Below are 72,089 nucleotides of genomic sequence, written 5' to 3' on the forward strand. Positions count from 1 at the left end.
GATGTTGAACAATCCTTGCACCATTGCAGCCTTATTTATAATAGCCAAGGTATGGAAACAACCTAAGTGCCCATCGGTGGATGAATGGATAAAGAATATGGGCTATATGTATACAATGTATACATAATAAAAGATGAAATCTTGCCATTGTGACAACATGGATGAACCTTGAGGGTATTATGCTAAATAAGTCAGGTGGAGAAAAACAAATGCCAGGTGATTTCACTCATATGTAGAATTTGGGAAAACAAGCAAAACATCAAATAAACAAACAAACCAAACCAAATGAAAACAAACATGTAGATACAGAGAACAGATTAGTGGTTATCAGAGGGGAGGGGACCAGTGGGAGGGCAAAATGAATAAAGGGGATCAACTGTATGGCGATGGATGGAAACTAAACGTTTAGTGACGAGCGTGCTGTAGTATATACAGAAGTAGAAATATAATGTTGTACACGTGAAACATATAATATTTTAAACCAGTAATATCTCAATAAAAAATTAAATTTAAAAGAGAAGAAGACAGGAGAGGACTTCTGCCTAGTGAGCTTCCTTTGCTGCAAGCTCCAAGGCTGGAGTGAAGTGAGGACATAGGCCAGTTGCCAACTCTTAGTTATGGCCCCAGGAGATCTTTGATGTTCTCCCCTTGCATTCTGGGGTCCCTGTTTTCAAGAATTTATCAGAATGACCCAGACTTAGCAAACTTGCTCTATGTACCTTGGACAAAATATCTGCTGAGTCAATTCTGTGAGGAGCCTTGGATTGTCAGCCTAAAAACTTGTTTATAGTTGACTTCCTCTGGCAAAGTGCTGTCAGATGCAAAAAAAATAGCGTCACCCGTTTGGCATATGCTGGATTATTCTCAGAATTTGCATTAGGTATGTAGTCAAGCAAGAGCAGGTAGCGAATATAAAAAGAAAGAATCTAGTCCCCACCCCACACGTCCCTCACCATCCCCCTCCCTTCAGTCCCAAATTCCCATCCCTGAAAAGGCAAACTGAGGACTCAACAGGAGGACGATTTCTCTGCATCCGGATATTCTAACAGTTAAGAGAGAACCTAATCTCTGTTCAGTTGCTGGGTTCTGATATGCTTTCCCTATTTAAGCTTCTGCAATCTACTGCTCGTGAATCCATTTTGCCAACCACAAACTTTAGTTAGCTCCTAAACTTTTGGGCCTTACTTTCCTCCCTCTTCTAAGTTCTTTGAGTTATGAAAGCACAATGAGTGAATGGAGAGAGGGTTGAGTAGGATAAGACAAAAATGTTTCAATCTCCATTGAACACAGCAAGCGAAGGTCCTGGAATTGGAGTCATAAGACTTGGGTCTACAGCCAGGTCTTTGCCACTGGTGAGCTGGGAGATTGAGGCAGGTTACTGCCCCAGCGTAGGTCACTGCAAAACAAGGGGCTTGAGCAAAATAAATCTCTAGGCTGTTTTCCAACTGTTTGATACTGTGAGTAGAAAGACAGGACATAGTTATATCTTATTTGGGAGTTTTATTGCCCTTGTCTGAAAACCCAGGTTTGGGGACAGCAAGTAGACTTCACCTTGTTCACCAATCTGATCTATTGGTATTGACTGCCTGGAATGTGGGAAAGGGTGTCGTAATTGACTATAGGTTCTTCCATGGGCATGACAGGGAGACATGGGAGGGTCAGGTCGTTACATTCCCAGTGCCTTGTTTGTTTCTTTCCTGGCTCTTTCACAACTAGCAATCATTTGATGTATATGTCTGTGTAATTGTATCTTGGCTGCCTAAAATACAAATATCATCAGATCATAGAGCCCAGTGCCTAGTACAGAGCCTGTTACCTGACAGGTGCTCACTAATATTTTTTGAATAAATGAATGGGTCTAAATAGCTTAAGGGCATATCTAGAGCAATAGCATAACAGCAGGAGAGGACTACATTAGCACTGGACACATGTAGAGAGAATAGCCCCATTCTAAGTGTTCTCCAAGGGTCCTTGCTAACTGTGATTTCTATTTTCTCTGAGACTGAATGTCTGCCTTCAACTTGAGAGCGGAGAGGATAGTCATGATGGGAGGAGAAATTTTCCTGGGATTCAGTGAACACTTCTTTTGGATATTCCTCCTTTTCTGAATGTTTTCACTGAGAGTTTGAATAGGAGGCAATCAGCTTGAGAAAAGATTCAAAATGGAGTCTAACTACCCCTTATTGCTCTGATTTTCCAACCACAGGTGAATTTTCCTTGCGTCTTGAAGACCTCATTCTGTTCCCCGTTACTCTTCGTTTGTGTTGGAGGGTGCATATTATTACAGTTGGGTATTAGGCTTTTCAGAAGACTGAGAGAGAAGGAGGCTTTCTTGGTAAGCTTGGCTCTGTGGCTTGGCAGTCGCACAATAAAATAACTTTATCCCCAAACCAGATGTTCAAGTTGTTTTAATAATATCTTATGATCCCTCCTCTAAATAAAACAAAAACTCACTCTATCAGAATGTCCTCTGGGATTAGAAGGTGGATCTCTGCTATCTGGTTTTACCCATCAGAGGGTAGCACCAAGACGAATTTGGAATAAATCCCTGGCAAAACTCGAAATTGGTTTGGGATGATGCGCTCTGGATTCTGTGTAAAATACCTGAGAACATCAAGAGAAGTCCCTAAATCCCTCGTAAAGTTTCTAGGTAGACACCGGTCTCGATTTATTACCAGGAATAGTGTTGGGACATTGAGTAAATCCTCATGAAGTGGGACTGATTTGCATTTTTCTTACACAATCAGTTCACCTGGAATCTAAATGTGAGCTTTTCCAGTGTACGTGAAGTTGGATTCCATGATTGTTGTAGTCTCTTTAACTCAACCACTCTAAAACTTTTGTAGGAATAACTTATTGACTTGTCCAGACTTTCCAAATTTGCATTCAATTGGCCTGTTATCATCAGTAGTGGCTACTGACTCAGAGGCATAGAGAGTCAAAGGATGACCCACTTGACCCTTTGGTAGGATTATGGGTTTTTCTCTGAGACCCAGGGACATTTACCTTTTTTTTTTTTTTTACTATTTATTTATTTGGTTGTGCTGGTTGTGGCAGGTGGGCTCCTTTAGTTGCAACTCGAGGGCTCCTTAGTTGTGGCTTACTGGCTCCTTAGTTGCAGCACATGGGCTTCTTAGTGGCGGCAGGCGGGCTCCTTAGTTGTGGCATGAGTCTTAGTTGTGGCATGCATGTGGGACCTAGTTCCCTGGGCAGGGATCAGACCTGGGCCCCCTGCATTGGGAGTGTGGAGTCTTAACCACTGCGCCAGCAGGGAAGTCCCAGGGACCTTTATCTTTAGTTTTAAATTTTCACATAGCATTCTGTGCCTTTATCACATAGCAATATCCTGATTTTGTAATTAGACACTTCTGATTAACATCTCAACCTCCCACAGTAGCCTTTTATGAACAGGAACCATGTATGTTTTATCACTTCAGCCCCTAGAAGAATGCTTAACACAGATAGATTCTCCCTCAATAAATATCTATTGAAAAATGAATAAATCAGTGGATGAAATAATGAATGAATAAATATAGCTAGCAATAAGCATTCTTTTGGTAAGGCTCTTGAGAAGTTGGAATTAAATTGCAATCTTTTTTCTTAAACAAATATTTGTTGAATAACAGATGCTAGGCACTGAGAGATATGTTTCTGTCTTTAAGAAACTCACAGACTCTAGGGGAAACAGACAAGAAATTAGACTATTACAATTGATGCCACATGAAAAATAAGAGCAAAGGGTTTTGTGGAAATACCGAAAGCAACATCTGGCTAAGTCTGGAAGAGATCAAGGATGACTTTCCAGAGGGGGCGATGCCAAGTCTTGAAGAGTAGGTGAGGGAAAATCAGTTCAAGAAATGTCTCTAACAACAGATCTTCAACACAAGAGGTGAGGTGTTTTGATCCCTTCTCGTGCATAAACCTCCCGGGGTCAAGAGCCAAATAAGGGACACAGTTAGCAGAGAAGTTAAGAGCAGAATCTCTAGAGGCAGATTATCTGGGCAGGAGTCCTGCTTCTACCCCACCCCTATGTTGTGTGACCTTGAGCAAGTTACTTAAACTCTTTGTGTCTCAGTTTCTTCATTTTAGAACGAGAATAATAACAGTATCAGCCTCATAGGATTGCATGAGGAATCAATGAAATGAAACATGCAAAGCACTCAGAAAAAACCTGGACACATGGAAAGACCAAATAAATATTGGTTGTTATGATGGTTGTCACTGCTGTTGAGTACTTCCTGGATGTGGCACATGTTGAGGGCATGGTTTAGGGACAGTGAAAGAGAGAGCAATGAATCAGGGAAGGACCACACTGATTTAAAATTAAAAAAACAAAAACTGTATCAGCTGTGTCTAAATAACAACCACTAATTTTCATCCACCCACCAATACTCCGTGGGGTAGTTCTGACGTCACTGATTGTCTGGAGAACAAAATAGAAAATCTATGGATCTCCACATATCACTTTCAAACCTGCCTCCTCAGTGCCTGGAACAGACTGGGAAATTAACTCATCATCATCATATTTATAAATAGGTGAAGACTCATCCACCTTTCCAAATTAAACATTGTTTGTCAAATCCATTTAATCAGTCTTTATTGAGAAACTTCCAAATGCAGGAGAGTGAAAGATGACTACGACATGATCCCCGTCTGCAGAACTCAGAGTCTTATGAGGCAGACGGATGTCTGCACAGAAAACTAAAGCATAATAAATGTGGTGAGTGCCAGAGGAGAAGTCTGCATGAAGGGCTACTGAAGCGTCGAGGAGAGGGTAAGATGTCCACCCGGGAGTCAAGAAAGTCTCCACTGAAGATAAGCAGGAATCTGATGAGCAAGCATGGGAAAGGCAAGGTCTCTCGGATTCACTCTACTGTACCCAGTAGGCTTAGGAAGGCACCTTGTCACAAGGATGCTCAATAAATAGCTATATTATTGGGCTTCCCTGGTGGTGCAGTGGTTGAGAGTCCACCTGCCGGTGCAGGGGACACGGGTTCGTGCCCCGGTCCGGGAAGATCCCACATGCCACGGAGCGGCTGGGCCTGTGAGCCATGGCCGCTGAGCCTGCGCGTCTGGAGCCTGTGCTCGCAACGGGAGAGGCCACAACGGTGAGAGACCCGCGTACCGCAAATAAAAAAAACAAAACCAAAACAAAACAAACAAAAATAGCTATATTATTGAATGGATGACTAAAGAGGACTGCCCATCCTTCTCTACCCCCTCTTCCCAGTGACAGCTTCCCACACGCTCTCTTCAACCCCAGGGGCACCCTCCATTTCATTACTCATCTCTTTCACTGCTTGGTCTTTTGCAAACCTCTCAAAAGCCTCCTCTAGTATTGCTCAACAAACGCAGGTGTCCTGGGAGAAGCACAGAGCATCTAAATCATGAAGAAAACCTGACACAAATGAGCATCTCCCACTACTTTTTCACTGGAGAATGTGAAGTGCCTAATCAGGGGAGGACAGTGTGTGCTGTGTGGTCACTGTAATAACCAGGCCACGTCCCACCTGACCTTTCCCCTGAACCTCCACTGCGGAGAATAGTGTCAGGTCTGCTGAGTTTCACGACTATGCACACAGACACAAAACACACACTCCCCCCGGTGCCAAGAGGGCTGAACCCAACATGCCCTGTGTCTCCTTACCACCTCATCAGAAAGAAAGGAGACCCTGAAGGAATCTAGGAAAATGGGACCTCCAAACCATCCCACAGCTGCAAGCAATGTAATGCTTCACTCAGGGCCAGATGCTGCATCCTGGCCAATCCATCCTTCCACTCTGCATCAGCCCCACCCCCTCTCCATCCTTTCTGCACCCAGATTTCATTCTCAGTGCTAGACAGCCAACAGTCTAAAAGGTCTTCCAAGCAAAATCACATTTCCTTCTCTTTTCATCCCTGCAGCATGGTGTATCCAAACCACGCAGCAACTTCACTCCTCATAAATCAATTGTTTAATTGACAGAAGAGGGGATTTGTTTAGAGGCTCCCAAAACTCAAAATTTCATATGACCCATCTTTCCCAAATGCCCAGAAGACCCTGATAGTCTATTGTTTTCCAGAGACTTTGCAACTTCCAAGGTCTGGAGAAGAGTCAAGTGCCTGCCCTCCAATTTTCTCCCCATTTCTCTGGTCTGAGAAGAGTATCACCTGGGATTTGTGGCCAAGGATAATCTGTGTGGCCTCTTTGCATGAGGATGAGATGGAATGTTTGGATGAATAGTTTTTTTCTTATCCATAGATTGCCCACAGTGCTATGCAGAGAACTTTCCAAGTTTTGGAGTAAAACAAAACAAAACACAAAAAAACTTTCAAATATTTGAGGAAAGTGCTGGGGAAATAGCAAATGGTAAGATTACAGAGAAAAAGAAATGGAGAAAAGAAAAGAGTTGAAGCAGAGGGAAAAAAAGGAGGACAGGACAATAATGAGAGGAGGCTAACATCCAGAAGCTTCTGCCTTTGAGCAGATCTTCCATTTAACTGCAATTCTAAGTTCAGAGAGGAGGTAGTCAAAATTTGTGCACTGATTTCTGTAAAATCTTTTAGAATATTGTGGAGTGATTGGTCACTGAAGAAGCGGAAGAGGCCGTGTTTCAGGGAGAGCTGTGCTATATTATAATCAGAAAATGTGGGTTGTTGTTTCAGCTCTGCTGGTAAAGCCAGTGATCTCAGGCACATCCTCACCGGGCTGGCCTCAGCTGTACCTCTTGTATCCAGCTCAAGTTCAACCAAATCTCACCACCTCCTCTGTGATCACTGTGGTCCTCATCACCATGATCTTCCTCCTGGGGGATTGCAACAGCATCAGAAAGGACTGGAAAGATCATCAGCCCAGGATCCCCAATCTTGAGCACATATTAGAATCACCTGGGCAGCTTTTAAACCTACCAAGCTCTGGACGCCACCCCAGATCTGATGCATGGTTAAATGGGCATCTCTGGAGGGTGGCCCTGGGCACTGTATTTTTAAAAAGCCCTCCAGATGACTCTAATGAGCTTGCCAGCGTTGAGAATCACTATTCTAGCCCAGTCTCTGGGAAACCACTTATTCATGTATTCAGAAGATATTCCTGAGTGCCTACAGGGTATCAGGACCTGTACTGGGTATTTAACAGTGAACATGACAATGTCCTAAGCCCTTTCACACTCAGCTGGAGAGGAGGAAGACAATATACCAACAAATAAATAAACCACATAGTTTCAGATAGTGATATATGCTGTACAGAATATAAGACAAGGTGATATAATAGAAAGTAACTGGAAGGGTACCTGAGTGGTCAGGTAAGACTGCTCTAGACTGGACTGTGGACTGAATGAGAAAGGAATCCTGTCAGATGATCTAGGGAAAGAGCATTCCCAGGCTGAGGAGAGCAAGTGCAAAGGCCCTGGGGTACATGGCCAAGAGACTAAAAGACCAGTACTGTTGGACTAAAGTACCTCAATGAAACAGAGAAGGTGACACCTGCTCCAGAACTATCACATTGTTATGTTGCAAAGATGTGTGAGGTGTCAGAAGCATTTGGAAAAGAAAAGCCCCACAAAAATACCAGGGGTGTGCTGTTCCATTGCTGTTACACCATTCTAATGTAACTCAGTGGTCCAGATACCAGAGGACAGCCCCATGACATCCTACTGACTTAGCCGTGGAACCCAATCACTACACCATGATACAATTGCAGAATCCAGGCCTGGACTTCCCTGGTAAGTACTGGATAGATTTTGCATGGATGTCGCTATAGTCTAGAAACCTGAGATCAAATGCTGAGGCAGATTTCCATTTATTGGACTCTACTCTCCGGACTCAAGAGACAAAGTTCAAAGTAAAAGTTGAAAGTCCTTCAAATGAACCGAAGGAAGATGAGTTACCATGCTGCCTAACTGGGTGATGACCTCCCCAGATGGCCTCCTCTCAGGGCAAACTGACAGCTTGTCTTTTGCAACATGTCACACCTTCACCCAGCAATGGGAATAGAGAAATTCCTATCATATGATCACTTTCTACTATCTCCGAGAAAGGTACTTTGGAAAAGGGACGTTAATTTTTTGGCTAAGCTTTGTTTCATTAATGTTTTTAATCATCTTTAATTACACAAGTAATACATGCTTGCATTTTCCTTATTACCAAACTATAATATTATAGAGAAATAAAAAGTGTCTTTGAACACTACCCTGGTCCCCAAAGTAACTACTACTGATGGTTTCTATGCATTTGTGTACCTACGTATGTGCCATGCCATGGAAAATGTGCAGAATTTCTTTTCTTTTTATATAAATGTCATCACAGTGAATGTCTCCAGGGGGGCCTGCACAAGGATGCTAACTGCAAACATTGTAAAGTAAAGCTGCCTGTATGGCTATCTGCAGAGGAATAGTTTAGTACATGGTGGTACGTTCAAATTATGGGATTCTACACAGCTTTTTAGAAGAATGATGCAGCTGTAAATGCACGACTAAAGCTTCAAGAGGTGTTGCTGAATTTCCTTAACTTTTGGGGGACTTGCTTTGACAGTCATGTCTCGGGACTCAGGGAGGTGTGGTCCGTTGAGGCAGCTGGGGACGGAATAGGAACAGGCTCTAAAAGAGGCGAGGTGGGGAGATGCAGTGAGACAGAGTGTTCAGTCTGGCAAGCCAAGCATCGCATCCAAGGGTATACAGCAACCTTGTCATGGTTCAGGCATCTTACTAGCAATCAGGGAATAGCAAGGGAAGATACGTTCCAGGAGGTGGATGAAGCCCAGAAATACAGAATTCAAAGTAGATGCTACACTGACACGCTCAGCAATGGGCAGCCCTGTTAGTGGTAGCTGGGTTCCAAGGTTAGGCTGGAATTCAAGGTCAAGCCTCCCAGTCCTCAGATGGAGGGAAGGAAGAGCAAGACAGGGCCACTATCTGTTGTTCCATGTATGTATGTATGTGTATATGTATTTATCATCAAACGTCGCCTGTGTGTTAAGCGCTGTTCTAGGTGCTTATTATTAAGACAGGCACGGTTCCTGCCATGTTATAAACGTGTAAAAAATATATTTTCAGAGAGTGATAAATAAATAAGGACTTAGAGAGGGTCAAGGGCAGACTATATGAGATAGGGTTCAGAACAGGCCTTTCTGAGGAAGAGACATTGTGACAGAGACCGGGATGAAGTGAGGGATAGAGCCAGATAAACAAATCTAAGAAGAAATAGAGAATGCTTAAAAATAGGGGTACGCCAATGCAATTGGAAGGAGATGGTTTACTTCAATCCACCTTGTTTTATTTATTCATTCATCTGTCAAGTATTTGTCAAGGGTCCACCATGCAAAACACTCTGCCAGGACTCGGGGATACAATCATAGACTAGGCAGATATGGCCCTGCCCTCATGGAGCTTATAGCCTATGGAAGAGAAAGAAGTTAACAGGCATAAGAAACACCATGTGCAAAAGCCAGAAGTATGAAAGAACTTGAGTATTTGAGGAACTGAAAGAAGACCGCCGTGGTTGGGGTCTGGTGGTGTGTGGGGCCTCTGGGAGAGTGACGCTGGAGATCGGGGAGGTTGGTGGGAGTAATGTCTTGCAAGATCTTATAAGTTAGGACAAGGAGTTTGCATACATTCCAAACATGATGAAAAGACATTGAAGGCTTCAAGCAGGACATGGGGAGAGGGGATGACATGACACAGTTTCTATTTTAAGACTACCTCTCCTGTTAAACACAGAGAGTGGATTGCAGAGAGGCAATATGGCAGCAGGGATATGAACTGATGGATTAGTCTCAACCACAGCGATGGTGGTGGAGACAAAAAGAAGATGGCATATTTCAGAGATATCTTAGAGATGGACTCCAAAGCCTTGATGACAGGTTGGACTAAAGGATGAAAGAGAGAGAAGACAGGTTGGCACTGAGAAGAGCGCCTGACAGAGGACGGGTGGATGCTTGTTCCATATCTGAGATGGACATGACTGGGGGACTCCACTGACTTACACACATCTCTTCTGTTTCTCTGAATTATACCTACACCCCTTTAAATAGTGCCTTTTGCAATAGCTACCCATTAGCATCCTACGATCACTTCAGATACTTCTAAAATTAATTTTATTCTTATGTACATTTACATGGTTCAAAAAATTTAAATGATATGTCTCATAGAATAAGGTATACATTATGCTTGGAATATTGGTGCAGGGCCTGAGGCACCAATGTAACCTATATGTTTTGTCATTGATCCACAGGCTCCCCCTTTCACCATGGGGCAGCAGCAAGACCCACAACTTCTACCGCTCCCATGGATCCCCTCCTGCTTTTTGAGTCCTGGGCCAGGCACAACTACAGCTCCATAACAAAGGGATTAGATGGAATGAAAGACAGACACAGTTTCCAGTTCGGCCTCCATCTCCCTTGCTTTGTGTTCACTTGTTCTTTTTAATGATCTACCCTGCTGACCTTGGGTGACCTTCAGGAATAGCATAAAATGCAAAAGTATCAGCCTTCTATAGACTTCTTTACCAGCTCTTCCTTGTGGTCTCCGGCTAATGACTTTCAGTTATGCAAGGTCTAATCCCTACAGTAAGTCCCTTATTCCATAGCACTCTGCAGTCGATATGCTGCTGGCTAGGTTAGGGGTTGGGAAGTGAGGTAGGCAGCTGGTCATGTGTCTCTCATCATCCATCAGGCTAGCCTGGGCTTCTTCACGTGGCTCTCACAGGATCGCATGAGCAGCCAGAGAAGGCAGCTCCCAAATTCTGCTTGCTTCATATGGGTGAAAGCAAATTATGTGGCCATGCCCAGAGACAGTGTGGAAGGCTCTACCCAAAGAGAGTGGATAAAGAGAACTGTGAGAAGATTAGGCTGTTACTGCAAACAATATGTCATACGACCTTTGTTGATTTCTTCTGTATCCCTCCAGCATTTCTTCATGGGAACACAGCAAATATGAACACATATTTCACTTTCCCCCTTTTCTCATGCAAACGACAGTATACCATATATACGCTCTACATACGCTCAGAACTTTGCCTTTTTAACTTAACAACATATCTTAGCAGTATCTCGTTTTCTATTCTTTTATAAAACTGCATAGTATTTCTTTGCCTGACTCTGTTGTAGTTTGCTTAATCAGTACATCATATGTGGACACTTGCTATTTCAACAATGCTGTGAAGAATCAACTTATACCTGTGCCAGTTTATTCATGCTGTTGCCTTTTGAACTTCCTTCATGGATTGCTTTATAGAGCTGAGATCTCTCCCTTGTCCTATAGTTGTCGTGTTGGTGTCATAGTCTGGGTATCTGATTTCTCTCTTGATGCTGGACATTGGGAAGGACATCTATGCACTACCCTTAGTGCAGTCACTCTCAAACTTTAATCTACAAAACAGTCACCTGAAAGGCTAAATAAATAGCTAGTGGGAAGCAGCTGCATAGCACAGGGAGATCAGCTCTGTGCTTTATGACCACCTAGAGGGGTGGGTTAGGGACAGTGGGAGGGGAGGCGCAAGAGGGAGGGTCTATGGGGATATATGTATATGTATAGCTGATTCACGTGGTTATACAGCAGAAACTAACACAACATTGTAAAGCAATTATACTCCAATAAAGATGTAAAAAAATTCATATTACCAGGTGTCAGTCCCCAGATCCTCTGAGAAGCCGTTCTAGAGTGAAGCTTGGTATCTGTATTTTAAACAAGCACCTCAGATACTTATGAAGCAGCTGATCTGCCACACACAGAGAAGTGGGTTTTTAAGTATCGGTTACCTAGAATTATAGAAGGCAAACATACCAAGGGTTCAGAAAAGGAAGATACATTCTCTGGGGAAAAAATCCCACAATTTAAGGCAAATATTCCTTTGTTGACTCATTCATCCTGCCTCTCTTGATAATGCCTATCCCCCACTGTGTATTATGGGGTGGGAGTTGTTATAGTGATGGGATAAAGGTGCAGAATTAGAAGGTGATTGTGAAAGATTGTCTAATTTGGAAAGAAGCCCAAGCTAAGTACAAGAGGGCTCTGAGATGCCAAGAGGTAGCTTGAGTTCAATAGAGTCTTTTTGGGCTTCCCTGGTGGTGCAGTGGTTGAGAGTCCGCCTGCCGATGCAGGGGACGCGGGTTCGTGCCCCGGTCCGGGAAGATCCCGCATGCCGCGGAGCGCCTGGGCCCGTGAGCCATGGCCGCTGAGCCTGCACGTCCGGAGCCTGTGCTCCGCAACGGGAGAGGCCACAGCAGTGGGAGGCCCGCGTACCGCAAAAAAAAAAAAAAAAAGTCAATAGAGTCTTTATACCCAAGCCAGACTGGGCTGTCTCTTTCCTGTGTTTCCCCACCTCCTCCAGGAAAACAACACTATTGGCTGAGCAGAGTAGATCCCAGTAGTGCCTGACAGCAAGGTACTAAGCAGAAAGCCCAATACAAAGTGCAGAGGGAGAAACGAGATTGCAGAATAAAGGAAGGGCTCTGTTATTCGATCGAGGGCTTCAAGATAGAGTTGGACAGGCTTCTTGCAACTACCCACATTACCCGGGTCCCTGTTTCATACTTAGTCCATTATCCATTAAGTAATAATTATCAAAGAATAATTCCTTCCTTGTGCATTCTTATAGAGCAGTGCTCCCTGCCTCTGAAACACATCTCCCATCTTTTTAGTGTGGTCAATTGATTCTTCTGTCTCTGCCTGGCGGGCTGAAAGCTCAATGAAGGCAGGAATATGTCTGAATTTTGCTTCTACCGCTTACCAGGCTGACTCAGTGGTGTTCCAACAATGAGGCAAAAACCAGAGGTTTTATCTAGATAAGAATGTGTCACACAGAGCCTGGGTAGGAGAGGGGTAACCAGGTTCGAACCATACAGAACCAGAAACTAGTCCGCTGAAAACTTTTCTAATCATCACACACATAAGACTAAGCAGAAGATTCGGTTCTCATAGATTCTTAGAACAAACTTGAGAATGCAGTCTATATAATTATAAATGCCATGTGCATTTATAATTTTTCTTTTTTTAAAATGGGAAAACAAAGGAACTAGAGTTTATAATTACACCTATTTCTTGCAGGGCACAAACCTGTATTGGTACAGTAAAGTTGATCAATACAAACATTTTTCTATTCTCTTTTCAGAAAATAATATTACTGAAACATTGTCATATGAAGAAACTATCAAAGAATATTCAATCAAAATTTAGTTAGAAAAAATGTTATATCAATGTGCCAGGGAGCTAACAAAAATTTTATTTTGTGATAAATGTGTTGTCAGCTTTTAAAAATCTTCAGTTTGTTGTAATTTCTTTTCCTATAAGCACAGTTTTATAGTTTTCTTAATGAGGATCCCCTAAACCAGGATCTGCCTGTGGTCATGACCCATGAACTTTCTGTACACACTTAGGTAATAAACAGTTGTACAATTACTTTAAATTGAGAACATAGTCTCAGTTTAGAAAGGTTAATGAGAATCTAAGATATCACTAAAAAATTCTAAATTGATTTAGGGTTGCTTCTTTTTTCCTTCTCTGGGTATATTTCAGAAATATATATTGGGTATATTTGGAAAACTGCAGTCAGAAAGGGGAAGGTTGGTTGATGTCTTCTTCTATATTTTTCTACCTCGCGCTTCTCTTCTCCACCGCCTCCCTAGCTGGCCAACAGTTTTTGACCCCTCCAAGGTCAGAAAGGACTGGTGAAGAAAAGTCTTCATGGAACCACATGGGGTGGTTTCCTATTCTTTATGCCTGGCAGATTCTACCTCTATGCAGGTATGTCAGTAGGTTCACAAGACGTTCTACACTGGGTCCCTCTCCCTGAAGATCCCTTGATCCTGGGAGATGTGAATATACATTTCTTTTGAGTGGTTGCTCTTAACTCCTCACTCACCAAGGTGCTCACCTCCAGATTCTTGCTGCTGGGGTACCTCTGTACCTCAAGGATCAGAAACAACCCATCTCTCTTTCTCTCGGTTTGTCCACATTTAGTCCTTAGGAAATCCTCTTGTAGCCTTTGCTCCAACATGCCCTGGGAGTACAGGCCAGTCCCATCACAGAGTTCTCTCCTGACTCCAGTGCCGAAACTCTGGACAGCCCTCATCGTCTTACAGATTCCCCAGGAAGGGGTCAGACTCTGCTCCCAGCTGTGTAGTGCTTTCCTCAAAGTTTCCTCTCTCTAGAGGTGACAGAATAGGAGATCACCTGCACTCCTCCCTTTTTATAGTCTTGACCTGTCTGAGAGGTCAAAGAATCATCAACCAGTTCCTCAGGGTCATCATTTCCTTTGCGAACATGCCATTGAAGACTTGGTATCTCCTTTTGGAATTTTCCATCGACTGAATTTTGGGACCTGGTCATAACTTCAATCTTAACATCCTGTTACAGTCTTAATTGCCTTTGCTTCCTTTTGTGGTGTGCAGCTCCTTTGTTCCTTGGACCACTAAATTGACTAGTGATAAAGAAAGGCATGATCTTTTTAAAAAGTTAGACGCAGTGTGTTCAAATTAGCTCACTCTTCCTCTCACATTTGTTCATTTTAATTCCTTTGGAAGGAATCAAATTGCACTGAAATACTTTTGGCCAATGCATTAGCCTATTTAAATACAAAATTATTTAATTAGTTAATTTCTTTAACATTGAGTATGTATGGAGAGTTTCTTTTGTGCAAAGCACTCTGTTAGACGCAAAAAAATCAACACACAATAGAGGTTATGTGAAGGGAGGTTGTATAAATTATTCTACAACTACTTCCCATCGCATCAACCGTCTCTGTCTCTCTTTTTTTTTTTTTGCTTAAATGCTTCCCAAAACCCAGAGAAGCTAAAGCCAGACTGGTAGGAATATGTTGCTATTGACACATCAATGCCTCCCTTCAATGTAGGATTAAACCCTGAGTAGACTGGAACTGAGAATTTGTCTCCCTCGTGTTCCCAAAAGAGAGTTACCCTCTTAGCAGCTCTTGTTCATCTCACAGGTGCTAGATTCCAACGTGGTACAGCCAATGTGAATTTTCATCTCTCCCTGGCACCTGAATCTTTTCCTTGATTTCCCACCTGAACTCTCATTTTGAAATTGGCTGGTTTTGAAATTAGGGCTCTTAGGCTGCATGATTTGATGGAATTCTTCACAGGTCCAAATGCTAATGCAAGCTGGTGACTGATTCCCAAGTCTTAGGAACAGAACTTTTTCTATCTTGGGGTTGGGTTTGGCAAGGATCCTTTTCAAGAACCCTGAAAGAAGACAGAATCCTTTTCTTAAAGTGTTAACTTCCTCAATCAAGACAGGCTCTGTTGAGAGTTGGATGTCTCCCCACTGCTCTTTGCTTTAGTTGAGGGGGAAGGGGGGAGCGCGGGTAAATCGCTTTCCTGGTACCCGGGAGAATAAGGAGTGACCTTAGATGTCTTTTTCCAGAGACTTCTGGGAAGAAGTTGCAGCTGCCATTTTAGTTTTCTTACAGACAGTATTTTGTGTCTGTTTTTTAAAATGGCTTCAAGGAGTAAAATCAAATATATCTTCTTCGTGACTATGCCAGGTTCTGCATTTTGCTAAGAACTAAAGGTTTTCTTGGGTCTTAAAACAAGTGTCAGGGGTTTTAATTCTATAAAAAAGAAAGAACTGAATGTTCTGAAGGCAGACCACATGGTCACCACTTAAAAGTACAAGTTCATAGCAAATGGCTGAAACTTTCTAGTAATGCTGAAATGATTTTGTATAAGTGTGCTGTTTCCAAATATTTTTCAGGATTCATTTGGGAATGATTAAGCTAATGTTACATCTTTTCAGTGTTATGAAAAAGATGACTTTCAATCAGAGAGAGATTTCAGCAAATCAGTAAGGAAATAAAACCGACCTGGTCCTCTTCTCCGCCTGGTATGTGGAGGGAATGGGCTTTTATTATTAGGGCACCTCAGGACACTCTGGATGTCTGCTCTGTATCCAAAAGAATGAAGAACATGCACCCTCTGGAACTCTCTGGGGAGTTTAGAACTGACTTTTAGTTAAAGCACAGTATTGCTATCATGCCCATGACAACCTTGGAACTCTCAGAAGACATGCCACCAATTTGTTCTGCAGTCCCATCAAAGATATGCTTCATTGCATTATACAAATATACAAATGAAATGAAAAGGACTGGTCAGAACCATCTGGGAATAGCTCAAGAGAGGAATCTGCAAGTCGTCGACAGCCAACAGCTGAATGGGTGTTGTGAGGACAGTGTGCCTATTGGGGGGACCCCTGCATGCATTTGGACAAGCCCATGCTGACAGGGAGGTCTCCTGAATGTTTTGTGTACTGGCTACATTCCCATGAATGCTAGCCTGAAGTCACTGATACATGATGGAGAGAGACACAGCTCACCCAAGGTAAGATCCAAGAGAGTAAAAAGCAAAGCAGATGCAGATAAAAGATAATTTATAAATCTCTGGGTTGGTGCCCTCATTGGTTCAAGGAAGGAAGGAAGTAGGCAGGGTTGGAGAAGAAGGTCTAGGATTTCTAGAAGACATTTAAAGACTAGTCTTATTGCCTACATTAATCCACTTCCAACTTAATACAGTCATATAAATCTTAAGGACATGCTACTTTACGGATTCACCTAAAGTGTGTGTGTGTGTGTGTGTGTGTGTGTGTGTGTGTGAAGAGATTTATTATAAGAAATTGGCTTACAAAGTTATGGAGACAGGCAAATCCCGAGCTCTGCAGGGTGAGCTGGCAAGCTAGAGACCCAGGAGAGCTGATGATCTGGTATAGTTCCTGTATGAAGGCCGGCAGGTTCAAGACCCAGCAGAAGCCAGTGTTTCAGTTTGAATCCAAAGTCAGGAAGAAAGCTAATGCTTTAGTTTGAAGGTAATCAGCTAGAAAGAATTGTCTCTTACTTAAAGGAGAGTCAGCCTCTGGTTCTATTCAAGCCTTCAACTTATTGGATGAGGCCTACCCACGTTAGAGAGGGCAACCTGCTTTACTCAGAGTACCAATTTAAGTGTTAATCTCATTCAAAACACCCTCACAGAAACACCCAGAAGAATGTTTGACTGAATATCTGGGCACCCTCTGGCCCAGTCAAGTGAACACATAAAATTAACCATCACAACTCCACCCTTTGTCAACTTGGCATCCACGCGCATCTCCTTAAACCATACTTAATCTCCAAATGAAAACAATAACCAGATCATAATTCCACCTAATATGATATACCTATCCTGCGTTCAACCTAAAATGCACTAACCCGTTCCCCAGGAAAGGAGATTAAAACCCTTGAGTGATGTTTATTCTTCCCCTTCATAGCTCATAACTAAAATACTATGACGTAAAATTAACAACACTTAAACACTATGATATAAAGTCAAGGCATCTTATACCAATGATAAGGAGCTAAGAGAGGGAAGAAAACAAACACACACACACATCATCATAACAAAATAAGGAGCAAATACTCATGACAATGACAGCCCTTACTTTTATAACAGGTCATGTGGTTGTAACTGGTATTTATAACTACCTTCATCCGTTACCCATTCCATATTCCCTTTGCCGTTAGCAAGTGTTTCAGCTTCATCTAGTGGGGGTGATCTAAACTTATTACCGAAAAGTCTGCGGCATTACTAGTCCTACTTGGGCTGGGTTATAGTTTTCCACTGTCCTTAAACACAGGGCACGGTAATACTAGGAGACAGCCTAAAGGATCTCTTGTATTCCAAGCATACTCTTCCTTACCTTCATTGTAGAGGTCCCCTTGGTAGCCATGCTCAGCCACCAAATCAGCACCGTAACTCCCTTCTTTGCTTGTTGATTCTGAGGCACCAGGCAGCAGTCTTAAATTTCAGTTCAATGGATCTTTGTTGTGTCTCTAGGTGTAAGCACTCCTCTTTTTGGAGCCGAGACCTCTAGGCCAGCAGAGCATAAGGACATAGGAACAGGAAGCAAAAATTTGGCTAGTGAGTCATTAGGGGTACTGGGGAGTTGTGCCGCCGCTATTTCCACACTTTAATTGTTCCACCTGTGGGTCCCGGCTCTCAGAGAAACAGCATATATATTGGGTGCTGATTCAGAGCATGTATAGCCTTCTAGAGAACCATGCCCTGGCCCTGCAAGGTATTGCCACCTACCTGACACTTTAACTGAGTCTTCAAAAGACCATTCCACCATTCTATCAAGCCACTGGCTTTCAGGATGGTGGGGAACATGTAAGACCAGTGAGCGTGGGTCCATTGCTGTACTTCTTTTGCTGTAAAGTGAGCTCCTTGATCAGAAGCACTGCTCTCCGGAATAGCATGAGGGTGAAGGAGGCATTCTGTAAGTCCACAGAGGGTAGTTTTAGCAGAAGCACTGCACATAGGGAAGGCAAATTTGTATTCAGAGTGAGTGTCTATTCCTGTAAGAACGAAGTGCTGCCCCTTCCATAATAGAAAAAGGTCCAATGTAATCAACCTGCAGCTGATCAGACAGCTGGCTGCTCCCCCGGGGGAACGGTGCCATAGTGGGGACTCAGTGTTCGTCTCTGGTGCTGGCAGAGGGGCACTCGGCAGCAGCTGTAACCGGTCTGGCCTTGGGGAGTCCACGTTGCTGAGCCCATGCATACCCTCCATCCCTGTCACCGTGGCAGCTTTGTTCCTGAGCTTATTGGGTGATGACAGGGGTGGCTGGAGAAAGAGACTGACTGGTATCCACAGAATGGGTAATTCTATCCACCTGATTATTAAAATCCTCTTCTGCTGGGGCCACCCTTTGGTGAGCATTCACCCAGGATACAAACTTCTTCATGTTTTGGTTTTTGCCCATTCAGAGAGACCTATCCACATACCTCTTCCCCAAATTTCCTTGTCACTAATTTCCCAATCATATTCTTTCCAGTCCTCTACCATCCAGCCAAACCACTGGCCGCTGCCCATACATCAGTATATAATCGCCTGTCTGGCCATTTCTCCTTCCAAGCAGAGTGACCAGCCAGGTGCACTGCTCAGAGTTCTTTCCACCAGTAAGATTCCTCTTCACCACTGTCCTTCAGAGAGATTTCAGAAAGGGACTGTAGCACTGCAGCTGTCCACTTCTGGGTGGTGACTGCACACCAGGCCCAAGTCGGTCAACCGATGACAGAGCACTCCTCTGGCACAGGTGCAGGCTGGGAGAGAAACGATAGGACAGCAGGAGTGGGGACCGTGGGTATTCAGGCTGCCTCTTCATGTAACTTACTTGTGCCATCAGGGCCCGTTTGGGCCGATCATCTATGGACCACTTCCATCTGATGATGAAGTGCTCTGTGCATGCCCAACTTTACGCCTTGGTGGGTCAGATAACACTTAGCTCATGACGGGCAGCTCAGGTTATATGGTAACTTACTGGCCCACGGTTGACTGTTCAGTCTCTACTAAGGTAGCAGGTCAAGAGCTGTTCCTCAGAAGGAAAGTAGTTTTCTATCCACAGAGGATAGAAGGGCTTTGCTGTGATGCACTTGTAGAGACCTGCAGAGGACTCCAAACAGCAGACATATCTACCACTGACACTTCAAGCACCATTGGATATGCTGGGTCAAATGGCCCAAGTTACCGAGGATCTTTCCAGCAGCCTGGACCTGTTGCAGAGCCTTCTCTTGTTTTGGGCCCCACTCAAAACTAGTAACTTTTCAGTTCACTCGACAATGGGCTGGAGTAACACACCCGAATGAGGAATATGTTGCCTCCAAAATCTAAAAGGACCTACTAGGTAGGCATTGTGACTCTTTTTTGGTTGTGGGAGGGGCCAGATGCAGCAACTTATCTTTCACCCTGACATGCTTCACACAACTGGATCCCTAGAAATTTCCCTGTGATAGAAAGTCCCTGAATTTTAGTCAGATTTATTTGCCATTCTGTGACATATAAATTTCTTACCAATAAGTCTGGAATGGTTGCTACTTGTTGCCCACCAAGTCCAATCAACATGATGTCATCAATATAATGATATCTCGTGGAAGGAAAAGGCAATCAACATCCCTGCAAAGTAAATAATGCCTAGAGCTGGGGAGTTGCTATACCCCTGAGGTAGGACGGTGAAGGTGTACTGCTGGTCTTGCCAGCTGAAAGCAAAATTCTGCTAAGCCTATGGACAGGGGTGGACAAAAAGGCATTTGCAGATCAATAGCCACATACCAGGTACCAGGGGATGTGTTACTTGCTCAAGCAATGACGACACATCTGGTTCAGCAGCTGTCACTGGAATCACCACCTGCTTAAGCTTACAATATTCTCCACATTGACCAAGATCCATCTGTCTTCTGCAGAGGCAAAATAGGCAAGTCGAATGGGGATCACCACTCCCGCATCTTTCTAACTAAATCCCATAATTTTGTTCCATCAAAAAGAATTTTTAGAAAACCTCTCACCTGTATCTTTACTCTTTCTCTATCTCTCCTAATGATTTTCCCTTCCCACAGGTACTTTCTCCCTTTAAGAAAAAAACAACAACAACAACTAAAAAAAACAACAAAAACTTCTCAAGCCTATGTATTTCTCTAAGTCCCATTCTACTTTCTGCTTTCACTGTTGCCTGTTGAATATCTAGAACAAGGAGTCTACACCTGCTGTCTTCATTTTATAACCTCCCATTTCCTGTGTAACCCATTGGAAGTTGTCTTGAGCCCCTATGTTACCACCAAAATAATCCCGCTCCTGTTACCTTCTATTTCCTAGTTCTCTCCGGACAGGCAGGTTCAGCGGCCATGGCTCACGGGCCCAGCTGCTCCACGGCAAGTGGGATCCTCCCAGACCGGGGCACGAACCCATGTCCCCTGCATCGGCAGGCGGACTCTCAACCACTGCGCCACCAGGGAAGCCCCGATTTCCTGGTCCTTAATCCAATGGTCTTTATCTTCACTTGGCACTGACGAGGGCTTCCACATTCTTGAAACCTCTCCTCTCTTGGTTTATGGCTTTCCTCTTTCCTGCTTCTCTCTTGCTTAAATCTTAGTGCTTCCTGAGGTTCTGTTCACAGGCCTCTTCTCTTTCCATTCTTCATGGTAATCCAGGTAATATCACCACCATACTGATCTCTGTCCAGTTAGCACCTCCACCCCAGAGCTCTCCTCAGCTCTGGACTTGAGTATTCAAGTGCTTCTTGAATATCTCCAACTAGATGTTCTACGGACATGTAAGAATAACTCCCTCATCTTCTTGCCAGCAAGCCACTTCTTTTCCTGTTGATCCAGATGCTCAAATCAATAACCTAGGAGAAACTCTTCGCTCTTACTTTTCTTTTGCAGCTAAGTTATATAAATTTTACCTCTTAGAATATATATTAAGAACACCCTTTCACCATTCCACTGCACTGCTCTGCCTTACACACCTCTCCTTTCCCATTCACTAAGCCTCTACAATGACCTATGTCTTCCTGTCTCAGTCTTACCCTCTCAAATCTGTCCTCCAGAGAGACCTCTCTAAAATACATCTTGCCACTTTCCTACTTATATCTCTAGTGGCTCACCTGTTCCCAGAAATCCAGACTCTAGCAGGTCGTAGAGAGTTACTCATGATCTGATTTCTGACATTTTGCCCAATTATCTCTACACACACCAGCCACCTCCAACTATTTACAATCCCTGGAACACACCACGCTATCTTACCTCTGTGTCTCCTTTATGCACACTAGTTCCTCTGTCTGGAATTCCATCATTTATCCATTTGAAAACTCTTGAGCTCAAATTCCTCAAGCTTCAGCTCAAGAGTCACATCCTTAATGAAATCTTTCGTGACTCCCTCAAGCTAAGGTCTTCCTTCTTTCATGCTTCCATTTTTCTCATAGTTATTTGTATATCTGTAACCCCATGAGGGCTGCACAAGGCTCTCATTTATTGATTCAACAAAAATTCCTTGAGCTGGTCACTGTTCAAGGCACTGGGGACACAGCAATGAGCCAACCATGCAAAGCCCTGTCCTCGGAGTACTTGCATTCTAGTGGGCTGGGATGGTTTTACATTGCAACAACTTTTTGCTGAATGAATGGTCAGCTACTTCCACAATCTCACTTCTAAAGTCTGCCATTGGGAGATGCTCTTGGATCCCAGTAATTCATCTAAGTATTTCAATCTCCCTCAATCACAAGGGAAAAACCTCACAGAATCCTCAAGGAGGCTTTAAACTTGAAAGTCTCCTGGCCTAGTCAGGAGTCCAGACACCTAATAATGTCACTGAATGTGATAAGAAGTGATGACCTTGGTGGCGAAATTAACCAAACTGTGAATACGCCAACAAGCACTCAAAGCCGCTCTGCCTGAAAGAGACCTTCATGTCTCCAGAAAAGGTGAGATGAGGTGAGAGACAGGAAAGATGACCTAGATGATAAAAATGGCCAGTAGCAAAAAAAGCTAATAAATAAATAATGTGTGGGAAGCAAGGATGAGTGATACAAGGAGGGTCTGTTGGGTTACAAGGCTCATATCTTGGTCCAAATGAACGTGGTTAATCAAATGGCCAAAGGAAGACTCTAAAAAATAATCTTGATCAAGTAGCTATTGTGTGTCTACTGTGAGGTCGCCCCACTGCAGGTGTGATGCTCTGAGGACAAGGATGAGATGTCCCTGCATTGCACCTGCCCAGCAGAAAGCTGTGGGCCTCGATTAGCAAAACTAAAGGTCCCAATACAAAGCGATTGAGAACCTACACTCCACCTGGTGTGCGACACCTCTGCTCTCCCATGTCTTTGGAATATGAGGCAGGTATTATCATACTCATTCTACACATGAGGACACAAGTTCACAGAGATTAGGTGACTGTTTTAGGGTCACACCTCTAGCAAGTGGCAGAGCTTGGATTTAAACCCAGGTCAGCCTGATTCCTAACACCATCCACATGCACAGTCTGGATGACTTGAAGGGTGGGGCATTTCCAGACTTGACAGCATGGGGGTCTGTCTTCTCTGAGCAGCCATTTAAGCCTCCTTGCTCAAAGGGGATCAAGTAAATGAATTTCTGCAGATTAATCCCTGGCCAGTCCCTTGTTTATTTAATTCGCCTAATGTGCATTCAGTTGTGTTATAAAGCATTGGAACATGCAAAGGCTTTTGAAAACAATTAGAAGAAAAAAGTTCTCCAGTCCACATTTACACTTGGCAGCCTGAGCTCTGGCCTGAAGCAGGATGTGAGAAAAAAATATAATTAGCATCCACTCAGGCGTTAGAGTCTCAGGCCACAATTTCTTACCCTGGTGTTAATCAATGCACATTTAGCCCTAGCCAACGTCCACAAGCCCAGGGCTCTCAGCTTCTTCCTCTTCTCCATCCACCCCCTGTCTCAGACACACAATGGAGCTAAAAAGAGCTTTCAGGTAGAGCCCTGGTCCCATTAGCTCACTCCGTGGCAAGGGCAGGGGAGTGTTTGGGATGGCAGGTTTTCCAACCCCTGGGGAATACAGATCCAGACAGATACCCAGAAAGCTGCCAAGCATTCTTTGGTGGGGAGGGTTCCAGCAGGCGGCTTCTTAGTTTGGTAATTTTTCGTGTACCAAAGGGGCTCCTCTGGCTGCGCTGGGAGTCCCCAGCTACAGCTGCACGGCCATCACCTCCAGTCTAGACGGACGAAGGAGACAGTCCCTCCCTCTGTGTGCTCCGGGAACGCGGTACCAGAGACAGGGAGAGGGCTTTGACTTCTTCGTCCCCTTTTTTAAATGCTTAAAATAAAGTGTATCAGATTACAAAGAAAGCCAGTTGTACTAAAATAATTATCAAATATTTGAAAAATCAAATTTATCATGTAGTCATATTTGTGCTTCATACATGGGCTTAATAGTGAATTAAATAACAAGATCTCGCTCCCCCCTTTTTATTTAAATCAGGATTAAATTTCAAGATGAAGAAAATTAATCTCAATAAACATAACTGCACCCAGCAATTAAAGTTTTAAGCGTTCTACCACTGTAATGATGTATAATTTTGTTCTTTCATACTCATTCTTCACTTATTTGTTTATTCTACTAAAAAATGTGTACTGGGCAAGGTATTATGACCATTCCTGACCAGAGGTCAGAAAATGATGCCCTTTGGATAAAGCTGGCCATGCCTACTCATTTACATTTGGTCAGTAACTGCTTCCACATTATATCCACAGTGTTAAATAATCGTGTCTGAGGCTACATGCCTTTCAAAGTCAAAAATATTTGCTATCTAGCCCTTTACAGAAAAAGTTTGCAGACTTCTGAACCAGACATAGGCCTTACCCTTAAACATTCTTGCACAGTCCACAGGAGAAAAAAGATAAAAACAAATTTCAGTACGATGTTATAAATGCACCAACTAAAATATGTCTGAGATGTAGAAATTACTAAGAGAAGAATGAAGGGTGAGGAGTATGGAAGTTTTCCTAGAAGAGGAAACATTTGAGTTGGTTTTGAAAGTACAGAGGTTTGCCATGGGCACTGGCTTTCTGGGCAGAAAATATCACATGAGCAAAAGCAGGATGGCATAAACAGCATTATGTTCTGGAAATGATAAACCCTTCACTATCACTGAAATATAGAGCTCTAGAAGGGAGTGACAGGAGATGACTGAAAAACGAGGCAGCATCAGATCCTACAAGACTTTATGTGTCACGTTAAGGAGTTCAACTCTTCTTCCGTAGGTATCAGCAGTGTGGTCCAACAGAACTTTCTGGGATGATGGAAGTGTTCTATAGCTGTACAGCCAATAGGATACCCACCTGCCACAAGTGGTGATTGAACACTTGAAATGTGGCTATTATAACCAAGGTACTGAATTTTTAGTTTTCTATCATTTTAATTAATTTAAATTTAAATAGCCACATGTGGCTAGTGGCTACCGTACTGAACACCTCTAGGTGACGGAAATTGATTTTCACACACTGAGGTGGAGTGAAAGCCGTCATGGACCAGATGTAAATGATTAGGCGTTGCCAGCCCTAGCCAGTGGCATCATTTTCTGACCTCTGGTCAGAAATGCTCATAATACCTTGCTCAAATGTTTTTGAGTAGAACGAATGAATAAATGAATGAGTGAGTATGGAAGGACAAAACTAGACATAGTTAGAAGGGTGAAATACAAACTTTACCACCACAAGAAATAATTCTGGATGCCATCATGTGTACTGAAATGACTTTTCATGAGCTTGAAACTTAATTCTGACTTAAATCAAAGAGGAGGAAGGGATTTCCCCGGCAGTCCAGAGAAATTCACAGGGTTAACAGCGGTTAATTCCCTCTTCCACATCTTTCTAAGGGTTGTCTACTGTAGAAGTTCTTAATATATTATAGATACAAGCACGTTATCCAATACATGTGTATTGCTTACCTCTTCTCCCACTCTTTGACTTGCCTTTTCATTCTCTTAGCTATCTTTTTTTTTTTTTTTTTGCGGTACTCGGGCCTCTCGCTGTTGTGGCCTCTACCGTTGCGGAGCACAGGCTCCAGACGCGCAGGCTCAGCGGCCATGGCTCACGGGCCCAGTCACTCCGCGGCATGTGGGATCTTCCCGGACCGGGGCACGAACCCGTGTCCCTTGCATCGGCAGGTGGACTCTCAACCACTGTGCCACCAGGGAAGCCCTCTTAGCTATCTTTTAACGATAGAAATTCCTAATTTTGATGCCCAGTTTATCAATTTATCAGTCTTTTCCTTTGTGATTAGCACTTTTTGTGCCCTATTTAAAAAAATGTTCGTCTTCTCCAATGTTGTAAAAGTATACTTCTATGCTATCTTTTAGAAATTTTATTACTTTACCCTGACCAATTAGATATATATTGCATCTAGAATTGATATTTGTGTACAGTGTGAAGTGGAAGAGTCAAGATTTATTTTTTCCATATGAATAGCCAATTGACCTAGTGACAGTTACTGAAAAGATTCTCATTTGTCATATGTTGTGGCAGTGTACATGTGCATCTTTTTCTGGAGCCTCCCATTTTGTTCCACTTTGCCTAGTTATCTGTCCGTGAATATAATATATCCCTCTGCTTAGGTCTTCTCTAATTTCCCTTAAAAATATTTTATAATTTTCTCTACAGAGGTTTTGTACATCTTTTGCTGGATTTATTTCTAGAGATTTGATGTCATTTGATGCTATCCAAATGGCATCTTTTAAAATTTTTCATTTTCCAGTTGGTTTGTATCTGCAACATAGAAATATAATTAGTTCTTATAGATTGATCTTGTGTTCAATAATTTGCTGAATTCAACTTACTGATTTTAATCCCAGTACTTTTTAAAAGCAGGATTTTATGAATCAACTATACTTCAATAAAAAATTAAAGCAGGATTTTATCTTCTCCATAAGTTTCACAGCCACAATATATTGAGAAAGGAAAAAACTTTCTCTGGGTAACTAAAATGTGAACAAATTCCTGATTTTAATTTTCTTCCTGTCAACATCAGCACAATGGCATGGCATTTGAATGAACCACAACTGGATTTCAAGGACTCGCACAGCCTTAAATGTCCTCAATGCCACTTACTTAGTGTCAGTGATTGTGACACCTAGTGTTATAATAAAACAGCCCTAATCCAATCTTACTGTCACATCAAATTATTAATAAATATGTCAATGCCTGCAGGTATACTTATGCAAAGGGAAACCTACTTTGCCTAACCACAAAATTTAATGATCAATAAAGCAAAAAATAATTTTTTGTTGTTTTTATTTTGCTTTGTTTAGTTTCTTAAGGAATTTCCTCAGTGAAGGACATCATCAAATAAACGGCAACAACTACTGGTGACATTTTGCTGCCTAGCTCTATTAGACACTGTGGTTATAAGAGCAGACAGTTAAGATCAAAGAAGGCTTAGAATTAATCCATTCTAATAAACTCTTTTAAAAATTAAGTTTTAATTTTTTTATTGAGGTAACTGAGTTATAACATTGTATATTTCATGTGTACCTTATATTTCTACTTCTCTAGATCCTACAGTGAGCTCACCACCAAAACTTCATCGTTCATCCATCACCATCACCCATACAGTTTTTTTTATAGATGAGGAAATAAACCTAAATAGATAGTGAATCATTCAACGTTTCAGAGCTGGTTAATAGTAGAGCCAGAACTACAGTTCAGGTGCCTCCATTTCTAGCCCATTGCCTTTTCATTAAACCACAGTGTCTCCCAGGCTCAAGAAGAAGATGTAAGTGAGAACCCAGGGAACGCCCATGTTTGGGAGGTGTGGACAGATTTCCATGATATGGTGGGAGCAGGGCAAGAAGACTGACATTCATTAGCTATCTCCCACATGCCAGGCATTTTCCACACATTATTTTATTTAACCCTCTCCAAAATTTATAAGGCAGGCATTACTATTCTCACTTCACAGGCGAAGCTATGAATCTCAGCTCTGTGAAGTGGTTTGCACGAGAACCCATGTCCAGGGAACCCCACTCTCATCTAGAACTGCTTAACTCCAACCCCTGAGCTTTTTTTTTTTACTGTTGAGAAGTGGAAATGTGGAAGTTTTACACTATAAAAAGTTTTCTTTTTTAAATACTGTCAAGAATGACCAGAATTACAGCAAGGCATGCAATTGGCCAGCATCCCTTTTTCTAAAAATGATTCAGTCAGTTGGAGATTTTGAGAATTCTGGCTTTGGGTCTCACCCGCCTCTGACACTGGGCTACCCATTCACCTGAGAATCCATGGCAGCATCCCTGGGATGAGTGATAGGATTCGATTCCAAAATGGCCAAAGGCAACAGGATAGCAGCTACTTAGATGAGTATGTTCTGCTTTGATTATCTATAACTTTATAGTTACCCCGTAAATCAGAGATTTAAAATTCAGCTTGCAAAATGATCCCCCAGACAAAATGATACCTTTACGAAACATACACACCCATCCACTTGCATTGCCATTTTCTCATTCTGTGTGAATTAAATCATAAGTTAATAAGTTAATAAAAGACTTGCTTCAATAATCTGGGACCACCTACAAAGTATGTGGATTAAAATCAGATATAGGATTATGTTTGTAGAATACTGTACTCTACTGTACTTTGAGCACAGTACTACTTCATTCATTCATTCATTCATTCATACATTTATTACTTTAAGATATTTATTGAGCACTTATATAAATCAGGCCCACTACTAAGTGTTAAGGAGACCCAGACGGATAAGACACATCTTTGTTTTGTAATAACTTGTAAATTACATGAAGACATGCAAGTAAACTTACCGCTAATCGTGACTGAAGTATAGGTCCCAAGAGTGGCATGTACATAGAACAGGGAGATCAGCTCGGTGCTTTGTGACCACCTAAAGGGGTGGGACAGGGAAGATGGAGGGAGATGCAAGAGGGAGGGGATATGGGGATGTATGTATATGTATAGCTGATTCACTTTGTTATACAGCAGAAACTAACACAGCACTGTAAAGCAATTATACTCCAATAAAGATGTTAAAAAAAAAAGTACAATGTGCAGTCTGACAACACATTCTACTTCCTCTCTTTAGTCTTGCAGGTACTTGTCGATAAAAAAGAAAAAGAGAGAGAGGCATGTGCAAAGTGCTTCAGGAACACTGGGAAGGGATTGGTTCTACCTGCTGGTGGGGAGGGAGAGGCAGTGTCAGGAAAAGTTTCACTGAGGAAGTAACCTTTAAATTGGGTCTTGAAAGGAGAGAATGATTTCAGCCATTAACTCTTACCTGGAGACCTTCACCTGCCTTTTCAATGGCCTCCCTGACCTGCCCTTGTCACTCCACCCCATCCACATGGCAACCATGTGATCTTTGTAAAACAATTCAGACTGTGTCTTCTTTGCTCAAGTTCTCCAACGACTTCTAAGTGAAATGAGAGTGAAATCTAAATTCCTAGGTAAGACTTTATGATGTAGCTTTGACTGCTTCTCTCCTCATTGCCCTCCAGCCCCTCCTCTCCCATCCCCCGTTACTACATTTCAGCTACTCTGGTTTTCTTTTATGTTTGAGTCCTTTCTAGATGTCAGATTTATATCAAGTAAATCTTTAGGCCTTCAAAATATTTATTATTGAAAAAGAATCTAAAACCACAAAATTAAAAGTCTAAGAATGCTTTCTTGCTTCTGGTCTCAGGACCTTTGCACTTGCTGTTCCTTCTACTTGAACTACTCTGCCCCAGAGCTCTGTAAAGCTGTGCCCTGCTCTGCATTAGAATCTCCATCACTGAGAGGTTTTCCCTAATCATTTTAGCTACAACACCCTCCCACCACTTGACCCCCCATACATTCACACAAACTTCCCTGTACTTCATTACCCTCTTTTCTCTTCTTCATTACCTTAGTACCAGAATCGTGGTATTTATGTGTTTTTCTACACCCACTCATCTTCATAAGTAGAGTGTAAGCAGCTTCGAGTTAGGAACTATGACTATTTTTCTATGTTTTTTTTTTTTTTCTCCAGGGTCTAGAACAGTGCTTAGTAAACAATAAAGGATCAAGTGGAGAAGGGGGGAGCTTACAATAAGAGTTCTAAAAGATGATACTCTTATTATCTAATGACATAATAAATTTGTTTTGTGGGTAGCAAACGTTTTAGGGAGATAAGCACTAAAAATATGCAAAGAGTTATGTAGCAACCTCTTGAGACGTTCTTGTTTGAGATGACATCAGTTCACTGGAATGGTTGAGGATACAGGGAACACATTTTCCCCATGTGGATCAGTAAAAATCACAAAGTAAATCTTGGCCTTTTGATTCTGTTTTCACTGAAATTCCTTGCTTTTAACAGCCAATTGCCCAGCTTTCCTGTAAAGCATTTTTGGACAGGGGAATGATGTATTTAGGGAACTGTCAAAATGAAAATTGATGTTGTCATAGGTTTTCAGCAGTCAATCCCTATGAAGCAATAAAAGCCATGTTCATGGCTTGGGTGTCAGAAACTCCAACCAATACTCTGCTGTGTGTCTTGTAAACCTTAAAAGGCCTTTTAATAGCTTTAAATATGAACTTTGTCTTATAATGCTTCTATATGATCCCCAAAGAAATCATAAACATGGCGAGCTGACCCTCCATCTGCTAAGATTATCACGTATCTTTCCCCTGGTAAATGGACTTTTTAAGGTTCCCAAAGCCATTTATAATTCCATTATGGCCGTATCCATGGTAGAAGGGTCTGGTGATCTCCCACAATCTGGGCAGTAGATATCTTCAGACTTGGGGTAAAAGGGAACAGCCTTAACATGGATTTTTGGTTTGAAGAGATCTTCCCAATGTGTATTTCCTGTCCACAGCTTGGAGGTGGAAGGGAATTAATAGATAAAGCAGGTCATGAGGAGATTAAGTGAACTAAGCTATGGAAAGTGATCAGCCAAATCTTGATTATAGTAAGTGCTCAACAAATTATAGCAATTAGCTATAATTGCATCTGTATCCTACAGCTTAATCCATGGTGTTAAAATCTGATTATGTGTCTTTCTCCCATCAGACAAGAGACTAGAGGTCAGGGGGTTGATTTCTGCAGCACCAGAAAGTAGCAAAGTGTCTGAAATGCATTAGTTATTCAATTTACGCTTCCTGACCTAGACAGGGCACTGGCTTCTGGGTCCCACACTATCACTGAGTAGCTATGAAACATTGGGTAACTTTGCTTAGCCTTACCAGGTCTCCCTGTCCCCATTGGTAAGAGGAAGAGATTGGATTTTATGGTCTCTAAGGCCCTTTCCAATTCTAGCATTCCATGGCTCTACCAAAGCAGCATTATTAAGCTAAGAAAGATTATTAGGAACTGTTGGAGCCAAATTCCATTTCTCTTTGCCTGTTCTGACAAAGTCCTCTACAATGATGAGCTAATTTCCAAGCAATCCAAGTGATTGTTTTGCTGTTATTAAGATTCCATCCTAGACTTTCAGAGTTTATTCCAACCCAGAAAACATGGTGGAAGGTGGGGAAGGATATGAACCAAATGTTACCCTGATCACTTTGCCCACTCAGCTTCCTAACATCCTATGTATGGTTCATAGAGGCCCACAGTTTCAGTTAGCAAATAGTTATTTAATAGTTCGGTTAAACAATGGTTTAATTTTTTTAAATGGTTTAACTCAGTGCAGCAAATAACTGTTGCATGTCTACTGTGTGCCAGGTACTGGTTAGATTCTACAGATGCAGATTAAATGAAAAAAAATCAAAATGTATGTTGACTAAAGAATGCTATCTGCAAGACTGATACTTATTCACAGCCAAATTAAACATTTTCTTTTCCAGATAGACAGCTAGATGCAGAAATCCAAAGCCAAACCAGTTAATTCCTAAAATGAGTGAAATATGAGAAATACAGGTCTCCTACTATCGCCTATGATCACATGTGTAAATAATTAGCACAGTGACTAGAATTCAATAAGTGTTATTTTCCTTCTCCACCTTGTTCAAGTTGACACCTAGAAGTCATTCTGCATTCCTCTGCCACTCACCCCCAGGTTGTCAAGTCTGCCTTATTAATATTGCCGTATTTTAGCTACTTCCCTACCCTCCAACTTACAACAACCTTCAAGCTTCTACTGTCTCTCTCTTTGCACTAATCTTCTAAACTTTTTCCTACTGCCAGTCTTGCTTCCATTAATCTGCTTTTTATTACATTGAGGCTGTCGTGTTTTTTTTTTAAGTTCAGATTCGTACTGCTTCAACCAGAGTAAGTGAGGAAGGGACAGAGTCTATAAATATCTAGAGAAATAGCAATCAACAATTGGTAGTTGACTACGTTTAGGATGGAGGGGCGAAATTTATGGAGAAGAAGGAGTCAAGAATGACTTACACTTTACAACTTCACTAAACAGAGAGATGGCGGTGTCACCAAAAGGAAAGGAATGAAGGAGGAAGAGATTTGGTGGGGATGATGCTATAGGGAGTGCTATGGCTCACTGCACTGGATTCCCCCGGTTTCTGGAAGTGTGGCTGTGGACGGCCGCTCCTGGGTAAAGTGTTGTTGTGATATCTAAGAGGCAAGTTACATAATAATGCTCCTTTAAATTACTTAGAATTCCGGTATGACTTCATGGTCCAATCAAGTCCTGCAGTCTACTGTACGTCTCTGGTCGGAGTGCGTGGCTTGTGCATGAAATGACTAACACTTTGGAGGGGAAGTATAGTGTAGAAGCAATCCATTAAGCTTCAGTGCAATTAATATCTTTTTACTCAGTGAAGACTTGTTTTGTATGACCAGATATTTTTAGATGACACAGAATAGAAAGTGGTAGAAACCAGAGAACTGGTAAAGATGAGATGGAAGAGGAGAGTCTACAATGATTGACAGGCTAAAAGAAATTAAAACTGGCCTTCCTAATTTGATGATCATGGGACTTGTTAATTGCACAACACTGATTAGAATTTGACCTTAGCTGGGTAGCAGTTCTCAGAAAATCCTGCAACAAAGCTAATAGTCAATAGTCAAAAGTACAAAGAAGTCACTGTGCTGTTGGCTCAGTTTACAATTAAAAGTTGACTTGCTGGTTACCTTGGGTTAGCCATGTTGACCTTTGTTACACTGAATCTACATTATAAAAAAAAAAAAAAGAATATAATTTACTTTTTTGTGAATGGCCAGAAAATTAATAACTCTAGAGATTACCTGTTATCAATAAATTAATACTAATTTATTAATTCTAAGAGATTAATAACAGGTAGCCTCTGTAACTGGTTTGCTACAGGCCAGGCACTGTGCTAAGAGCTTGACATGTGTCTCATTTATTTCTGCCACAATTCTATGAGGTTAGTACTATTATTGGATCCATTTTCTTTTAGGTAAGGAATCAGAAGTTTAGAGAATTTTAGAAACTTTTCCACATTCATACTGGCTAATAATAGCAGAACCGGACTTTATACTCAGGTCTGTCTGATCCCAGAGCTGCTTCTTTAAATCACTAGGCCAGTGATTATTGGGATATCTTGGAAATTCCCTAAAACCCTCAATAGAGTTAACATGAACCCAATATTGTATTACCCAAAATTCTAGTGATTGTCACTACTGTGCCTTGGTCTTTAGAGTTCAGCAGTGAGTATCCATCAAGCCTCTTAAGGAATATAAAAGTACATTGCCTGCACCTTTAAAAATCTCATAAATGTATCATGAAGATTAATTGCACAAACAAGTGGAAAACAATACGAAAGAGTTGTGTGATCAAGAATTTAAGTAAGTCATAGTTGGCTTGATTCGTTCACACATTAACACCCTACTTTACTTCAAACACATAGACATGCTGGGCAAAATATAAGAAGAGAAAATCAGAGAGACATGGCTAAACTATATACTTAAAAAAGAAAAGCATTTCAGCGAACTTGAAATGGAACAATAACACCAAATAATAAACAGACATACTGGACTCTGGGTCTAGAAACAGATAACAATGACCAGAAGTTTGGCACCTGTGGGCTAATGGGGAGAAAAAGGCTCTGTGTGAGAGAAGGAACTAAAATTAGACTTCAACTCACAATAGTTGTTCCAAAAAATTGGCTGGCAACTGCTGTCTAGTGCACTAGGCTTGTAGGATGTTTGGGTCCAAGGGAAGAAGGAGGGCATAGACATAACTTTACTACCAAAAATTTAAATAGCCATCCAAGCTTGGTGACAAGATAAGTGAAGACTGCAATAACACCGCAGCATAAAATCCCTGTCCCATCACTCACAGACCTACTTCTTTAAGTTGGGGGCCGGGGAACTGATTGAGGCCATTGATAAGGAGGGGTGAATACATAGAGAGAGAGATAAATAAAACACCCCCCACTCAAAAGGAACCTACAAATCAATATTTCAAAATACTTAAAGAAATCGCTTGATGTACAAGACAGCTGTAGAAAATACTGTAGATTGACTTCCTTAACCTCTATTCCTAACCTCCCTTTAACTTTCCTTCCTCTACTGTCGAAGTTAGAAAAAGAAATACTATTCCAGCTTCCCTTGCAGGAATAGAAGGCATGTGACACAGTCCTGGAAAATGAGACTAACACAGAATTCCCTGGTGAGACATTCTTTTTCCCCAAGTGGAAAGAAAGCCTCACTGAGAGAAGGCCCTTTTGACTTTCACCCCTTTTCACATCTGGAACGTATTCATGATGCTTGGAAGCACACATCCATCTTGTGAAAATGAGCACAAAAGATTATGGAGCAGAAAGACCTAATAGACCTGGATCATGGGTGACATTTTTGAGTAACTGCACAGCCCTGAACTGCCTACCTTAAAACCTCTCGTTATATCAAATAAAAATTTCTGCTGACACATACAGACTCATACAGCCTCCCTCCCTAGCAACATCCTGCACCAAAGTGGTACATTTTTTACAGTCGATGAACCCACATTGACACGTCATTATCACCCATAATTTATATGAGAGTTTACTCTTGGTGTTGCACATTCTATGGGCTTTGAAAAATTTATAATGACATCTATCCGCCGTTATAGTATCATACAGAATGGTTTCACTGCCCTGAAAATTCTCTGTGCTTCACCTATTCATTCCCCTTGCCCCCAGCCTCCAGCAATCCTTGATCTTTTTACTGTCTCCCAAGTTTAGGCCTTTCCAGAATGTCATATAATTGGAATCATATTCAGCCTTTTCGGATTGGCTTCTTTCATTTAGTAATATTTCTTTAAGTTTCCTTCATGTCTTTTCTTAGCTTGAGAGAAAAGCTAGCAAAAGGCATTTCTTTCTTAGCACTGAATGATATTCCATTGTCTGGCGGTACCACAGTTTATGTATCCATTCACTTCCTGAAGGACATCATGGTTACTTCCAAGTTTGGCAATTATGAATAAAGCTGCTACAAGCATTTGTGTGCAGGTTTTTGTGTGGACATAACATTTCAACTCCTTTGGGTAAGTACAAAGGCCAGATCATATGGTCAGAGTATTTTTACTTTTGTAAGAAACGGCCACACTCTTTCCTGAAGTGGCAGTACCATTTTGCATTCCCACCAATGAACGAGAATTCGCATTGCTCCCCTTCCTTGCCGACATCTGATGTCGTCAGTGTTCTGGATTTCAGCCATTCTCATAGTTATGCAGTGGTATCTCATCATTGTTTTAATCTGCATTTCCCTGATGATCCATAGTGTGAAATGTTTTTATGTATTTATTTGCCATCTTTACATCTTCTTTGGTGAGATGTCTGTTCAAGTCTTTTGCCCATTTTGTCTTCTTATTGTTAAGGTTTAAGAGTTCTTTGTACATTTGGGGTAACAGGTTTTTATCAGATATGTCTTTTTCCAATATTTTCTCCCAGTCTGTGGCTAGAATTCTCATTCTCTTGAAAAACAGAAATTTTTTAAATGGAAAATGTCATTGAAATTAAACACACACAGTAGACGCAGCTGAACACGGTGCTAGCAAATTGGAAGACAGATCTGAGCAAATCACCTAAAGTTGGAAAACATGTAAGTGCTGTTAAACTACATGAAATAAAGAGTGAGAAACTCTGATAAATGTCTAACAAGAGCTCAATAAGGAGAGAACTGAGGAAATGGGCAAGAGGTGATCATCAAAGTAATAATGGCTAAAATTTTTCTAGATTTGAAGAAAGACATAAAATACTCATCTTAACACACTGTGGGAACCTACAGTGTCAAAGACAAAGAAAATATATTAAAAGACACAAAAGCCAAAAGGTAGATTTTCTACAGATGAACGTGCTCTATAATTAGATCTAGAGAAAACTTTCCATCGGCACTAAATTTGTCAGAAAACAGTGAAATGTCTTTGAAGTGATGAGGAAAATGATCTGTGAGAGTACAACTCTATATTTAGCTCAATTATCTTTCAAGAATATGGGTAAAATAAAGATATTTTTTACATGCAGAGACAGAAAATTTACTAGTCACATATCTTAATAGAAAGATTTATTGGCTCTAAAGGCTGTGATGCAGCAACGAGATATTAAATCTAGGAAGAAAAAGTGGGAAACAAGATACAACGGTAAGCAAAAAAATAAGTATTAACCGCAAAACAACAATATGTTGCTTATTTTGGGGGGGGGAGAGGCAGGTGGGTGAGGAATGTTAAAAAATCTAGTGGAAATATTTTTTTCCAAAGAAATAGCTAATTTTTCTAACATTGTTTATTAAATAAATATGTTCTTGATAGAAATGAAATATCATCATATATCAAATTCATATGTACATGGTTTATGTTGGACTTCTTATTATCTTCCCAATGCTATTTATCTTCTGGCAAACCAGTACCATACTATTTTGATTATAGTAGCTGTATAATACATTTTAAAGTCTGTTTGAGGAATTTCACCCTTTTCTATTTTTTTTCCAAAACTGTCTCTTCCACTTTTATTATTTATGCTCTACACCAGGGGTCAGGACACTTTCTCTATAAGAAGGCAGATAGTAAATATTTTAGGCTTTGAGGTCATATAGTTTCTGTCACAACTACTCAACTTTACTGTTGTAGCATAAAAGAAGTTGTAAACAATATGTAAATGAGTGGATGTGGCTGTATTCCAATAGTGCTTTATTTACAAAACAGGCAGCAGGTTGGATTTGGCTGGTGGGCAGCCTTGTTCTCAACTATTTCTTACTTTCAGTTTGTTTTCACTACTAACCTGGCTTTTCCAATATCCCTTCTGAGTTCTGCTTTCAGGGTTGGTTAATCGTCTAAGTATCTGCTTTCCATGTGATCTTGGCTATCTCACCACTGTAATACCATCATACTACTTTTGAAGTCTAGGTATAGGGCTTACCTAGTTGAAGGCAGGGACAATCTCTCCCTTATCTTTATGACTCCAAGATCTAATAGAGTGTTTCATACAGAGCATTGGGTTGGCCAAAAGGCTTGGTTGTTTTTTTCCGTAAGATGGCTCCAGTAGCACTTAGTTGTCTTTAACTTCATTCGAAACAACTTTGTTAGATTGTATGTGACAGCTGTCATATCAGCGTTCATACAAGAAAAGGCTTATCAAAATTGGTGAATTTTTGTGTAGCTATTTTAATATTGAAGATGGAAGTAAAAAAGCAACATTTTCAGCTTGTTATGCTTTATTATTTCAAGGAAGGTAAAAATGCAACTGAAGTGCAGAAAAAAGATTTGTGCAGTGTATGGAGAAGGTGCTGCGATGGATCAAACATGTCAAAAGTGGTGCAAAGTTTCACGCTGGAGATTTCTCTCTGGACGATGCTCCACTGTCGGGCAGACCAGTTGAAGGTGATGGCGATCAAATAGAGATATTAATTGAGAACAATAAACGTTACACCATGTGGGAGATAGCCGACATGCTCAAAATATCCAAATCGAGCGTTGAAAATCACGTGCACCAGCTTGATTATGTTAATTGCTTTGATGTTTGGGTTCCACATAAGTTAAGCAAAAAAAAAACACCCTTCTTGACCATATTTCCACATGCGATTCTCTACTTAAACGTAATGAAAACGTTCCATTTGTGGAACGATTGTGATGGGCGATGAAAAGTGGATACTGTACAACAATGTGGAACAGAAGAGATCGTGGGGCAAGCTACATGAACCACCACCAACCATGCCAAAGGCTGGTCTTCATCCAAAGAAGGTGATATTGTGTATATGGTGGGATTGGAAGGGAGTCCTCTATTGTGAAATCCTTCTGGAAAAAGAAATGATTGATTCCAACAAGTACTGCTCCAGTTAGACCAACTGAAAGCAGCACTCGACGAAAAGCATCCAGAATTAGTCAACAGAAAAAGCATAATCTTCCATCAGGGTAACGCAAGACCACATGTTTCTTTGATGACCAGGCAAACACTGTTACAGCTTGGCTGGGAAGTTCTGATTCATCCACCATATTCAACAGACATTGCACCTTTGGATTTCCATTTATTTAGGTCTTTACAAAATTCTCTTAATGGAAAAAATTTCAATTTCCTGGAAGACTGTAAAAGGCACCTGGAACAGTTCTTTGCTCAAAAAGATAAAGAGTTTTGGGAAGATGCAATTATGAAGTTGCCTGAAAAGTGGCAGAAGGCAGTGGAACAAAGGGGTGAATAGGTCATCCAATAAAGTTCTTGGTGAAAATGAAAAACATGCCTTTTATTTTTACTTAAAAACAGAAGACACTTTTTAGCCAACACAATAGATGCTCAATGAACACTGTCAGAAGATGGAGAGAGAGGAATCTGGAATCCACTCTAACTCTCTTGTTTGATGCTATGGAAACATTCTTGCTCGGATTTATAAATATAAGTTAATGACAAAATGGAGAGACAAGTAAAGAGACAATTGTAGTACAGAGAAATAAGGGTTAGAATTAACATAGGAGTTCTGTGGAAACTTATGACGGGCAGGTGGAGGTCAAAGAGAATATCACGCGTAAACAAACAAACACAGGATGAACAGAAATTTGCCGGCAAAAAGGAATAGAAGAGGGGAGAATGCTCCACAAAGAAGGGAAGGCACGCGTAGAGGCTTAGAAGTGAGAGAGTGTGGCCGATCTGCAATAGTTGAGTGGGACTGGAGCTTGGGGTGAGAGATGGGATGGACAGGGAAGCAGAGGGTGCATAAAAAATAGACTCAAGGGAAGCAGAGGACAGAGAGCAACCTGTAACTGAAGTCTAGGCTCAGGAGCAAACTCATTTCTCTATCAGGCTGAGCGAGCAAAGCTCTGGATGAAGTAAAGGGGATGAGTGTAACCAAGCAAAGAAAGATGCTAGAGTCTTGGGCAAATTGTGATTAGCCTGAAGCAGGGGAATGGGATGAAGCATTGGTGTAAGGGACCAGACAAAGCATGGCCACTCAGCCAGTTGAGAACATCTGCTCACAACTGAAATGGGAAGAAAGGGAGGAGGAAAACACACACCCAGGAGGTCGCCTGCCAAACAGTCGTCAGCGTGGGATTCTCTTGTTCCCGCTCGTGCTCTCCTGATCAAACGCACAGCAGCTACACCATGTGTTCTCTGGGGCAGAGAAAGTTTCCGGCCATTGCAGGGAAGGGGAGGGGAGAGTGATGGGAACGTCTGCTCTGTGAAGACACTTGAAAAGTCATCTTCTAATCGCTTGCAGAAAACATCTGGGCTGTACACCCCCAGACCACCAGTGGTGCCGTAAGTGGAGAAAGATTGGGGAATCCATGAGGAAGGAGGCAAAGTGGATGCAGAGTGAGCTGTGAGCTAGAGGAAGGCCAGGGGCTCGGGGACAGTGGGGTGGCCCTTCTGGAGACATCGGTCACTTGGGGACTCTCTCAGGCAAGGACCAAACGCGGATGAAATTTTTACCCACTGAGGTCACTGAAAAGGGTCCCTTGGTCCATGCCACGTGGAAAACCATGTCCAACCCTTCAGACATCAGAGCTCTAAAAACATCAAGTGGTGAGCAGCTACCCTGAGAAAGAAAGAACAAAGCTTCTAAAGGTCTCACTCACTTTTAGGAAGCTGTGTGTGGACAGGGAAGAAAAGAGCCAGAACAATTTTTGAGATGCATAGACAAGGCTCCTTGAATTCGGCATGTTTCTCATGCTTGAGCCCCCATCTTCAGTCAACTCATTAATTTGGAAAATTCAACTTGAATTACTCAAGGTGCATTAGAACATCATAGCTTTTCTTCAATTCATCCGTCAACAAGTATATTACTGAGTTTCTGTCTTTTTCTTTAGGACCGTGTAAGACTCTGATGCCAATTAAGAGAAATAACTTTTAGTAATTAGGAATTACCTAGAGATTCTCAATTTTCAAAATCTGGGAGTTTAGGAAAATGACACACAGGGAAGTAAAACTCCTTTCAAGGATCATGTGACTGGTAAAAGAGTAGATCCTGGACTGAATTAGGCTTTCTGACCTCAATTCTGGTATAGATTTCTCCTGCTATCTGAAAGTAGAGCATTCCTATGAAAGCTTTTGTAAGCCAAAATGGTATAAAGGGAAGAAGCAATTACCTTAGGACACATCTTGCTAACAGATACACAAAATAAATCAAGATAAAGCATAGATGCTCACAGACACAGTTCAAAGCTGTGATGGCTTGATGCTGTGATGCTGAGTGTGTTTCCCCGGGGAAGGAGCTTGGCGGGGCCGTTCTCACTGCTGGGGGTGTGAGTTGCCTCTAAAAGCCTCCTGCAAAACAAAACATCGAATGCTATTCCTACTTTTCTCCTTGTTTTCGTCAAAGGAAAAGTCCTCTTCGGATTTCTTTCCATTAGTGAAAACAGGTACTAATGTAGGTAAAAGTGAAGTGACATAAAGCAAACTTTCGAAAAGCAGGGGATACCTGTATTCTTTCTAGAAGCCCATGTTTTCTTTCCTATGTGGAAAGGCAAGAAAAGTCCTTTCTAGCTGGCAAGGTCTCTCTAATTAGAGAGACACGGCAAAGCTCAGCCTGGAACAAAGTATTTGCCTTGCTGACCATATAACACTAGCAAAAGAGAGAGGCCAGTGGGCAGAATAGAGGGAGAAAGATTCTTCTTGGGGAAGGAAACCTGGATAAGGCAGACAGGGGTGGCCATTCCCTACATCTGAATAAGCTCTAGTTCAGACACACCTTTGTGCTCCAATGTCTCTTTTCTGGAACTTCAAGGTAGAACAACAGGGTACCTCTACATACCTAGGGCCCATTGTTTGTAGGAAGGAAGGGCTGCAAAGGGGCCAGTGAAAGGCGTGAACCCAGTTACGTGGTATTGTGCTATCATTGGGTCAAGGCACTATGTTAGGTTCTTTACATCTTCATAACAACCTCTAAAGTGGGAGTTACCTCCGTCACTTTATAAAAGAGGAAACTGAGGCTCAGAGAGATCCCACATCTGGTGAGCAGAAAGGGAAAGCTAGAAGAGATCGTCAGCCTCCTCACGTCACAAACGCTTTAGGGTCCGTGACTGGGGTCAGCCATGCTGGATTTCACTGCACGTGGCTTGTTACAGAAATGCAGGTTTGAGTCACATCACATCACGTCACCCACATGTTACTCCTGTTTCTCTACCCAACACTGTATATTTGACAAATCAGTTTAAAATACACCAACGAAGGGCAGCAGACGCAAACTAATCCTGAAAGGGCAGCCTTGTGTGTGTCTGAACCTGATGAGGGCTTGCTCTGTTCATTGCAGCTGGTGGTCCAGTTAGCTGGGAATGCAGGGAACTGGAGTCAGAACCATCATCTGGGAGGAGTAAGGGTGGGAGGACAGGCCCACATGTAGGATCTGAGAGGGAGTTCAGTTCCACGTGCAGAACCGCACCTGGAAGGAATGGCGGCAGGCAACAGGTGGCGGGTCAGTAAAGCAGCGGGCGTTCGTTGGAGAAGTCCAGCGCCAAGCACAGCATGTTCCGACCCATGGAAGGAACATATTGAAAAGGGATGCGGGCAACAGACAAGCATGCGTACTTGAACTTGCTTGCCTAAGCATGCACAGCTTCAAAGGAGACACATTTGGAACAGGAAAGGAAAAGAATTGGCAGAATACAAGAGCAGCCTATGCCAGGAAACCCAGGCAGACAGGCAGAGGCAGCTAGCACGTGGAGAGCAGAGTCCCGCCCACCAGAGACAATGATTCTAGTTCTTGGGTGGTGACTGGCAACAATGCAAGGCCTGCAGTGTGGATGGGTTAACAAGGGAGAGACTCACACACAGGAACAAGATAGGAATCCAATTCCCAAAAGGATAGGAGAAGCTGGAGAAGCCTACCTCTTTACCTGAAGTCAACCTATCCCTCAAAACCTGTTGGATAACAAATGTTGAGATAGTGGGAGCCTATAGTCCCTTATTTTAAAAGATAATAATAATAATAATTTGTATCCCTCTTTAAACCCCCAAAAATATCCCAAAACATCACTGAGTAGCCACATTGCAATGTGTGAAGGATTTCTGCACAAATAAACCAACAGTACTTTAATAATTTTTCTAATTTTCTCATGCATAGAAAAAAATTGGATGCACCATAGATGAGGACAAAATTGTGATACACATCTATTTTTTTTTTACTCAGTCACCTCTCTCAATGTACTTTATATCTTCTTATCTTTCTTCCAATGAATGAACTTTCCAAAGCGTCTCAGGCCCATCAACTTTATAAGCTTTTCTGTTTTCTTAGGAGACATCATCACTCAGTGTGGTGAACATGACAGTGATTAATGCATAACATGTTGAAATAATGAGATGCAAGATACCAGCTGAGATGCAGCTGTAACATACTCGTGAGTGTTCCCTCACCTATAATCACGTGTGACTTAAGCGATTTTTCTGGCATACATATACTGATGCTTTTTTCAGGGGAGGTAAATATTTGAGTAATGAGAGTTTAGACAATGAGGGATTCCTATACAAAGGAGAAGCAGGTCTTGGGAGGTAACAATAGTAACGGACAAACCCATGATTTACAATGTTCGAGTCCTTTTTACGTGCCACGCGTATGAAAAATGGTTAATCTTGCTATATCAGGCTTTAGGTAGAGTCTAATGAATTTGTAAAGCACAGGGTTGCTCTGTTCCAAGGTTAGAAAGGGGCAGTGCAGATAACTGGAACTCCTGTGTCCAGGTATCAATCCCCAAACATCCAAACTTGAGTGGGGTGAGTAATCATGGGTTTTTATCACGAAGTACACACTTTATTGCCTCCATTTTACAGGTAAGAAAAAAAGAGGTGAGACGGCTAACGAACAGCAGAGGCTGGTGTGAAAAGAAGGTGTGTAAGGCCCAAAGACTGTGCACTGAATGCCAGACATCCCCCCAGAGAACTACGTACGTAACTCTAACTCCAATCTGTCCATAAACACTAGATACCTGAGCCAGTGTTACTTAAACTTGAGTGATGTAAAGCATCCTTGAAGGCAGGGGTGGGCTAATTTCTCTGTAAAGGGCCCAATAGTAAGGATTTTAGGTTTTGTGGGCTAGACATTCTCTGTTGCACCTACTCTAACTTTGTATTTGAAAAGTAACCACAGACAATATGTAAACAAATGGGCGTGGCTGAGCTCAATAAAACTGAATTTACAGAAGCAGGTGGGGAGCTGATTTAGCCTGTGGGCCATAGTTTGCTGACTTCTGTAAGGGAAAAAAATTTTCTCTGATACCCACGGATTTCTTTTAGGATCCTCAGAATCTACGGCATTGAGTTCTAAAAATTTTGACTTGAGACAATTCTTATCTCATGGATATACTTTTGATTTGCCAATGACAACATGATATTTTTTCTTACAACCGGTGAAATCGTTTTGTTCAAGGTTATCCTTGAAATGAAGGAAACAAAAATTCTCTTGTACCTCAAGGATTCCCAGCATCCCTCTTACTACAGTTGGAGAGGTACTGTCCTGAGTGATTTCCCTCTTCCCACTTTCCTGCAGCTGGATGGGAGAGAGGAGGGTGTGGATACACAGACCAAGCCTGGTTTTTGTTACTCTTGGGAGGCACGAGGCTTGAGATCTGTACCACAGAGAACAGTCCACCAAGGGGAGAATCAGAGAATTTTCCATTTGTTGTCCACCGTTTTCTGACCTGCATCACTCCCGGCCCTCATCAGAATTGAGGAGTTCTGATGACTGTCAGGTATTGGATGTTAAGGACGGAGCTTTTTTTTTTTTTCTTTTTTTCCTTGCGGTACACGGGCCTCTCACTGTTGTGGCCTCTCCCATTGCGGAGCACAGGCTCCGGACGCGAAGGCTCAGCGGCCATGGCTCACGGGCCCAGCCGCTCCGCGGCATGCGGGATCTTCCCGGACCGGGGCACAAACCCGCGTCCCCTGCATCGGCAGGCAGACTCTCAACCACTGCGCCACCAGGGAAGCGCAAGGACGGAGCTTTTAAAAGGAAGAAGAACTTGCTCTCCTGACAGGGCGGAGGAGTTAAAATTAAAAATCAGACAGAAGTAGTAGCCCAGCCTCATTCTTTACAATCGCCCCCTAATGCCCCTTGCTGTGCCTCTTGCTGTCCTTGCTAACTCATGCCCTTCCCACTCAACAAGGGCGATACTGATAATCCTGTATTACCCCTTCTGTAAATACCTTTCAGGCTGTGGGTATCACCCTATCTGGTTCCAGGCCTCTGATACTCTCCTTTCCCTATTCCTGCTTCCACTCTTCCACCTTCATATTTAACTCTGCCCTAGCTTGGAAAAATAAGTGCTCAATAGATGGTTACTGTCATTATGGGAATGCCTCAAAAGCATTTAAGACTCCAAACCCCTTGGGTGGTAAAACAAGGCTTCCTCAATCATACTTTCCATCCCCTTGGACTTTAAATTCCATTGCTCTTTTCCCATCCCTTTTCCCTTCCCCACTCATTTGTCTTAAGACCTTATTAATGTCATATCACTCTTTGATCAGGGTAGGACTTTTCACTATTTTGTGCCCTAGGGTAGGCTGCTTCAGTATAGAATGCCATTCCCAACCCTCCCGCCATTTTTCACTTGGCCAACCCCTACTCATTCTTCAACACACAGCTCACGTATTGACTCCTCTCTGGACTCTTCCCTGGCTTCCCGAGCCAAAAGTGTTTACTGCTTCTGGTGTTCCCAACGCACTCTGTTCATACTCTCATCCTAGCGCTTTCTACATTATATTGTAAGTCATCAGTTTACTGTGAATTTCAAGAGGACAGTGATGTCTTGTTCATCTCTGTGTTTCCCAGTTCCTAGTGCCTAATAATACAGAGCAGTCAGCAAGGATTGCTTGATTGAATGAATGGATATGTTGATCGCTGTGACAATGTCGATGTGGAAACTCTGTTAAAGACCCAAGACCAAATACTCCAATATTTATCTTGGAACTGATTCCTCAGGCCATTATTCAGAAGAATCTTTTTCTGTGGTACTCCAAGACCTTCCTTCATTCATCCATACTTCTTTCATCCCTTTGGAACTCTGACAAGACTAGGGGTGCTCAGGGCATACTATCTCCTCTTCCAAGAGAAACGTTTTCTTGGCCTCTCATGGATTCCTCAGGGATGCCTCCTCAAGAGCTCTAAAATGCTCTGATAACAGCTACCAGATTCGTAATCAGCCAGGTACTCTACTCAGTATATTTATTTGCGGCAGCCATCATTCAAGCTGTCCTGTTTTCACAGTTTCTTCCCTAGTCCTCACTGGTACTTGTGTGGATGTGTGCGTGTGTGCGGTGTTCATTATCGTTTGATGGTGCTGCTAGATTTCTACCTTTGAAAGTCAAAACACAGAGATGAACTCTATATACTCTACGTAGTTCAATCACTGCTGAAGAATTATTTACTCCTCCCCACATCCCCACAAAAACATACAAAACAAATAACATCACTGTCTGCTTTTAGTTATAAAATGTTTCTAACTTTTGGGACTTCCCTGGTGATGCAGTGGTTAAGAATTCATCTACCAGTGCAGGGGAGACAGGTTCGAGCCCTGGTCCGGGAAGATCCCACATGCCGCGGAACAACTAAGCCCTAGCGGCACAACAACTGAGCTTGTGCTCTAGAGCCTGTGAGCCGCAACTACTGAAGCCCGCTCACCTAGAGCCCGTGCTCCGCAACAAGAGAAGCCACCGCAATGAGAAGCCTGCGCACCACAACGAAGAGTAGACCCCGCTCGCCGCAACTAGAGAGCCCCCGTGCAGCAACGAAGACCCAATGCAGCCAAAATAAAATAAATAAATTTATTAAAAATAAATAAATTAATTAAATGTTTCTAACTTCTAACTGGTCTAGCCAACCTCTCATCTAACTAACTATTTATGAGGCACCTAGCATTTTGGTACCCCAGGCACTCAGAACTCTTTATTTCATCTCTTTCTTGCCAAAGAAACTGTATATCTACTAGTAGTTTGGCAACACACATCCACAACAACGGGCTTTTTACATACAGGCATAGAGTCAGGTACTATTTGTGATCTGCACTTTCAAATCTACTCCCACGGAAGGGGCAAAAACACATGAGAGGACAAAGAGATGACAATGAAATCAGACAATGAAACTTCTCACCTCCTATCAAACCCCATGTAAGATGTGATTTCAAATTTTGGCATTCCCTATCAAGGAGAAACTCATTAGAATATTAGATTCATCCATTTTTAAAGGCATATTTATTGGGCACCTCCTCTGTGCCAGGCATGCTAGAGGCACTGGAATACAAAATTAAACGAGAACATCAAAATCCTTGAGAAGTCCTCAAGGAGAAACAGTCAGAACAACAGCCCAGGCAAGAGGCACTTACAACCTCCTGGGGCAAGTGCTATAGTCAAAGGAGGCTCAGGCTACCACAGAAAGGCGCCCCGTGCCTGCATCCCCAAGTAGGTCAGGAAAAACTGGGAGGGGAGGGTGAGGAAAGAAATCTGATTTTGTACTACAGCAAAATGACCAGAAATGTGGTTGGGATCAATACAAGGGGAGAGGATATATTTGCTCACAATGACAGGAATAAAGTCGCTGCTGGTAGCTTTTCCATCTCCTCAAGACTTTGCTCAAATGTTACTTTTTAAATGAGTCCTCCCATAACCACCATACTTAATTCTAAAATTCTGCCTCACCCACACTCCTGAACTCCCATTACCCCGCTCCACATTTTTTTTAATTTTATAAAATACTTTTCACTTTCTGCCGTACAATATAACTTGCTTTTATGTTATGTTTAATGCCTCTCCCATGCCTTCCTCTCAACCCACAGCCAGGAGTTCCACAAAGACAGGGATGTATTTTCATTCAACAATATATTCCAAGTACCTAGAACAGTGCATGGCACAAGAAGGTATTCAATAATGAACTTTAGAGATGCAACTCATTGAAAGAGCATAAGGGTCTGATGCTTCACTTTGAGTGAAACTTTTAAAAATACTAGTGTTGTTCCCTAGACTAGCAACCACCCATTGTCATACAACTGAGGAATTCCAGAAAATAAAAAATTGTCCCATGAAGAGCAACTGTGCATGCCCCCCTTGTCAAAAATAACAATAAGGACCTTCCTAGATGGGATGTGTGACGTCTCTGTTTTTGTCTTATACCCTACAGACAATTTGACCCCTCATCAAGTTTACATATTAAAAAATATTTCAAAAGTGTCCACCTTCTCCATCTCAGATGCCACAACCCAGGTTTAGGTCATCACCATTTCTTAGTAACACCAATAAGCAGGTCGTAGGCACTTATTCTGGCTCCAACCTTGCCTACATCCAATCCATTCTCTGGTCTGAAGCAAGAGGGGTCATTCTATGGCACAAATCTGTTTCTGCTTAAAAACTTCAAACATTCCCATTCTCCTTAGGATAAAGACCAAATTCTGAAACATGGGCTATGAAGAGCTGATTCATAGCCACTGGCTCGTGAGAGCTGATTGTGTATACCTCTTCCCAATTCTGTAATTAGTAGAGTCACGTGGGTAGCTTGAAATTCGCCGTGCTGCGAGTATGTTTGCCACGAGGAAGTTGGCAAATGGTAGAAATCCGAGCTTTTTAATCCAAAAAACAGTTTGTTAAACAGTACACCACTGGACAAACACCAATATCCTTTTTTTTAAATATGGCTAGATTTGATGTGTTAATATTCTTGTTGAGGATTTTTGCACCTATGTTCATGAGGGATGTTGATCTATAATTCTCTTGCTGTCTTTGTCTAATCGTGGTATTAGAGTAATATTGGCCACGTGAAATGAGTTGACAAGTGTTGCCTTATCTTCAGTTTTCTGGAAAAGTTTGTATAAAATTGGGATTATCTCCTCCTGAGATGTCTGGTAAAATTTGCTAGTGAAACCATCTGGCCTGGAATTTTCTTTGCTGGAAGGCTTTTAATTACAAATTCAATTTTTAAAAATAGACTTATTCGTATTTTGTATTTCTTCTTGTATGAGTTTTGGCAGTTTGTACTTTTTCAAGAAATTGGTCCATTTTATCTAAGTTGTCAAAGTTATTATTTTTTTGGGTAGGATTCTATTTATTTATTTACTTATTTTATTTAGCTGCATTGGGTCTTACTTGCAGCGCACGCGCTCTTCATTGAGGCGCGTGGCCTTCTCTCTAATTGTGGTGCGTGGACTCCAGAGTGCATGGGCTCAGTAGCTGCAGTACATGGGCTTAGTTGCCCTGTGGCACGGGGGATCTTAGTTCCCTGACCAGGGATCGAACCTGCATCCCCTGCATTGGAAGGCGGATTCTTTACCACTGGACCACCAGGGAAGTCCCTAAGTTGTCAAATTTAATGGCATAGCATTTTTATTATCTTTTTAATGCCTGTAGGGTCTGTAGTGATATCCCCCTTTATTCTTGATGTTGGTAATTTGTGTCTCTTCTCTCTTTTTTATTTTTTAATTTTCTTTGTCATTCTAGTTAGAGGTTTACCAAATATATCAACTTGTTTAAGAAAAAAATTTTGTTTCATTTATTTTTCTATTTTTCCAATTTTATTAATTTCTGCTCTTTATAATTTCCTTAATTTTTCTTTGAGTTTAATTTGCTCTTCAATTTTAGTTTCTTAATGTACAAGCTTAGATTATTGACTGAAAAGTGGTATTTTCTAACATACACATTTAATACTATAAATTCCCCTAAAAGCACTGTCTTCAGCAGCATTCCATAAATTTTGTTGTGTTTTCATTTTCACTCAGCTCAAAAATATTTTCTAATTTCCTTTGAGGCTTCTACTTCAACCCACAAGTTATTTAGAAGTGTGTCTTGAATTTCAAAAGATTTATGAATTTTCCAGGTATCTTTATGTAGTTGGTTTCTGGTTTATTTATGGTCACAGTACACACTCTGGATGATTACAGTTCTTTTAAATGTGTTAATTTGTTGTTTTCCTTCTTATGGCCCAGAATATTTTCTCTTTTGGTGAGTGTTTCATGTGCATTTGAAAACAATGTGTTTTCCACTCTTGTTGGGTAGACTGTTCTATTAATGTCAATCAAGTCAAGTTGTTTGATAGTGTTGTTCAAACTGATTTGTGTTCCAATTGTTTTATCTATTATTGATAAAAGAATTAATTTTTCTATTTCTTCTTTTAGTTCTGTCAGTTTTTGCTTCATGTATCTTAAAGCTTTATTACCTGGTGTATGGACACTAAGTATTGTTATGTCTTTTTGGTGAATTGACCCTTTTCCATTATGTAAGGTTTCTCTTTGCGTCTAGTAATTTTCTTTATTCTAAAGTCTACTTTGTCTACTTAATATAGTCACTCTAGCTTTCTTTTTTATCAGTGTTTGCATAGTATATATTCTCTATCCTTTTACTTTTAATCTATCTACTCATTATATTTAAAGTAAATTTTGTGTAGGTAGTGTATAGTGTGACTTTATTTTTAAATCCATCTCTATCCTTTAATTGATTTAGATTTAATACAATTATTGATATGGTTGGATTTATATCTCCCATTTTATTATTTGTTTTCTGTTAGCCCCCCCTAGTTTTTTTTTTTTGTTCTTCTGTTCCTTCTTTCCTGCCTTTTAAAAATTTAAATATTTTTTATTATTTTATTTTAATTTCTCTATTGACTTCCTGGATATATCTCTTTGTCCTATTATTTTTTTAGTGGTTGCTCTAGAGATCACAATATTCATGCATAACCTTTCACAGTATGCTTAGAGTTAATATTTTACCACTTCAAATAAAACATATAAGACTTACAACCAAATAGATCCTGTTAGTCTCCTCTTTCTCATATAGTTGTCATATGTATTATATCTACGTATATTAAAAAATCCCATCAGACAATGTTATAAATTTTCCTTTCAACAGTCATACAAATTTTTAAAGAATTTTAAGGTGAGGGAAAAAATCTATTATATTTACTCAGCTATTTGCCATTTCTGTTGCTCTTTCTTCATTCTTGAAATTTCAAGTTTCTGGTATAATTTTTTTCTTCAGCCTGAAGAACTTACTTTACCATTTATTTTAGAGTAGGTCTTATGGTGACAACTTCTCTCAGTTTTCCTTCATCTGAGAAGGCTTTTATTTTATTTTCATTCCTGAAGGATATTTTTGCTGGATATTGAATCCTGGGTTGATAGTTCTTTTCTTTCAGCACTTTAAAGATACTGTTCCGTTCTCTTCAAGTCACTCTGGCTTCTGATGAAAATTTCATGGTTATTTGTCCTGTTTTCTCCTAACCTTTGTATATTAAAGCCATTGAATTTTGGGGTGGTTTGTTACACAGCAATAGAAAGATACTCAAACTCTATAATCCACACTGAACTTCATTTAGTTCTTTGAAAGCCCTTCACTTTCTTCTGGGATTTTGCACATGTGGTTCCTCCTTCATGAGAACTACGCCATCACACATGTTCACATTCCATTGCACGCTCCCAAATGAGCCATGTCACCTCCTCATCTTTCAGCTTTTGGGGTTTCTTCCTCCAAAAGTAGCTTCCTTGACTCTTCCCTCCTCTATAAGTCTAGATTAAGAGGCCCTATTACACATTTCAATAACAAACTGTGCTTTCCGTATCATAGATTTTAAAATAAAATTAAACATGTATTGAGCACCCACTACACACTAGGCCTTGTTCTAAATGTTTTATAAGAGTCTATGAAACAATCCTGTTATTGCCTCTCTTTTCCCAATGAGGAAACTAAAGAACAGAATGGCTGATTTACCTGCCCATAATCACAGAGTACAGTTAATTAGTGGTTGAGCCAGGATTTGACCCAGACAGTCTGGCTTCAGAGCCATGTCCTTAACCACTATTTTAAGCTGCTTTCAACTTACCCCACTGTATTATAATAACCTTTATACTGTTATGTATAGCCAACAAGACTTTAAGATTTGTAAAGAAAAGAACTATGTCTATCTTGCTCATTTTTAGTATCTTTAATGCTTAGCCTAATCCATGAAACGTAGATGGCAATCAATAAATATTTATCAATTGCATAGTATCAAAGCACTGTTGTTTTATTTCTCATGTTATGTGTGTGTGTGTGTTACCTCTATATTTTGAGATTCTAGAGGTCAAGGATCTTCAAGTTTCATGTATTTATCTCTAGATTCACAAACCTGAAATATGATAGATTCTCAATAAATATTTTGAGCACGTGACTGTTGAGTGAAGAGAAAACATATAGGGCAGAGTTAGAATGTCTTATGGAACAGAAAAGGTATAGAGGCTCTACTTAGAGAAGACAGGAACTCAACATCAGTAGAACATAAATAATGGTAAGTGCAGAAAAATAAGGACCAAGTCTTCTGGAATCACTTTTCTATCAAAGGTTATAAAACTCACCAGTTATCCAAGTAATGGGATATAAATTAGAATATACCATTTTTGGCCTACTAAATTATCAAGCTGGAATTAATAACATACAATGGTAGTAAGGGTATAGTGAAATAATGTTAGCATTATCATGCTTGTGGAGATTTAAGTCAGTATATTTGTTTCAATAGTCATCAAAAATATTTATATAATGGAGACCTTAATTTCTCTTATAGGAATCTATTTCTAAAGAAATAAGGGGAAATATGGACAAAAATTTAAGTGCCTATGTTAGTAAAACATGGTTAAAAAAATCAGAATCAACCAAAATTATATAGCCATTAAATTTTTGTTTAGAAAGTGATGGAGACATGCTTACCATATATATGCATACAAAAAAAAAAGGCCTGAGAGAAAATATTTCAAAATGTCAACAGTGATTAACTCTCGGTGATGGAATTATAAGTGATTTGAATTTTCATTTTTATACTTCCCCGTATTTTTCAACCATTGACATGTATTTTTCTTTAATCAGATAAAAACAATAAATGTTACCCAAAAACTGCAAACTAACTTTGCAGCTGACCACAAGGCCCATCATAAATAAACAAGCTGGAGCAAGCCATTTCAAGAAAACAGACGTAATAACTGACAGGGTGGTGGGAAAGCATACAAGCCAAAGGCCCTTCTCCTTCAGCAAAGTAAAGATTATGTTGCTAAAGACACCCTGGGAAAGCAGTACAAGCATCAAGGAACACAAGGATCCAAGACTTGTTGGATGGAGAACATATAGGTTTACATCTGCCTATTAAATATTTCTTGGAGGAAACTTTAAAGCAAATAAATCCCAGCACTCCAGTGGTCTAAGTGAACTGCCAATCCACAACCAGAGCCAATTCAAGCTTTGAACCCTTGATGTGAAGGTTCTTAGTGAGAAGGGAATTGGAGACCTAAAACTTTAATTCATAGCTCACCCCTCTTCATGTGCACTCTGGTTGGCTAGCACTCTGCTGAGGGCCTGCTTGGATGATAGTTTCAGGCTGTTGACCTCCTTCCCCTATGCCCTGACTGTGTCTTGTCACCAGACGTTTAGGAAATGATGCAAGCACTCTCTCTAGTTCTCCATCCTTGCCTTTGAATTGTCCTGCAAGAAAATAACACATTTCCATACATCAAAGCCTGGTACATAAAGAAAAGTCAGGGTTTCATACCTTCTTGAGTCTGTACAGAAAACTGACTATGACATAGATATGCTTCTTCACAGCTACATTGTAAGAGCAATGTCTAATACGTTCGGCAATTAGACACTAGACATTTAGACGTCTTTACTCTCTCATGGGGCGAGCCTGGTTTGGGGCAATACGTTATCCAAGTGATGGAAGATGATCCATAAATACAGAATGATTAATTGATTGATTGATTGACTGACTGATGACTTTCTATTTTCCACAGATAGGATGACAAATGCATTCATTGCACTGGAGTTGTCATTCCTCCTCCAATACCATCAGTGGACCTCAAAGTTTATTCACAGAACTTTTTCTGAAATGCAAAGCTTCCCAAACAGTGCTCCAAGTAGACACTACCAATGAATTTGCACACAGACTGAAGTCTATTTGCCATCCATTCTACAGGATAAAGTCTAAACTCCTTAGGCCCCAACAATCTGTCCAAAGTATGTTTCCCATTACAGAACCACATGCCTCCTGCTTATCTGTCCAACCCCAAGCAATCACCACACTGTCTTGCTTCTCAGTCCCCAATTCAAATCACAATCTTCTTTTCTATACTCAGTAATGTGCTTATAGTTCAGTTGTAGTATTTATTTAATTCAACCTTGGCGTCTTAGTCTTACTCATGATAGCCTTCATCTTTGAAAATCAGAATTCTTTTCTTTAACATCAAAAACTTTCATGGATTCCCTTATTACAGGAAGACAGGGACTATATCCATTTTAACCACATTTGTAACTCCGGTAACCAACAAAGTGCCTGTCCACATGGCAGATGCTTGGTAAATATCTATTAAATGAGCAAATGAAATACATTAATTGAAAAATTTATAATAACCGAAAGCTACTATGAATTGGTATTTTCTCACAAATTTGCATTTCAGAAATTACATAAACATCTACATACCTTTTAAATAAAAATAGGCAGATTTGAAATAATAATAAACTTTCTCTTTAGGGGAAGGTTCTTGTTATTAAAGTATTTAAGAGAGTTAAATATATCGATGTTTTTCAGCAATTACTAACACCTAAAGACTTTGAAGACAATAAAACAGATTTAATACTAAACTTCGACTGAACATAATTTCAATTTTCTTTGATGATTCAGAAGGTACTTCATGACCAAGCAATACCCTAGGGCCATAATTATGTATCAATTACACTTCCCAGCAATAACGGTTAATAGAAATTTCTGGTAGTTAAATGCCAGATTAACAAGCTGTTCCTGCCTTTAGAGTCCATGTATACACAGACTCTGCCAGCCCCAGGCTGAATGAAGTATTTCTTGATTCTACTGCTTTTAGAGTTTTCCCAGTAGAGTAATTCAAAGTCTAATTGCATTTGGGGGAATTTCAACTGGTCTTCAACATGGCCAGTTTCTACGCCCACTTCCAAAAAATAAGATGTCATTTATTAAGTGTATTACAATTGGCACTGTATAGCAATCCCAGGCACTACTTTGTGTGACCATGTGTGACCTTAAAAAAGTCACTAACTTCTCCCTTGTGTGGTTCTCTTATTTTTTAAAATTTTAAATTCTTTATTATTGCTATTATAATTCTCACTATTATAATTATCCCCTTGTCTTTTAATAGGGATAATTATAGTATCTACCACAGATTATTATTGCAGGGGTTACACACATTGAAAACTCTCGTCAGATGGTAGTTGCTCAGATAGGCTATAACTATTATTACTGTGGTGTTGCTTATTCTGTCTACCATTGAATAAAACTCTTGACAAAAAAAAAATCAACTCCTACTCATCCAGAAACCCTTATTTATTCATTCAATTTATTCAGCATTTATTTTGAGAGCCCACTGTGCTCCAGTCTATGAGTCAGTCATCAGAAAAATAAAGACAAAAGAGTCTTAGTATCTCCTCTAAAGGAGCTACAGTCTAATGGGATAGACAGACACATAACCAGGACAGTTCTAAAACAATATGCTGTGTGCACACCCTCTAACTGGATTGACCAGGCTCAGGGAGGACTTTCTTTAGAAATGATACCAGTGTAAGGTCTTAACAATAAGACAGGGGGCAAACGGGAGGGGGTGGAGGAGGGAGATGATGAGCATTTACTGTGAAGAGGGCATTTCAGATAGAAAGAACTCTTAAAAAAAACCAGAGAGGCAAGAAAGAGCATGGCTTTATTTGGGGAGGATGGGGACTTCAGATGGTTTGGTATTGCTGGAATATAAAGAACAAGGCAAGGAGTGGTATGAGATACAATGGAGGTGTAGGCAAGGACTAGACCACAGTAGATCATGAGCCCCTGAAGGCCCAACACACACGGGAATCAGAAGTGGCGCCTCCCACTACATCATTGTCAGAGTTCTTCCGTTCTTTAGAAGGGTTCTCAGGACAGTATAAGGTTGAACTATGGCAGTTTGCCTAGGGCAGGGGGCATAGAAAACTGTTTACTCCTGAACTTATGAGGCCAGTGGTAAGTCTTTGGAAGTGGTTTGAGTTTGGGTTAAAATTCTCAAGAATGGAAGATTCCAGAAATGTCCATTTGACCTGGACTGTCTCTCTCCTTCCCCAGTGAAGCACAAAAGCTGGTCAGACAAATAAGCATGTGTAGTGAGTCTCTAGATCTTTGAAGAAGTCCAGAAGAAAACCCTTGCTTCATGGAAGCTGTGTGTGAAGGCCTGGCCTTAGTCTACCCATCTCAGTTAAAAGCCACCAAGCCTCCTCTGGGTTTAGGCCATAGTTAGTGGAAAGCCAGGGGTCTGCACTTATAGACCAGCAAGGGTGTTATGTTTAGGTGCTTCATAGACCCATGACCCATGACTTGTAGCCTTGTATTCCAAGAAGTTCAGCATCCCCACAGCTCAGCCAACTTTGGACATAAATGTCCCAAAATCAGCAAATAAATGCTGTACTGTGGCCAAGGCAACAGCAGCTACTTCTGAGAATATAATGGGGTAAAGAAGGGACACAGAATGCTTTGCTAAATTCTCTTTCTACAGGAAACTGGAATAAAAGTGAGTTAAAACTCCAACACTGGAATTTTATGGTTAATAACACTTAACAAAAGACATATATATATATATATATATATATATATATATATATATATATAAATATATACCCCTTGTACTTATGAAAAATAATGTGGAGAATTTGTAGAGTTCTTGATCTAGATGATTACAGCCAAAAAATTTTTTTAACATATCCACCTAAAATGTTTGGGGGGCTTCCCTGGTGGCGCAGTGATTGAGAGTCCGACTGCCGATGCAGGGGACATGGGTTCGTGCCCCGGTCCGGGAAGATCCCACATGCCGTGGAGCGACTGGGGCCGTGAACCATGGCCACTGAGCCTGCACGTCCGGAGCCTGTGCTCCACAATGGGAGAGGCCACAACAGTGAGAGGCCCGCGTACCGCAAAAAATAAATAAATAAATAAATAAATAAAATGTTTGGATAATTGAGGAGAAACATCATTTATTATCTGAATTATCTGAAATGCTCCACTTCAGTGGACTGTATAGACACAATTCTGAATGAATTTATCCAAGAAATGCTGCTTTGAGAAAAAAGATTGACATTGGAAGGGAGGGATGGGCCTCCTCAATAAAGTCCAAGATTGTTTTTAAAGAAGATTCAGAAAAATCAAAAGGAAAAAAATAAAATAAAAATTAAAAAAAAAAATCAAAAGGAAAGGAAGGGGTGATATGAAATGCTTTTAACTTTACTGTCATTCTTGAGTACTTACAGATCCCCCCCATCTCCATGAAGTAGAAACACGCTCCTTCAAATTCAAATCAGACTACCTGAATGATCACATTTAAATCCTATTTAATCTGGAAAAATGTGAGCAATGCATCTGCCAGAACATCAATAATGAATTTGGTCACTTGGGCCTGGAGAAGGAAAGTCATCCAAAATTGAACAAGGATGGAGTCTTTGAAGGTGGCCATGATGGAGCTAGTCACAGTGTGTTAATAATCTTAGAAGCATTTCTCTAGAAGAAGCCAAGGCACAAATGGATTTGAATTTTCAGAGAACAGATGATCCAAATGAGTGACATCAGCCCAAAGATTAAGGATTAAAGCCAGTATGTTAACCATTCTTCTCCTCCTTTTCAGTGTCCTGGGTTATTCAACTATCCCAACATTTAAGTAAAATTTCAAAGCATTGAGAACATACATCATATATGGACAGCTGCCCAGGCACTGGGGAGGTATCATGCTAGTCCAAATTATCTGGTTTTCCTGTATCTCTTCCATATTTAAACTGCCCAAGTAGTATACTCACCCATGCACAGACATACACACCAGACAATACTATTATAATTCTTTTGAAGTATGTTAATGGATTATACCAAAGTATAACACTATTTTTTGTCACCCAAAGTCTATAGGGACAGTCAGATTAGCCCTTCAGGTGCCTGGCAGCTCCACAATTCTCCCCGTACCAAATCTCAATACTAATAATATTAATATACTAAATAATATTAACTGACCTTCTAATTGTCTCCTGTGGTTAAGATTCTCCAACCATACTGGAAGTTCCTGGAAAACAGAGACTGGAGTTCTACCTTTGTTTGTTTCCTCTATAGCAAAGTATTGGTAATGGAATGGGCTTGATGAAAATTACATGTGAATTGACTGGTGCACATACAAACATGTTTGTTTGTGACATGAACCGACATGCTGTTTATGATATGGTCCAACCAGACAAATTAATTAGAAAAGACAAAGGGTTTAACAATGGCTTTTGTAACTAAGGAGTTGGCATTTTGAGGGTAATTATATATCCTCAGTGAAGAAGAGACCTGGCTGGGGTCACTGTAGCTCTGAGCCCTAATATAGCTCATGCCATACTCCTAGATCATTACAGAAAGACCTACAGCTCAGAGCTCAACTTCTAAGAAGTGAGTACAGGGGCCCTCTCTGTTCTAAGGAGTTGATTAATATTTTCTATCTGCCAGTTTGGGCACATTTTACTATGAGAACACAAGTTCTGAAATCCCAACAGAGTCCCAGAAGATCACCAAGCTAATCGACAAAGCAGATCTGGCTTATATATATATAAGGGGATACATCCCGGGGAGCTTTGCAAAACTTTAGTATATGGAGTAAGCAGCTCTGTTGATTCCAAAGAGGCCAAGGGAAACAAATGAGGCTTTATTGGGGGTTATATAAAATGAGACCATGTCAGAAACATAAATCACTGGGGGGAACATTTCAAATACAAGGTAAACCATAGCTAAATGTTCTCTGTCTGGACAATTTGCCCTCCAGGAGATCTGAATTTACCCCAGGTCAAAGAAAGACCAAGGTCAGAGACAGGACCTGGAATAGAACCCTTCATTCCCAATTTGCAGGCTATAGCTCGAAGCCCAGGCTAAGGATTACATCCAAGGCTAAAACAAGCATTGTATCAGAAATCTGCACATCTTTAGTAAAATGAAACAAGTTCATTGAAATCATAGAAATCCCATCTTCAAACAACTGATTTATGGGATGTGATGATTTGGAGGGGTGAAAATGAGACAATATCATGTATGTGACATGTATGACACCTTCTGAAGTGTCTCTTGGGGGAATTCCTAGGATTAGGCAAGCCACTGTGGGTATGGTAGAAACCACAGCTTAAGATACTCCTTGGGAGACTTAAGCCAGGCAGATCCTCATGCTGATATAAAGCATGAACACTGAGATGTTCATGCTTAATGCTGTGACAAGACATCTTATAGATATTGCCCAAAGCTGGAAATGAGAAATGCTACCGAAAAATAAGTAGAATTTTTAAAAGGACTTTGGAAATTGCCCACATCAAATGAACCTTGCTGGTCTTGACAGAGCCTATCTGTATCTGATGGCTCTGTGGGTTATTCAGAAGAATCTGTCTTTTTAACAGCCACCTTGCTGAAGAGGAGAAGAAAGGGGGACAGACCCCCTGCCTTTACAAAGAAAGGGATCTTAGCAATAATGGAAGTAGGGAAGACAAAACAGTCTGATGAAATCGAAAGGAGATGATGGGAGACCCTTTCCAGATTGAAGACAACTTTCCTCTTTAATCTACAGATTACCTATAAAAGCTAGATCAATAGTATCTAGCATAAATATGTATCTAGATAAATAGTATCTGATATCTAGATAAATTGTATCCAGGATTTCACTTTTTTAAAATGTTATATAAATATTATCATGCTACATGTATCATTCTAAAATTTCTTTTTTTTTTCACACCCGCACCCCAACCTCTGCCGCTTTCCCCCCTTGGTGTCCATACATTTGTTCTCTACATCTGTGTCTCAACTTCTGCCCTGCAAACGGGTTCATCTGTACCATTTTTCTAGGTTCCACATATATGCATTAATGTACGATATTTGTTTTTCTCTTTCTGACTTACTTCACTCTGTATGACAGTCTCTAGATCCATCCACGTCTCAACAAATAACCCAATTTCATTCCTTTTTACAGCTGAGTAATATTCCATTGTATATATGTACCACATATTCTTTATCCATTTGTCTGTCGATGGGCACTTAAGTTGCTTCCATGACCTGGCTATTGTAAACAGTGCTGCAATGAACATTGGAGTGCATGTATCTTTTTTTTTTTTTTTCGGTACGCGGGCCTCTCACTGTTGTGGCCTCTCCCATTGCGGGGCACAGGCTCCGGACGCGCAGGCTCAGTGGCCATGGCTCACGGGCCCAGCCGCTCCGCGGCATGTGGGATATTCCCGGACCGGGGCACGAACCTGTGTCCCCTGCATCGGCAGGCGGACTCTCAGCCACTGTGCCACCAGGGAAGCCCCGCATGTATCTTTTTGAATTATGGTTTTCTATGGGTATATGCACAGTAGTGGGATTGCTGGGTCATATGGTAATTCTATTTTTAGTTTTTTAAGGAACCTCCATACTGTTCTCCACAGTGGCTGTATCAATTTACATTCCCACCAACAGTGAAAGAGCATTCCCTTTTCTCCACAGCCTCTCCAGCATTTGTTGTTTGTAGATTTTCTGATGATGCCCATTCTGACTGGTGTGAGGTGATACCTCACTGTAGTTTTGATTTGCATTTCTCTAATAATTAGTGATGTTGAGCAGCTTTTCATGTGTTTCTTGGCCATCTGTGTGTCTTCTTTGGAGAAATGTCTATTTAGGTTTTCTGCCCAGTTTTGGATTGGGTTGTTTGTTTTTTTAATATTGAGCTGCAAGGACTGTTTATATATTTTGGAGATTAATCCTTTGTCCGTTGATTCATTTGCAAATATTTTCTCCCATTCTGAGGGCTATCTTTTCGTCTTGTTTATGGTTTCCTTTGCTGTGCAAAAGCTTTGACGTTTCATTAGGTCCCATTTGTTTATTTTTGGTTTTATTTCCATTACTCTAGGAGGTGGATCAAAAAAGATCTTGCTGTGATTTATGTCAAAGAGTGTTCTTCCTATGTTTTCCTCTAAGAGTTTTATAGTGTCCAGTCTTACATTTAGGTCTCTAATCCATTTTGAGTTTATTTTTGTGTATGGTGTTAGGGAGTGTTCTAATTTCATTCTTTTACATGTAGCTGTCCAGTTTTCCCAGCACCACTTATTGAAGGCACTGTCTTTCCTCCACTGTATATCCTTGCCTCCTTTGTCATAGATTAGTTGACCATAGGTGAGTGGGTTTATCTCTGGGCTTTCTATCTTGTTCCATTGATCTATATTTCTGTTTTTGTGCCAATACCAGACTGTCTTGATTACTGTAGCTTTGTAGTATAGTCTGAAGTCAGGGAGTCTGATTCCTCCAGCTTTGCTTTTTTTCCCTCAAGACTGCTTTGGCTACTGGGGGTCTTTTTTGTCTCCATACAAATTTTAAGATTTTTTGTTCTAGTTCCATAAAAAATGCCATTGGTAATTTGATAGGGATTGCATTGAATCTGTAGATTGCTTTGGGTAGTATAGTCATTTTCACAATATTGATTCTTCCAATCCAAGAACATGATATATCTCTCCATCTGCTGGTAGCATTTTTAATTTCTTTCATCAGTGTCTAATAGTTTTCTGCATATAGGTCTTTTGTCTCCCTAGGTAGGTTTATTCCTAGGTATTTTATTCTTTTTGTTGCAATGGTAAATGGGAGTGTTTCCTTAATTTCTCTTTCAGATTTTTCATCATTAGTATATAGGAATGCAAGAGATATCTGTGCATTAATTTTGTATCCTGCAACTTTTCCAAATTCATTTTTTCACTCAATATCACATTTCTGCACACTAACCTATTATTTTAACCGTTGTATAACATTTCATCTTATGAAGAGAACATAGTTTATTTATTCATTATCCTACAGATGTACATTAATCTGCTTCCAAATTTTGCTAATATCAAACAATGCTGCAATAAACATTCTTGTTCATGTGTCCTTATGCACCTGTAGAGAGATACCCTAGGGTATATCCCTAGAAGCAGAGTTGCTGGGTCATGGAGTTCGCACATTTTCAAGCTTACAGGGTATTTGCCAAATTACTCTCAAATGACCTTCTTATCCTTACTCTGTTTAGTCCACACACTCTCCCAGAGCACAAGAAAAGCACACCACAAGAAAAGTAACAGGATTTTGCAAAAAGAGAGTCAGCACACTAGTGTTCTAAGCTCTGTGGCCTTAAGATAGTCACTGAAAATTTCTGAGTCTTAGTTTCCTCAACTAGAAAAAAGGAATGATAATTTTTTTTACCTTATTCTCTGGGCTTTGGTGAACAAATAAAATTGTGAGAGTAAATGAGCTTTGTAAACTAGGAAGTGCTGGATCGTGTTAATTATTTTTGTTAATAATCACATACACATAAATCAGTCACCTTCACTCATTACATATCTGAGTCTCTACTATGTAAACAGCCAACAGATGAAGACTTAGCTCCTACTCAAAGAAAAGTAAGGTTAGTATACATTTAATTTTTTTTTCGAATTCTTAAGTACCATGGTGCTAAGTACTTTATAGGCAATTCCTGGTAATTTATGATTCTAAAATGAATTTGTCAATTGGTTATTTGAAATTTAAAACAAAATTTTCAAAAGGACACTAAGATCAAGCAATCTGAGTTCAAACTTGCCTATAAATTAAGTGTAAGGGAACAAACATATACGGAGTATCAGCTGTATATAACAGAAGTTGTGCTAAATAGTTTTGTATACATTATGTAATACACTCTCCTTAACAACCTTGGGATATAAAGTTTTAATAATCTCATCTCACAAATAGGCAGCTTGAGGTACTGAGAAGTTAACTAATCTGCCTGAAGTCACACAATTAGAAAAGAGTGGAGTCAGGATTTGAACCCAGGACTGGTGCTACATGCTCTTTTTACTACTTTACATGTATACACAGTCTAGTCATGACTTATAACACTGAGTCTATAGAAAAGTGAATGCCAATAAATGGCAAGAAAAGGTGGTGGTAGCTCAGAGAATGTGTGTGCCCCTGGCCAGAGCCACTTCAATCTCCCACTAACTCGTAAGCAATAAATGTGACAACTCTAGTATTAGTTGTCTTTCCAACAATGCCCCAAGAAAGCATTAACAAGAGAAGGGACTATAAAGAGAAAACATTTCCCTGGGATTGGAGACAGAACTGTTTCCCAATCCTGTCACAGCAGAGTAACCATTCTTTTAATGACTAACATCTGTGTTGTTCTCTATAGCTTATAAGCAGACGTATCTGTAAAATGTAGAAAGATGAAAGGGAATCTTGATGTTTGATGGTTTGGACCTTAGAGGCTGTTTTCCCATCCTTTTTTTCCGTTCCAAGTAAGATACTGAAAAATCAGAGTATGTCTGCACGATATAAATTACTACAAACCGGAAGTTATGAGAGAATTATTGAAATCATACATGAAATTAAATAAATCCCTTCAAGGACAAAGTCCCTTCCTACCAAACTCCACTAGGTTGTGCTGATTTCAGAATTATTTTAAATGGAATTTTATTTGAAGCAGTGATAACCAATTAGAACAAGTAAAAGGAAGAAAGTTCTCATTCACCATAGGAAAAAAAATGTATAAGCTACCTATGAATAAACACAGAAACAAAAAGAAAAGTATACACCAAATCACACCTATGAACATACTTTGTTTTTTTTTGGTTGGTTTGTTTAATAGATCTTTATTGGAGTATAATTGTTTCACAATACCGTGCTAGTTCCTGTTGTACAGCAAAGTGAATCAGCCATATGCATACACATGTCCCCATATCCCCTCCCTCTTGAGCCTCCCTCCCATCCTCACTATCCCACCCCTCTAGGTCATCGCAAAGCACCGAGCTGATCTCCCTGTGCTATGCTGCTGCTTCCCACTAGCTAACTATTTTACATTCGGTAGTGTATATATGTCAATGCTACTCTCACTTCGCCCCAGCTTCCCCCTCCTACCCCGTGTGCTCAAGACCATTCTCCATGTCTACATCTTTATTCCTGCCCTGCAACTAGGTTCATCAGTACCATTTTTTTTTAAGACTCCATATACACGCGTTAACATACGATATTTTTCTCTTTCTGACTTACTTCACTCTGTATGACAGACTCTAGGTCCATCGACCTCACTACAAACAACTCAATTTCGCTTCTTTTTATGGCTGAGCAATATTCCATTGTATATATGTGACACATATCCTTTATCCACTCATCTGTCGATGGACACTTAGGTTGGTTCCATGTCCTGGCTATTGTAAATAATGCTGCAATGAACATTGTGGTACATGTCTCTTTTTGAATTATGGTTTTCTCAGGGTATATGCCCAGTAGTGGGATTGCTGGGTCATATGGTAGTTTTATTTTTAGTTTTTTAAGGAACCTCCATACTGTTTTCCATAGCGGTTGTATCAATTTACATTCCCACCAACAGTGCAGGAGGGTTCCCTTTTCACCACACCCTTTCCAGCATTTATTGTTTCTAGATTTTTTGAAAATAGCTATTCTGACTGGTGAGAGGTGATACCTTATTGTAGTTTTGATTTGCATTTCTCTAATAATCAGAGATGTTGAGCATCTTTTCATGTGCCTCTTGGCCATCTGTATGTCTTCCTTGGTGAAATGTCTATTTAGGGCTTCCACTATTTTTTAGCTGGATTGTTTGTTTTTTTGATATTAAGCTCCATGAGCTGTCTGTATATTCTGGAGATTAATCCTTTGTCTGTTGTTTCATTTGCAAATATTTTGTCCCAGCCTAAGGGTCGTCTTTTTGTCTTGTTTATGGTTTCCTTTGCTGTGCAAAAGCTTTTAAGTTTAACTAAGTCCCATTTGTTATTCTTCTTTTTATTTCCGTTACTCTAGGAGATGGGTCAAAAAAGATCTTGCTGTGGTTTATGTCAAAGAGTGTTTTTCCTATGTTTTCCTCTCAGAGTTTTATAGTGTCTGGTGTTACAATTAAGTCTTTAATACATTTGGAGTTTAGTTTTGTGTATGGTGTTAGGGAGTGTTCTAATTTCATTCTTTTACATGTAGTGGTCCAGTTTTCCCAGCACCACTTATTGAAGAGGCTGTCTTTTCTCCATTGTATGTTCTTGCCTCCTTTGTCATAAATTAGGTGCCCATATGTGTGTGGGTTTTCCTCTGGGAATTCTATCCTGTACCATTGATCTATATTTCTGTTTTTGTACTAATACCATACTGTCTTGATTACTGTAGCTTTGTGGTATAATTTAAAGTTGGGGAGCTTATTCCTCCAACTCCATTTATCTTTCTCAAGATTGCTTTGGCTATTTGGGGTCTTTTGTGTTTCCATACAAATTGGGAAATTTTTTGTTCTAGTTCTGTGAAAAATGCCATTGGTAGTTTGATAGGGATTGCATTGAATCTGTGGTTTGCTTTGGGTAATATAGTCATTTTCACAATGCTGATTCTTCCAATCCAAGAACATGATATATTTCTCAATCTGTTTATGTTGTCTGTGACTTCTTTCATCAATGTTTTATAGGTTTCTGAGTACAAGTCTTTTGCCTCCTGAGGCAGGTTTATTCCTAGGTATTTTATTCTTTTTGTTGCAATGGTAAATGGGAGTGTTTCCTTAATTTCTCTTTCTGATTGTTCATTGCTGGTGTGTAGGAATGCAAGAGATTTCTGTGCATTACTTTTGTATCCTGTAACCTTACCAAATTCATTGATTAGTTCTAGTAGTTTTCTGGTGGCATCTTTAGGATTTTCTATGTATAGTGTCATCATCAGCAAAGAGTGACAGTTTTACTTCTTCTTTTCCAATTTGTATTCTTTTATTTCTTTTTCTTCTCCGATTGCTGTGGCTAGGACTTCCAAAACTATGTTGAATAAGAGTGGCAAGAGTGCACATCCTTGTCTTGTTCCCAATCTTAGTGGAAATGCTTTCAGTTTTTTTTTTTTTTGCGGTACACGGGCCTCTCACCATCGCAGCCTATCTCGTTGTGGAGCACAGGCTCCGGACGCGCAGGCCCAGCGGCCGTGCCTCATGGCCCAGCCACTCCACGGCATGTGGGATCCACCCAGACTGGGGCACAAACCCACGTCCTCTGCATCGGCAGGCGGACTCCCAACCACTGCACCACCAGGGAAGCCCATGCTTTCAGTTTTTCACCATTGAGTATCATGCTTGCTGTGGGTTTGTCATATATGGCCTTTATTATGTTGAGATAATTTCCCTCTATGCCCATTTTCTGGACAGTTTTATCATAAATGGGTGATGAATTTTGTCAAATGCTTTTTGTGCACCTATTGAGATGATCATATGGTTTTTTCCCTTAATTTGTTAATGTGGTGTATCACACTGATTGATTTGCATATATTGAAGAATCCTTGCATCCCTGGGATAAATCTGACTTGATTATGGTATATGATCTTTTTAATGTGCTCTTGGATTCTGTTTGCTAGTAGTTCAGGATTTTGCATCTATGCTCATCAGCGATATTGGCCTGTAGCTTTCTTTTTTTGTGACATCTTTTTCTGGTTTTGTTATCAGGGTGATGGTGACTTCGTAGAATGAATTTGGGAGTGTTTCTCCCTCTGCAAGTTTTTGGAAGAGTTTGAGAAGGGTCAGTGTTAGCTCTTCTCTAAATGGTTGATAGAATTCGCCTGTGAAGCCATCCGGTCCTGGACTTTTGTTTGTTGAAAGATTTTGTAATTACGGTTTCAAATTCATTACTTGTGATAGGTCTGTTTATATTTTCTAATTCTTCCTGGTTCAGTCTTGGAAAATTGTACCTTTCCAAGAATTTGTCCATTTCTTCATGGTTGTCCATTCTGTTGGCATATAGTTGTTTGTAGTGTTCTCTTATAATCCTATGTATTTCTGCAGTGTCAGTTATGATTTGTCCTCTTTCATTTCTAATTTTATTGATGTGCGTCCTCTCCCTTTTCTTCTTGATGAGTCTGGATAAGGGTTTATCAATTTTGTTTATCTTCTCAAAGAACCAGCTTTTAGTTTTATTGATCTTTGCTACTGTTTTCTTTGTTTCCATTTCATCTATTTCTGCTCTGATCTTTATGATTTCTTCCTTCTACTGACTTTGGGTTCTCTTTGTTCTTCTTTCTCTAGTTGTTTTAAGTGTAGAGTTAGATTGTTTATGGGAGATTTTTCTTGTTTCTTGAGGTGAGACTGAATTGCTCTAAACTTCCCTCTTAGAACTGCTTTTGCTGCGTCCCATAGGTTTTGGGTCATCGTGTTTTCATTGTCATTTGTTTCTATGTATTTTTTCAATTTCTTCTTTGATTTCTTCAGTGATCTCTTGGTTATTTAGTAGTGCACTGTTTAGCCTCCATGTGTTTATGTTTTTTACAGTTTGTTTCCTGTGATTGATTTCCAATCTCATAGCATTGTGGTCAAAAAAGATGCTTGATATGATTTCAATTTTCTTAAATTTACTGAGGCTTGATTTGTGACCCAAGATGTGATCTATCCTGGAGAATGTTCCCTGTGCACTTGAGAAGAAAGTGTATTCTGCCACTTTTGGGTGGAAAGTTCTATAAATATCAATTAAATCTATCTGGTCTATTGTGTCATTTAAAGCTTGTGTTTCCTTATTTATTTTCTGTTTGGATGATCTGTCCATTGGTGTAAATGGGGTGTTAAAGTCCCCTACTATTATTGTGTTAGTGTCGATTTCTCCTTTCATGGTTGTTAGTATTTGCCCTATGCATTGATGTGTTCCTATGTTGATTGCATAAACATTTATAATTATTATATCTTTGTGTGTGTGTGTGTGGTACACGGGCCTCTCACTGTTGTGGCCTCTCCTGTTGTGGAGCACAGGCTCTGGATGCGCAGGCTCGGCGGCCATGGCTCACGGGCCCAGCCGCTCTGCGGCATGTGGGATCTTGCCGGACCAGGACACAAATCCATGTCCCCTGCATCTACAGACGGACTCTCAACCACTGCACCACCAGAGAAGCCTTATAATTGTTATATTTTGTTCTTGGATTGATCCTTTGATCATTATATAGTGTCCCTCCTTATCTCTTCTAACAGTCTTTATTTTAAAGTCTATTTTATCTGATATGAGTATTGCTACTCCAGCTTTCTTTTGATTTCCATTACATGGAATATCTTTTTCTATCCCTTCACTTTTAGTCTGTATGTCTGAAGTCGGTCTCTTGTAGACAGCATATATATGGGTCTTGTTTTTGTATCCATTCAGCCAGTCTGTGTCTTTTGGTTGGGACATTTAATCCATTTACATTCAAGGTTATTATCGACATGTATGTTCCTATTACCAATTTTCTTAATTGTTCTAGGTTTGTTTTTGTGGGTCTTTTTCTCCTTTTGTGTTTCCCACCTGGAGAAGTTTCTTTAGCATTTGTTGTAAAGTTGGTTTGGTGGGGCTGAATTCTGGATAGTTGGATAGGAGACGAGTATAAACCTATCCCGATTGCACCAAAGGTGAGGGACATGCGAGAGAGATGAAGCTTAAAGGTTTGGGGCACTAAATCAAATATCAGTGGGGATCCTAGCTTTTTCCCTATCATCTTCACAACAGGACTTGGTGACTGACTGGATATTAAGGAAAAGAGAGAGCCAATACTTCAGGATAATTCCCAAGTTTCTAGTGTGAATGACTGGGAAGTTGAAGAAGGTGATATTTTTTGAAGGAGGGGCAGATTTGGCTGGAAAGAGGATTATTTATGTTACATACACAATACTATTCTTGCATCCAGGTAAAAATTTCTAGTAGGAAGATATTTGTATAATCGAGAGCTGTGGACTGACTGCATAGATTTCAGAATCACCAGTGTATGGGTAATAACAGAAACCAGTGTCATGGGTGGGATCAATTTAAATAGAATAAGAGAGAAGGTGGCTGATGAATAATCCTAAGAAAACTGCTAAAGGGTCAAGTAGAGAAGGAGGAACAGGGAAAATGGACAAAGACGTAGCTAGAGAGGTATGAAAACTGTCAGAAGAATATAATCATGGGAGCCAAAGAAAGAGACTGCTTCAAGAAAGAAGGAATAGCCCACAGAGACAAATGCCTATTCGGAGGGTAAGCAAAATAAGTATTTAAATCAACCCTCTTGATTCTGGAATTAAGTTGACTACCAGCCTAGATTCTCAGTGTTATTCTGAGTTGTTTCTAAATCCTTTAATTTATATGTATTTTTGTGGGAAATCAAGAAATTCTGCAGTGGAAGCTGTTCTCCAGCTGACTTTCAAAACAGAAGTCTACACTAGAACTGGGTTTTTTGTTTTGTTTTGTTTTTAGTATTCTTGCAATCCTTCTTTTTTGGTCAAGGACCATTTGGTTGCAAATAATAGTATCCTATTCAAATTAGGGTAAGCCAAAAGTGGAATGTTTTTAAAATAATACAAGTGTAATTCATAGAACCCAAAGTCAGGAAGTCTAGTGAGGCCTCATGGGGGACTGGAATGAGGAACTGGAAAGTTGTCAGGGACCAAGATAGCCACTTTCTCTCTGTGTCTATCTCTCTCCAGACTCTGTGGTCTGCTGTCTCTGCTTTTCTTTGTTCATCTTCTTAATTCACTCCTCTCTGCAGTCCAGAGCTCTATTTCTCTGTGAACAGGAAAGAAAAGTGACCCACAAGGCAATTCTTCCTACCCTCTCTCTTTCAGCACAGTCTGAACCTACGTATCATTCCTGGATCCCTATTCCAATTTTCTAGGAGAAAGGAATTGATTGGCCAAGTTTGGGTCATGTGTCCATTCCTAGTCCAATCAGCTGTGAGAGGATCAAATCCTGTGTTCTTTCTCCATTCTGAGAATGGAGAGTAGGAGAGCCCACTCTGAGAAAGAGGAATGGGCAGGTAAATTAACTAAACTGCTGCATCTTCCTCATGTCACCCAGTTCCCTTTTCTGCTGAACTTATTGTCTTCACATTTCATCTTGTCTTTTCATTTCAGAATGGTCTCTTCTCATGATTCTCTGCTCTTATCTTTAAAAAGCCAGTGTTTATTTGTATCTTGTTAAAAATTATTCTGGTTACCATTAAAAAATAATTTTTGAAGATAATGATATTTATCTTCCAGCCCTCAGAAATGTGGTCCTTTTTTCCACCATGAACTTTCATAGGCCTAGAGGATTCCTCTTTTACACAGTATAGTTTCATACTCTTCAGAGGTTTTTCTTTTCTTCTCTTGAAAAGAGGACAGATCTATAACCGATGTTTGCTAATAATAGGATATGTGGCTTGCACTTGTGTCTACTCATGAAGGCTTGGAAGAGACCCCCTATCAAAATATTCTGAGTGGAGCACAAATTGATATGAACAAGTTCTTGCCCAAACACCATTGTCTACCAGGCCTTCTTCTGGTGTAGTTGTAATGAACTGAGATGAATTTCTCCACCCTGGTGCCTTTCCCACTTATTCTCTAAACTAGTCAAGGGCAGAAAAATTTATAGTCCTCAACATACAAAGTTCCAGAAGATCAGAATCCTTAAGATACTTTTATCTTTAATTTGTCAGAGCTTCATAGAGTGTGTAGTAGATGTTCAATAAAGGTTTTAATTTGACTCTTTCTAAAATGCCAATTTGATCATGTCATTTACCTGCCTGCCTATAATCCTTTAATGTGTCCCTGAATGCAGAGAGAATTAGAGTTTCTCAGTTTGGAATTCCCAGACCTTAAAAAATTGGCCCCTACTTCTCCCACTCATAGGAGAGAAGCTTTAACTATATCCTCATAGACATCCTGACGGGTCATATAAATCTACCTGCAGTCCCACCATATACAATGCACTCTTACTCTTCCATGTCTGTATTACCTGCATCATTCCCTCTGCCTCAAATCTTTTTCCCTTCCTCCTTCTGTCTGCATGATAAAACCTCACTGAGCCTGGCAGTCTCAGGTCCATCATAACCTCCAACATCTGGGGCAACTGTCAGAGTTAAATTCCCATCCTCTCTTCCCCTATAGCACCTGCATCTATGCTTCTATTAATGCACCTAACGCACCTTGTTGGAATCACTTTTTTATTTTTTACTTGTCTGTTTCCTAACTAGACTGGGAGCTTTGTGGAGACGGAGACCACATATTTTCATCTTGGTATATCTAGCTTCTACTTGGAACCAAGTAAGAATTCCATAAATGCTTGATGAACAAATCCATTAGTGTCTAGGTATTAAGCTTGAAGATATAAAGACAGGAGTACTTAGGTTGGTAAAACAACCCAAAGTCATTAGTTAAATGTTAATTAATCCACTAGTTAACTGTTCAGTATAACATGATCAACTAATTTCCAGGAAGCTTGAGGAGTTATAGAGCCTCTTAATCTTAATTCACAATAACACATCTGGATCCATGCATACCAGTCAGCTGTAAATTATGTGGTCAGAGACAGGGAGGTAATTAAATGTGTGTGTACTGGCAAAGCTCCTCAGCCTTCTCTTTGTCACATACAACAAGAGAAAAATAGATTTTTCCAGTAGCTCATGAGGGAAACACTAATAAATACCCTCTTCTTTTGAATAACATTTTAAAGCTTACAAAGCGCTCTCACATCCCATGTAATCCTTAACACAATCCTGTGAGTTAGAGTATCATAAACCTACTTGATAGAGGTGGACACTTTTAAGGCTCAAGAGGTAAAATGATCACTCTGCCAAAAGGCCATGAAAGTAGTACTCAAGCTCAAATCTTCAACTGCTATGTTGAAATCAGGGGCTCATTTCACTTAATCAGTTAGCATAGAAACCCAAGAAACAAACACATTCAACAACTTGGTTCCCAGAAAACTACGTTATCAATAACAATTTATTGGTTTACACTATATATGCTATTCAGAGGGTTTCAAATCCTGTCATTTGCTTCATACAACAGCCCTGAAGGTAGATGGACAAATGCCCTTATGCTTGTTTAGTTGACAAGAAGTTTGAGGTTCAACGAGTCTAGGTGACTTTCCACAGCTTTTTTCAAAATTAGTCAGTGAGAGACTTGATTCCTGATTCTTTGCTCTATCCATCCCCCTTGTTAACCAATATCTTCATATAATTGAAAGGCTCAACAGTTATCAGAGAGTTAATCCACTCTTGAGAAATCAGGAAAGATAAATAGAAATAATTAGCTCATGTCTAGACAGCTCTAGACTTGTCTCAATAGCAGCAATGTCCTATGATGCTATCCCTTTTGTCCTGATTCCTCAAGGGAGTGTCCAAAACAGATCTGTCATACTCCCTGTGATGCTTGATTTATAGCAGCTTAATGCTGAGTATGAGATGCATTTCTAGTTGAATAGGAAGTCTTATACTATTAGTCTAGGGTGAATTTAAACAGACATCTTTTAGGGGATATATTTTGAGCTCAATGAATTCATACACTTCCCTTAGTTGAACTTTAAGCCTGGAATTTGTGTATTTCTTCCCTTCTATCTGAGCACACACACGCCCTCCAAGTTGCATGCTCACTTCTGTACTTGCGCACACAGACCACAAATAAATACACACACGACTTTGCATAATCATCCCTTGTACACACAAACTTTACATTTACACACACACACACACACATACACACACACACACATCTTTTTATTATACTCTCCTTCCCCAACAGGGAAGGCACATATGGACACTTAAGACATATCCATGTCCCTCCGGATGTCTCTTCTGCTCCTTCCTACCGCACACCCCTTTAATTAACTATACACATACACTTTTACTCACACACAAAATGTCAAGTTTCATTTGCTTCATACAACAGCCCTGAAAGTAGATGGGACAAATGCCCTTATGCTTGTTTAGTTGACAATGATCAAGTTTCACAATGATCAAGGGTCACGTGAACTGTCAGGTTCTGAATGTGCATGGTAAATTCTTTGAACTTCACCCTAGGGACTGAGATTGCTCCTCAGGCCAGAGAGGAGGGAGGATTTTTAGACCCCAGAGCAGGGAGAATAGGGCAGCACAGTCGGAATGTAAGATGGGAGATTCTCGTATTAATAAAGTCAAAGGCCGGAAAATTGCCCAATCAAGAGCACCCATTCATAAATATCTCCCTGACTCAGATAACACAATACTTTAGAAAATTTCCCTGACAAGCTTAGCTTGGACATTCTTAGGGTTCTCTTCCATCTAAGAAAAAGTCTACATGGAATAGAGTCCATTGAACATTGGAGACAGACCTCAATTTAAAGCCTAGACCTATCTCTTAAACTCTCTGGGCTTCAGTTTCCTCATGTATAAAAATGAAATGATAATACCACTTAGTTTTGAAGTGAGAATTAAATAAAGTGTGACAACTCATAAAAAGTACCTACCACAGTCTCTGACACATAGTAGGCACTCAATTAATGATAGGATGAGTGTTATACTCTATAAACACATGAGACGTTACACAAAGCCGAGTTGTCTAAGGGCATGTATGGGGTGCTTCTACAGAGAAATGGCATTTCAGCTGAATTCCTCATTGCAACATTTTTTAAAGATGAGAGGAAAAAACAAAAATTGGATTCTTGATAAAAAAAATTAGTCAAAGATTTCAGAATTCTTTGCATGGGGCTTTGATTTCCAAATAGCTAGAAAAAAAGATTTTTGCTTTGCCAGAGAAATTGAACTTAACCATGTAAGTTTTGGTAGAAGA

This window comes from Phocoena phocoena, chromosome 11 (genome assembly GCF_963924675.1).
Source record: "Phocoena phocoena chromosome 11, mPhoPho1.1, whole genome shotgun sequence".
Classification (NCBI taxonomy): domain Eukaryota; kingdom Metazoa; phylum Chordata; class Mammalia; order Artiodactyla; family Phocoenidae; genus Phocoena; species Phocoena phocoena.